Source organism: Wolffia australiana, chromosome 7 (assembly GCF_029677425.1).
Source record: "Wolffia australiana isolate 7733 chromosome 7, ASM2967742v1".
Taxonomy (NCBI): Eukaryota; Viridiplantae; Streptophyta; class Magnoliopsida; order Alismatales; family Araceae; genus Wolffia; species Wolffia australiana.
Genome location: NC_135841.1, coordinates 10,115,016 through 10,187,104, shown reverse-complemented (window position 1 = coordinate 10,187,104; position 72,089 = coordinate 10,115,016). Strand labels below are relative to the sequence as shown.

The following is a 72,089-nucleotide window of genomic DNA, read 5'->3' as shown; positions in this document are numbered from 1 at the left end:
GATTCAAATAGGCGTTCTCCACGGGCCGCCCCAAAATCGAGATCTGACGGTGCAAACCAGCCCTCGGCTCCAGGATTTGACCCACGCCGGCGGATTGGCAGATCCAATTAGCGCAGCGGACGGCAGGAAGAAGGCGGGAGGACCCACTTTGCGAGGAGACAACGGGGAAGAAATTGGATCAAAACCCACCACCAAGAACGCGGAAGATTCAGCGAGGAAGGTCGGGAGAGGAATTGGGAAGCGACATGGAAGGGGTGGGGGGAGGATTCGCGTGTTGAACTGGCGCAGAGAGAAGCGCGTTTTATAGGAGGAAGCGGTCACGCTCGCGCCGACGGGGGAATCTACAGACTAGAAGAGCATCTCGCGCGCTGATGTGCTTCTCTCCTCCAGTACTTCAACAAAAACAAGGTAAAACGCGCGTCTTTGACCCTGTGCGCAGCTTGAGAAAGAAAGAGAGAGAGAGAGAAAGGAAGAAAAAGAATAAATAGAAATAAATAGAGAGAGAGAGAGGGGTGGGAGGAAGCAAAGAGAGAGAGAAATAGAGAGAGAGAGAGAGAGGGAGAAAGACAGAGATAGAAGGGGGGAGGGAGCAAGAGAGAGAGTGGGAGAAAGACAGAGAGAGAGGGGGGGAGGGAGAGAGAGAAACACAGAGAGAGAGAGGGGGAGAGAGAAAGAGAGAGTGGGAGAAAGACAGAGATAGAAGGGGGAGGGAGCAAGAGAGAGAGTGGGAGAAAGACAGAGAGGGGGAGGGAGAAAGAGATGGAGGAAGGGAGAAAGAGAGAGAGAGAGGGAGGGAGGGAGCAAGAGAGAGAGTGGGAGAAAGACAGAGAGAGAAGGGGAGGGAGCAAGAGAGAGAGGGAGGGAGGGAGCAAGAGAGAGAATGGGAGAAAGACAGAGAGAGAGAGAAAGGAAGGGAGAAAGAGGAGATGGAGGGAGTAAGAGACAGAGGGAGAAACAGAGAGAGAAAGAGAGAACAAAAGAGAGAGAGAGAGGATGGAAGAGAGAGTGGGAAGAAGAGAGTGGGAAAGAGAAAGAAAGAGTGGGAGCAAGAGAGAGAGGAGGAAGAAAGAGTGGGAGCAAGTGGAGAGAGGGTGACAGAAAGAGAGGGAGCAAGAGTGGGAACCAGATAGAGAGAAAGAGAAAGAAAGAGTGGGATCAAAAGAGAGAGGAAGAAAGAGTGGGAACTAGAGAGAGAGAGAGAGAGAGAGAAAGAGAGAGGAAGAAAGAGTGGGAATCAGAGAAAGAGAGAGAGAGAGAAAGAGTGGGAACCAGAGAAAGAGAAAGAAAGAAAGAATAGGAACAAGAGAGAGAGAAGGAGAAAGAAAGAGTGGGAACGAGAGAGAGGGAGAGAGATAGAAGAAGAAAGAAAGAGTGGGATCAAGAGAGAGGGAGAGAGAAGGAGAAAGAAAGAATGGGAACAAGAGAGAGGGAGAGAGAGAAGGAGAAAAAAAGAGTGGGAACAAGAGAGAGAGGGAGAAAAAAAGAGTGGGAACAAGAGAGAGAGGGAGAGAGAAGGAGAAAGAAAGAGTGGGAACAAGAGAGAGGGAGAGAGAGAAGGAGAAAGAAAGAGTGGGAGCAAGTGAGAGAGAGAAAGAGAGGGGGAGAAAGAAAGAGTGGGACCAAGTGAGAGAGAGAAAGAAAGAGGGAGAAAGAGAGAGAGTGAAAGAGAGAAAGAGAGAGTGAAAAAGACAGACAGAGAAGGAGAGAGAGAGAGATAGAGAGAGATAGAGACAGATTCAGAGAAATCACAGTAGATACAGATATACATCCGGGACGCGGACGAAACGAAGACTTCGTCCTGGGACGAAGATTTCGATTCGTCCAGCGTCCCTGGACGAATCCCGGACGAAGTTTCGTCCGGATAACCCCAGACGAGACGAAATTTCGTCCTATTGGACGAGAATTTCGTCCGTCCGGGATGTCCGGACGGTGGACGGTCGAAATGGACGAAATTTTTTCTGCTTTTTTTCACTACGAAAAATAGTATTACTTTTTTTTTCTCGAGTAGATAGTATGATTATTAATAAATTGTGTTCATTATTAATTTATGATAATAATAAACTTTTACCTCCTGGGAGAATATCATTGAGATTAAACAGGAATATAGGTTGATTATCAACAAATTGTGCTCATCAGCCCATTTTTAGTATTAATTTATTATGTTAATAGTAATTTACGTTCTTCTATTTACTATTTCATTTACCTAAAGCTGGCATTGAACTTCAACTCCAAGAAAAGATTTAGATAAATAAGAAATCAAAACTCACGTCAATTTAATATACCTAAATCTGATAATTATAATTCTCTTACCTGTCATAAGTAGTGTAATATTGATATTTATTTACGGTATTACAATCTTACTCAAGGTTTTCTGTGACTTATCATTTTTCTGCGTTTCGCAGTGGAGAACAAACATAAGGAATTTTTGTAATGACTTTAACATTCAAAATAATTGCCCAACTTACAAAGTGTTCCCCACATAAAAAAAAATTAAATGTTGGAACAACAAGGTCCAGAAACAGTGTTAGTGAAAGAGAAAATGAAATCGTTGTTGAGGAACTGGGATGAAGGTTGAGGCGGACGTCGTGCCCCCATCCATCACCCTTGCGCAAAAGCAGTCACCGTTGAGTTGAAAACCCTGCAGGTAATACAAGTAAGGGAGACGAAGAAGAAGAAATCAGAGATTCAAGAATTAGTAGAAGAAATCAGACATTGAATAATTAAGTACTATAAAATACCAGAAAAGAAGAAGAAGAATAAGGAGAGTGAAGCAGCAGTGATAGTAGTAGTCGTAGAAGAACAAATCAGGTGTTGGAGAAGCTATGTATAAAATCGGAGATTGAAAAAGTTTAAGAGAAAAATCAGGAGAAAAAAGGAGAAGAAGAGGAAATCAGAGATTGAACGACTGTAAGAGGGAAATTAGAAGAAAAAGAAGAGGAATAAGAAGTGGAAAATTAGAAGAAGAAGAAACTACCGAAGAGGAAAATACCAGAAAATTAGGAGAGGAAACTAGAAGAAGAGGAAAATTAGGAGGAAACTAGAAGAAAGAGGAGAAGAAGAAAATACCAGAAAAGAAGAAAAAGAATAAGGAGAGTGAAGCAGCAGTGATAGTAGTAGTCGTAGAAGAACAAATCAGGTGTTGGAGAAGCTATGTATAAAATCGTAGATTCAAAAAGTTTAAGAGAAAAACCAGGAAAAAAAAGGAGAAGAAGAGGAAATCAGAGATTGAACGACTGTAAGAGGGAAATTAGAAGAAAAAGAAGAGGAATAAGAAGTGGAAAATTAGAAGAAGAAGAAACTACCGAAGTGGAAAATACCAGAAAATTAGGAGAGGAAACTAGAAGAAGAGGAAAATTAGGAGGAAACTAGAAGAAAAAGGAGAAGAAGAAAATACCAGAAAAGAAGAAAAAGAATAAGGAGAGTGAAGCAGCAGTGATAGTAGTAGTCGTAGAAGAACAAATCAGGTGTTGGAGAAGCTATGTATAAAATCGTAGATTGAAAAAGTTTAAGAGAAAAATCAGGAGAAAAAAGGAGAAGAAGAGGAAATCAGAGATTGAACGACTGTGAGAGGGAAATTAGAAGAAAAAGAAGAGGAATAAGAAGTGGAAAATTAGAAGAATAAGAAACTACCGAAGAGGAAAATACCAGAAAATTAGGAGAGGAAACTAGAAGAAGAGGAAAATTAGGAGGGAACTAGAAGAAAGAGGAGAAGAAGAAAATACCAGAAAAGAAGAAGAAGAATGTGGAGAATATGAAAATGAGAAGAAGAAAGAGGACAATAAGAAAATAACAAAAAATAAGAAGAATAAGGAGACGAAGAAAATTAGACAAAAAGGAGGTCAGTAGAGATATGAATGGATAGCAAGAGATGAAGAAAGTAAGAAATGAGGCCTAGACGAAGACGAAGAAGAAGAAAGCCGGTTTAGAAGACTGACTTATTGTAAATGGAGAGGGACGTAAATCGGTGGGGCCCCTTCCTCTTTTACCGTTGTTACGCTGTCAGCCAGTCAAATTGCAAGGGGCAAGTTAGGTAAAAAAAATGGTAGAACAAAAAAAAATTGCAAGGAGCAAGGGTCATGTAACTCACCGTCCGAAGAGCTGTCGTAATCGTCAAAGTCGTCCTTTGAGTCAGTCAAGCGCTGCTCTGCGCGGCGGAACCATGCACGGAGCATCATCAACATCTCTATGTTGTCTGCATCTAGGCGACCTCTGCGGTACGTGGTGATGCCTCGACCAATGGAAAATAGCCGCTCTACTGGTGCACTTGTTGGGCTTACGGCCAGAAATTGGGATGCAATTTTTGTCAAATTCGGGAAGTACCGAGTTCCAACGTCCTTCCACCAACACAGTGGACTGTCTTCCTCTTCACTACACGGGATATTTAGGTACTTCTCCATCTCCTGCCGAGGTGTTGCACGTGGGCGTCGAGACTTGCCCGGACGCATATAGTGTCGCTTGGTGGACGCAAACTGACCCGAACGGTGTCTTCCAGCTCCCTCATCCTGCTCTGAATCACACCCAGTTGTGCTCGTGGTACCCGCACTGTCGAGAAGACCGCCGATGTATGAAAGCACGTCTTCACGAAACGACGGATGCACGACCTCTATCTTGGAGAATGGGTCCAGGGTTCCCGCTGTCGCCACTGTCTTGTTGGCCCAAATGACATCTGCATATTGCATCAACTTATTGTACATTGCAGAGCAGGCGGAGCGCAACGCTTGCCTCCGCTCGTCGTCCAAGGTAGACCCGGCATAAGCCATAGCATGTTCTAGTTGGGCCCTGAGGTCTGAGATCAACGACATCACGTCGGTGATTGGCAAAGAGATTATATTCCTCTATTAAATCCCAGTCCTCTTGAAATAGTGCGTAGTCCTTAGATGGTGTGGCAAGGAACCTCACTGCCATATGGTCTAGCACTTCCTTCTTTGCAAGAGCATGCTCTAACATCTTGAATGTGGAGTTCCAGCGTGTTGGGCAGTCCACCTTTATCTTGTTCGCGTCAGGAAGTTCAAACATCTTGCACATATCTTCATATTTCTCCATCCTCTGAGTGGACCCCTGAATGGCATTGACGATGGCTCTGACGTGTGAGACGCCTACTCCCAAGGGTGCATAAGACGGTGAACTGAAGTCGTCACCTTGCGAGTCGATGAGTTCATTCGTCCGCAACGCAGCATATGGCCGAAGATCTCGAACCCGTATTGTGCCAACATCTGGTGCTTCAGGGTTACGTATAATCTTTAGTCCGGCTTGGACTACAAGGTTCAGAACATGTGCTACGCACGGTACATGCCTATCCATAGTGAAATCTGGATTTACGGAATGCAGCTGAGCTACAATCGACGCCATCATAGTTCTGTTGTTATACGTGTTGTCCGTCGTAATGGCACAGAGCTTCGACTCTATCCCATACTGATATGCAACCTCCACAACGAGATTCGCCAGGTTTGTGCCGCAATGAGACCCCCTGATCCGCCGGATTGCAAGTAGTAGATCGCACAGCTTCCAATCGCCGTCGATCTAGTGGGCGGTTACCCCTAGAAGGGAGAGGTTGTTTCCTGACGTCCACGCATCCACTGTTAGTGAGACGCTATGAATTCCAGCAAACATCTCTACAAGCTTCAGTCGGACTTCTGTATACATGGCAGCCGTTGTTGCTTTCACCGCATCAGGGCCAGGGACATCGCCAACGGACTGTGTCCCGTAGTACCATAATCTTTTGAATGACTTCTTCTTCACGAGTTGCCATGGAAGATCGTTGTCGCATATGAATCGGACAAACTCTTCCTTCGTGTGCTCCGTGGAGATGCCACATAAGTAAAGTTTCGCTGACAAGAAGTCATACTCGAACAGCGTCTTCTGATTCTTGGGGACGCCCTTCATTTGATCGTGAATTTTGCGATGCGCCTTCTCTACATTCTCCAGACACGTTCGTGCTCTTATCCTTATTCCTTCTGATAATGACCTTATGATCGGGGTTTTGTGCTAGACACAACGTACACTGATACTCGTCTGGGCCGAGTTCTATAAATCGGTCTAAAACTTTAGACCGCTTGCGCCTGCCACTTCGAGATGACACATCGTCATCGATCTCTACCACGTCGCACTCCTCCGACTCAGACACCGTGGCTCTAGCTGTTGACTTCGGAGTGGTAACAGATGTGGATTCCATATCTACAAATGACTCTATAAATAATAATGTTTTTTTAACCACACTAATGAACATAATGACCTTTGAAAATTTTAACAGTAGGACAAAATCCTAGAAAATGCTTTGAAAAACAACTTAATTCCCCAACAGACTTATTTAAAATTGTGATTTTTTGTTTTAGAAAAACCAATACACATAGCAAACTCCGCTTAAATTAAACATCATGCAGAACCCCTAAAAAGTATTTCAAATACTACTTGTTGTTTTAAAATAGTAATTGTTTTGTATTACAGAAATCCGTACATAGAGAGAGTGTGTGCTAATTAGAGCTAAGGAATTAGAGAGGGAAATCAAGATAGAACACAAAACCAGAGTTAATTAAACAGCCACTGAGATATTGAAAAAAAAGATGGAGAATAAGGAATGCCTACAGATCGTTGAAAGGGTACAGAGCGAGAAAGAGAGAGCTGCAAAGAACACAAAAGCAGGGTCAAAGAAGTCTCCGTGGACAGTGAGGGATGGAAAGAAGGAATGCCTAGAATCGTTGATAAGGTAGAGAGTGCTAGAAAGAACACAAAAGCAAAGTCAGTAGAAGTCAAAAAGGGATAGAGAAAAAGAAAGATGGAGAAATTTAAATTTGGGAGATAGAAACATAGGAATTGAGATAGGGAGAAAGAGAAATAGGGAGATAAGCGATGGATGGTGAAATAGAAAGATGGAGAATTGGAGATAGGGGGATAGATAAGTAGGGAGATAAGAGATGGATGGTGAAATAGAAAGATGGAGAATTGGAGATATGGGGAACTGGGGTAGAGAAATAGGGGGATCAAAAAGGATCAAGAAATAGGGAAAATGAGAATTTGAAATAGGGAGAAAGATAAGTTGGGAGGTCAGAGAGGGATTGACAAATAGGGAGAATGAGAATTTGAGAAAGGGAGAAAAAGAAATAGGGATATCAGAGAGGAAGATCAGAGAGCAATGATTGTTCCTTTAGTGAAGTCTGAAGCGTATGATCAGATATGGTATGGAAGAAGATCAACATGAAGGAAGAATATCAGATATAGCATGGAAATTTTTTTTGCAAAACTCACCAGGAGAGAACGACTAAGAAAATCAGTGTGAACGGGAAATTTCCACACTTCACCTTCACGAATTGCCATAGAAGAGAATTGGAGATATGGGGAACTAGGGGTAGAGAAATAGGGAAAATGAGAATTTGAAATAGGGAGAAAGAGAAGTTGGGAGGTCAGATAGGGATTGACAAATAGAACCAGAGTTTGAGAGATATCGTGAGAGAAAATGAAAAAATTAAAACCACAGATCGAGAAAAAAAATTAACAAATTAAAAGCAGAGTTTGAGAGAGATTGAGAGAGAAGATTTACAAATTAAAACGAGAGATAGATACGTACCTTGCGAAAATCTCACTCCACTCGCCGATTCGTGCTCCAGCAGGTTGGTTCCACCTCTCCAAGCCAAGATAGTCAGGACACCTCTCCAAGCCAAGCCAGGACACCTCTTGTCCTCTCCTCACCAGACAGCAGGCCAGCAACTCACGCAGACACGCAGTCGGTAGTCGGCACTCGGCAGTTGGCACTCGGCAGTCCTGCCGATTTGATTTCAAAAGGCTAGGGCAGCTGGGCAGGGGCGGCTGAAATTTCGTTTATTTTCGTCCCATGGGACAAAATTTCGTCCCATGGACTTGGGACGGATCGAAACATCATCCCAGCGTATGCAGGATGAGACGATCCGGACGACCTATCGTCCCGTCCATCGTCCCGGGTCACTCACCGGATGGTCAGGTGGACGAGGCTTGTCCCGTCCTCGTCCACCGTCCTCGTCCGGGACGATCCGGATGTATAGATACAGAGAAAAAAGAAAACGATAAAGAGAGAAGTAGCGAGAGAGAAATAAAGACAGAAAAAGATGGAGAAAGATAGAGTGTGATCTGAAAGGTGGGACACATTCTCACAGAACTAGGCTTTTCAAGACTATCATTGTGACTAGATTTTGATGTGGATCCTAAGAGATTAATTTGGTGATAGTAGAATTATATTATGTGGTATAAGGCATGTCATTCATCCATAGTATATCATGTTTGACATGAATGTGGGATGTTATCTAGTGTTAGATGTAGTGAATTTGGGGTCAACAAATTGCTTTTGATGTGTTAACCATGTTAAGGTCTAATAAAAGTTTATTGAACAAATAAAAACTATTGCTTGTGTTTGATGAAACTATAAAGTTTCTCATGAGCTGCAAATTATAGCCGGATATAATAATTGAAGTTCAAATGTCCAACATATTGTGTTGATCCTTCTTTGGTTTATTAATTCTCTTTCACTTGTTATTGGCATGATTAGCAGAATTTGAAGTTAATGTGGGATGTTATCTAATGTTAGTTTCAGTAATGGTCTCATAAAAGTTCACTTCTTCAGATTAATGCACCTAAGCCCTATTGTAAGGCCCTAAAGTAGGTAGCATTCCTACGTAGAGGTCTGATATGCCCGCATACTTGGACTCGGGATTGGAAGCCGAGTTCGTAGCATGAAAATCACACGAATCGCAGGTGGTGACGCATGTCCCTCATCGTTGAAGCCAAGGCCCACATGGTGCTTGTACGGATCAGGGCATGCTGCCACTACCCAATGGCCTCAAAGCGTAGGAGCGCCAATACCAAATGGCCTGAGCTGTGCCTTGTCTCGTTACTTTTGTATTGGCCTTGTGCCTCCCTTTTGTATTGGCTACGTCCTTGATGTAATTTTGCTCATGATAATGCACTGTCCTGATTTTATGCTATGGGCCTAGTGATGGAAATATATGTGGCCGGCAAGCCAATCACACATTCCACATCTCGTTCCACATTCATTATAGTGCACGTGTGATGCGTATAATGAAGTCCATGAATACATGATCGGACTTAGTGAATTATGATGAGATCGTAATGTGGAGATCACTCGTCTTTAAGCATGTGTTCTAAACATTCCTATTCAAAGGATACACGAGAAGGACATTAAAGTATCCGGATAGAATAGCACTATCTAGCCTCACTCATATGATGAGTATGGCCGGTCCCGTAACCATCAGTGTGCCGACACTAAGGATAGATAGTGGATGCTCTTTAGTGGAAAGAGTTCACTGAATTGATCCGTACGAATCCCTGAATGGTATTATACCGAACTGTCAATCAGGTTGATTCACATCACGGTTGTGTAAGTGGTCCTTAGACCTGAGACACCAAAGACGTCTTGTGGACAGACGGTTGTACTTTGGCTCTGGCAAACGAGTCTCTAATCATGGGATTCTAAACGGTCTTAGTTCGGGTGCATCAAGAAGTACACGAAGGCGATTGAGTGCTCAAGATGGGATTGTCCACCCTCGGTATAAGAGGTGACAGCTCAAGGAAGATGATGCGATGAAGTCCTTGGCCAAGGCAGTGAAATATCGGAGAAGAGTTCTCCGATGATTTCCGAATGCATCAGTACTAACTCGGATGATTGATTAGGGTTTGACAGTTGACCATACCCTAAGTCGTCCAAGGAGCGTCAAGTGGATGAAGGATTATACATACACGGTAATCGATGACGAACAGGTTCCATGAGTGAGTCGATACACACTCCTTTGTATCTTCTAGGACACGAGGTGTAGCTTGGCACCCCACGTGTCAGAGTCTCGACCTATCTTGGGTTAAATCAATCTGACATTAATTAATCTATATGATGATAACGTTAATTAATTTGGAAGGCCAATAAAGGTTATTGGGCCGCTGGAGTCGTTAACTAGACTGATACATGGGCCTAGAGGGTCGCACGCAAATGATCTTTTGGACATTGGAAGATATACTTAAGTTTTGGGGGTTTTTATGAAAAATACCCACTTAGTATAAATAGGGGAAGGCCATGAATGAAATTCACCCAGGCCAGAATTTTTTAGGGGTCTTCCCCTTCTTCTCCACTCTCCCCACAGCCCCTCTCCAGCCCTGATGTGATCGGGACGACGTAACGACGCCGACCGAGATCGAACGGGGCTCGTCTACGAGAAGGAGGAGATCCGACATGCCGAGGATCGCGTGGATACGTCTAGAGGCTGCACACTTGAGCAGCTTGACTCGTCTCGCTCCGGGATCGAAGAAATCACGAATCAGATTCGTGCAAAGGTAACTCGTTTCAATGTTTGGGTTGATGCCGTTTGATTCGCAAAAGACTTCCGCTGCGCATCGTTTTAGATTTATTCATCCAAGTCAAGGCCCCTTGAACCCAACACCTAGCCCTACCCTCTATGTGCAACCTCAAAGCAATCTTAAGCTGTCCAAAGATACTTCCAATGCACAAGAAAATGTTGCTCAATGTTCCTGTCCAAGCATACAAGCCAGCACATGTTTGATCCACACATTATTCTTAGCTTCAGACTTGACCGCGTGACACCTGTGCATTCTAGAAACTCCAAAGATCATCAGAAATAAATTAGTTGAGATGCAGGATGAGTAGATGTGACAGAGCTAGGTGATGACGGAACTGGATACTAGACAACTAGGGGCGACGGGATAAAACAGACCACAAATCACACGATCAAGTTTGAAAACTAAATCTGGTGAAAATACTGATGGTGCAGCCCCTCTCCTCGTCGAGGCCGGGAGTATTGTCTTACAACCACCGTAGTGATGCAAAGCACCAAAATCAATAACTTCGAACGGGCGATCGATAGAAGATTGAAAGCCCTATTCAATCTGTTCGCTTGAGGATTCAAAATCCAAATATAATCCGAAGGCGGTGGATGAACACTCGTACAATATTGGACGAAGAACACGGCACCAAAGAAGTACCTCGGCACTCAATAGTGCGTGGAGAGGCTACGGGGAATTCTCGACGCATCGTTGGCGGGACGATTGACCTGCGCTTCGATAGGGTGTTGCAGCGCCCCGACACCTAAACGATATGCGTGGTGACCAGTGGCTGTGAGGGCGTCCAAGGGCATGACGGGTGCGTTTTGGTGGCCAAGGACTCTACGGGCACAGGCAGAGGGGCTGCGATAGGCGCCTGCGTGGAGCGGACGTCTGTGTGGCGGGCACCTGCGAGGGGCGGACTCCTGTGCAGGCGGGCGGCCCGTGTGAGCGAGCACTTGTGTAGGTGGGCGCCTGTGAGGGGCGGATGCTTTTGCCGGCGGGCGGCCTGTGCGGGCGGCCTGGTGGGCGGGCGCCTGCGCAGGGAGGACCCTTGTGCAGGCGGCCTGGCACGGGTAGCGGCCTAGGGCACGGGGCAGCCTGGGCGGGGGGCAGCGGCCAAGGACGCAGGCGGCCAAGGAACAGGGGCGCGGAGGCTGGAGCGATGGGCGTAGGCGGCGGGGGCGCAAGGCGGTGGCCAAGGGCGCAGTGCGGGGCGACGATCAGCGGCGGCGGCAACCAGAATGGGACGGGAAGGATGGGGTGAGTCTTCCAAGAAGAAAAACTTCAATTTTTGAAATAAACTCACTAACTGTTCTTTTGCAACATTGGCCTACATATAGGCCTAGGAGGAAAGAGAAAATAACAAATAAAAGAACCGTCAAGGATGAGGCGACGTGTCGACTCATCATGTCACGAGTGGTTCTACAATTATCATTGGCGACGTGTCGTGACGCGGGATATGTCATGCGTAAGTGGAGGCGCGTCCATTGTTGGTGTGCTGATGTGGTCGTCATCATTGTGATTCTTCAGTTGACATTGATGACGAGTTAGGATGTGAGGTGTCTCGGATGACTGTGGTGGCGCGTCCGAAGATGGTGAGTTGAAGTCGTCGCCACCAAGTTGTCTCCTAAGAGACTAAGTGATGTTAGTGAAAATAATCAACATGATATTAATAATGCATAAAATTTAAGACTTTGGTTCAAACTGTGATGATGTCAAATAATTGATAACACTATGATAAAATGTTCACTTGGATATTTAGTTCATGGAAAATAATATATATATATATGGAAAATAATATAGATTTATCATCCATACAACATTATTAATGCATATTATTAGAGATAGAGTTTCAAACATATAGCATGAATTGCCTAAGAATGTTCCTTTTAGACGGATAAATTTCTATGGGACAAGGAGGTTCAAGATGGTCCTTTTTGGAGTCTATGCCCCAAAAAAGTAGGGTGCTAAACGATGAATAGGTCTTTAGATTTAGAGGTCCTTGTGACCTAGAGGGGCACTCCTGATATGGAGTTGGACACAGGCCAGGCACACCACCCATTAGGAGTGGGTCTATCTTTTTTGTTGGCTAGGATTTAAGCTAGCAGCCTTAATATTTTATAGGATACTGGTTGGAATTCTAGTGAATCTACCTTAACTTATTGTAACAAGGAACAAAATCCAAGATTAAGGACAATTCAAGAGTCCGGAGAGACACTAATAAGAGTGCCATTTGGGGTGTGACTAATGATATCCGTGTGCATTATCCGTAATCAGATAATATGTTATCTGTATGAAGAAAAATGTTGGATGCGGACGACATCGGTATCGGATATCGATGACGAATATCGTTATCAATTACTGGACGGATAACGGTTCCAGGCATTGTTTGTTTGATAATGATATCTGATGTTGATATCGTTAAGAGGTTAACGATAATGATAACAATATCGAATTAGATGTTGGAACAGATAACCCATGATATGTATGAAATAGTACTTGTAATGGATAACGAAATACAGAATGGATAACGACCAACGCACAATATGAACATTGATGGACAGTGTATGTACATTGATGGACAGTGTATGTACATTGATGAAACATTATTATAAAATTAATGGTAAATTAATGTTCCACATTGATGTCAAGTTGTTGGAACTTGGCAAAATATACACTATAAAGCACGCCTGATGGTACATAAATATAACAAACATCATAGGCTTTCATCTCACAAGCCATCCATTTCCCCCGCCGACACCTTTGGGTGATAGATTTTCCCATTTATAGAGGTTGTGGGGAACCTGAAACTCGACAAGGTTAATCATTACTAGGATGAAGTTGTAGCGGGTCAAGTAAGTGCGGTTAGCCCATGGCTTAGGAAATGGATGATGACTCACTAGGATGTGTGGCTTTGGTATGGCTCAATTTATGACAGGCTTGCAAGGACTCGTATCTAACTGGCATTGATCAATTCAATTTGCTCTAGTGAGAATTGAGGGGCATTGATATTGTTGTCTCTATAATTTATGACAGGCCTGCCATTATTGTCGTTGTCATCTTCAGAATCAGAGTTGATGACGTGCACAGTTAAGTCTTGTGGTTTATTCACCAGCCATTGAAGGAGTAGTCACATACTCAGACGTGGTATGCGTTGATGTTGTGTTGTTGGTTCATCAACTGACATCATGGCACTTGTAATGGTATTTATGGCTTAGGTAATATTGGGTGTAATACTCAGATATAAAGTAAAAAGTATCACATGTCCAACCAGCTTCAAACAATGTACTTTTATTAACAAAAAAGTAATGAAAGAAAATGCTTCTCCTTTTTCGGAAAAAAGTTAGATTCAGCATCACAATGCTGCACGGACTTCATCATAAACCCCATGCAGTTTGGCATCACAAATGTCCTACCGCTAGATGACAAATGAGAATCATACTTGATAGATCTGGGTCAACATCAATATCACCTTCAAGATAAATGTTGTACCATTTAGTTTTTTCTCCTCGACACCAACACTTTACACAGACAAGTGCCTCAATTCTCATTCTGATGGAGCACATCATCTTGCCCCGTCAATGGCGTCAGCCAAGCCGCCACCATCGTCGTTGACAGCCCGCCGGTTCGCATCCCATCCGACAGCCACGCAAGGGCGTCAGAGAAGACATCCGGTTTTAACACCTTGGGTGAAAAAAGCACGACCGCCATCACACATCCTGAATTTCTCGTCGACTCGTGCTCATCCTATTTGCTGTTTTATCATGCTCGTGTTTTCGTTTACATCGAGTCTATGTCTTTGTGTCATGTTGTGTTCGTCATGCGCCATGTGGCCTTGTCTTTATATCTTTTAGTTTCTTTGTTTTGTTGTAAAAGGGGACCTCATGTATAAGGGCCCCTTAATGAACCCCATATTGGACCTACCTAAGGGAGCCATCTTGACCCCCACATAAGGGAGAGATGGGTCCCTTAGGACAGCATATATGGAATTTCTTGTGGCAGTTATCATTCAACATCCAGGTCTCACCGTGAGAGAAAGAAGAGGAGAACGGAGAGGGAGAGGGAAGAGGATTGAGGGCAAGGTGAAGGAGTTGGGAGGAAGAACAAGGGGATACCGTCTTCTCGCTCCCCTTCGGCTGTTCCTCCCAAGCATGTCGCTACCTCTGCGGACGTATCGGCCACCTGTAACTCACTGCTCCTCCGCAGATCGTTGGCCCACGATTGTGCAACGAGCCTGAGTGGCTCTGTCCTACGACAGACGATGACGGCTGCTCTCCCACCCGGCTCCGAGTTGACCACGAATAGTGCCCCGCCCAATCCGCCGTCCATCGCATAAGTAACAATCGATAACGGCATGCGATGGGAGGACTTTGGCCCACGTACACCATGCTGTGAACTGCATCGGTGACACATTAGGACCACCCGCACCATTCCTGCGATCGTCCGTTGAGCAACCAACCGCCGAACCGTCTCTGCACGGAGATCCACCAAGGTGGTATGCTGCCGGATGGTTACCACACCATGTAGCTATCCTCCATCAGTGCACGCAGGTTGCTTGCCGGAGTGCTGGGAAAACAATGTCGCAGGCCATCTCATAGTCAACGTGCTTCCCCCCTTAACATCGTTGGCTTGAGCGTGGGACCCTTGTGCCCTGGTTAGCCGACAACGCTCGATGCCCGCTGATCATTGAGTCGGGCCCTCCACCGATGTGATGTCTCTAGCCGCTAGCATCCGCTGTTCGACTCCGCCAGCACTGATCTACCCAAGGTCATGCCCGCCGATCTTGGCTGACTGCTTGGGTTGTGTTGACACCAATTGCCCCTTGCCTCTCCTCTCCTCTGATCTCTGACCTACCGCTCCGACGCTGTTACACCAGTCAAACCTCGTCGACGCCTCTTCGGCTTCCCTCCACCGCCACCTTCACCGGCTGCCGCAATTGACGATAAATCTCCATAACAAGACGTGCTAAAGAGGTACGCTGTCCTCCTACTCGCTCGTTATATCATCATTTGTCATATACTGTCGAGAGTCTCTACCGCGCTCGGGCTAGATAGGTGAGAGACGAAAATTGAGAGATAATTATGATCTTTGAGCGTCTTTACCAGTACAGACGAGCCCATATGTTACGTGTGGGCCCCTATGGATTAACTCCATTAGCTGTCGTAGATGCCTTTGTCCCCTTCGACGAGGCTCGAGAGGCCACCGTCTTCGTCGCACGGCAACCCCTTTCGAGCTAGGAGTTCGTCATCTCCATCGAGTCGTCGCACGACACGTAGGACACATTCATTGCATCATAGTTACATATATCCATTTAGGGTTTATCTGTCCATCGGACGATGACACCGTCGACGTCCGACATCACTATCTCGGTACCGAACCATCGCTCTCCATACTGATCGGACGACGTCATTGACATCCGGCATCACATTCCCTCCAAACGCTCTCTCTCGTAAGTGACAACTGCTCTACCAACGGAGTACAACCATTCTAATGAGTACAACGTAGCACACATTATAGAAAGTCATGTGCAATTTTTGATAATACTGGATAGACAAGAGCACCTTAAGAACCCCACCATGCACGTGCAGACTCTCCCCCTCCTTGGTGTGTTGTACGTAGGGATGTCTCTAATTCCTCCAAAAGGGGAAGCTGGTGAGGTTGTCCTTGTAGGCAGTTTGCTGCTAAGGGCCTGATTGATCCAAGCCTTTGATACTTGTTGTTGTCGAGGCATTGTTGTATCACATCGGTCATGGGAAGAGGACGGTGTAGTAGGGAGAATTCCTCAAAAAAAGGATACAGCCTTCAAATAGGATGCCTAGTCAAACATTGACCCCTTGCGAAGTGGGTCAAGCAATGCAACAGCGAGGATGACATCATTGTTCCACAACAACTTCTCAGAATCGGCTAGTTTTTTCTACATGGAGACAACTGTATGTTGCAATGATGCTCGTTGATCTTAAGGCAGTCTCTTGCTGGTGAACAACGTGGACTCAATAGTCCGCTTCATGACATCCTCCATGTGTCATGTTAACACCCGCACAAGGAGGAGGACATCCCCAAAAACAGACTCCTCTGATCCCCTAACATGATCTATTGTGTACGCAAAAGGTACCAGTAAGAAGGCAAACTCCTTAAGAAACTCCCATTCTTCATGCGAGATCTTCTATGTAGCTTTAGGAGTTTTCCCTTCTTACTGGTACCTTTTGCGTACACAATAGATCATGTTTTAGCATCTCGTGAAGAATGCAGCCCCTGCATCAATCACATCTGTCTTGGCAATAGCTTCTTTTAGCATCTTGTGCATGCTACTCCATCATGTTGGGCAGTCAAGTGAGGGCAATCTTGGTTTTAATTTATGCGTCCTACATAGGTTAGCATAATACATCCATCGCTTTGTTGTTCGACGAATAACTCAATTTATTGTTCTCACTTTAATCTCTATGTCACCGAGCGAACCAATGTGACAGTGTAATGAGCTGTCCTCTTGGTCCTCCTCCACATCTGATTCACTGTCATACATGTCGGCTGTCATGCTGATATCACTCTCCGCCTTGACTATGGGTGATCTAGTGGGTATAGAAAAGCTCTTGAATGCAGCTTGAACGATGATGTTCACTATGTGTGTGCGCATGGAACATATCGCCCGGCACTAAACCCTATGCTTCGGCCGCATAATCTTCTTCCTAATATGGCCATCATTTTTTTGTTGCTTGATGCGTTATCAGTGGTAGATGCAGATAACTGCAATGGAAAGCACATTAAACATTATAACTTACATTCAATAGTATTAACTAAATTAGTCTTAACATTACTCTACTTTGAGTTGATTCCAAATTCTTCAAGCACCTCGGCAAGAATTTCTGCCATAAACTCCCCGTCGTGGTTTCATAGAGCTCACGAACGACGTGGACAAGTTCACGATACATCTAATGAGCGTCAATCCAATGAACAGTTATGCCCAGAAGTCCAAAACCATTTTCTGTAGTCTAACTATCGACTGTCATCGCCACACGATCGACATCTGATAATGTGCACATGATCTCCACATTCATCCTCTCATACAACTCATAGTTCATGCCTTGATGACTCGTGCAATAGGCGAGGGTACCTCACTTTGTGTCGCAAAATGCCATGTCTCCTTCCAAGCATCCCTATCAACCCAACTCCATGGCAAGTATGTGTGACAAACTAGCCGACTAATGACGTCCTTGGCATCCTCTGGTGTTCCACCCCTCAATGGTCACCTTCCGCCGAAGAGACCCAATGTCGTGTCATCTGCTAAGTCATCTATACATCGTTGCGTACTAGTGCTGCCCTTCATCTCATCATGCTCTTTTGGAGGAACAAATTTGAAATGACACCAAAAGATGCTTGTACTACCGTCTATTGGGCGCTTGAGATGGATCACCTTTGTCGAATTCTTCTAATGGATATTATGTGGATGTCAAGCCAATCACACTACCATGTTTATTTAAGTTCATTGAATCAAATATTTATGTTCATTATTATTCCATGTGATGTTTATAATGAAGTCCATGAATACGTGCAATGACTTAATGGATTATGATAATATCATAAAATAGTGATCGCTAGTTTTTAAACAAGTATTATAAATATTCCTATTCAATGGATAGTCAAGACAGACATCGAGTTATTTTTATAGAATAGCACTAGCTGAGCCTACTTATACAATCAGTATAGCTGATCATGTGGCTATTAGTGTGGTGACACTACGGACATAGTGGGTGCTCTTTGGAGAAAGAGTTCACTGACTTGATCCGTACGAATCCCTGAGTGGTATTACACCTAAACGTCAATCGGTTGTATAAGTGATCCACTGACCTGTGACACCAAGGACATCTTGTGAGTGGACAAATACGTTTTGACTATGACTTATGAGTCTCTAATCATGGGATTCAAATAATTTATAGATTGAATGTAGTAAGAAGCTTATGGAGATGATTGAGTGGTCAATACGGGATCTTCTAGAGCACAAGGTGTAGCTTGGCACCCCACGGGTAGGGAACTTAACCTATCAATTGGGTTAATTGATCCTTATTTAATCAATCTATATGTTGTTATATTTAATTAATAAGGTTGGCCAATAAATGTTATTGGGCCACTAAAGTTATTAACTAAGATGATACATGGGCTTAGATTGCCACACGCACAAGGTCATAAGGGCATTGGTGGATATATTTTACTTTGTAGGGTTTTTGAAAAAAACCTTTAGTGAAATATAAAGAGGGAAAGGGGTCTCATTTTAAGCACCCATGCAAGCCTGATTTGAGAGCCCCTCCCTTTCTTCATTTTCTACATCACTACTCAACCAAGGAAGAGTGTCTTCATGGTGAGGAGATCTTCTAGATTTTCAAGAAGAGTTAAAGAAGAAGACGTGAAGATCCAAGCGCCGAGTGATAGCGTGGATACTTCTAGAGGTTGGACGCGTGAACGGCTTCAGAACGATGTCGGAGCGGCAAAGTCAAGGGTGGAATGAATGTATGACTTTAAAGATCGATTGTGAATCGATCGACACACGTCTGCATCCATGGAAACGTGTTTTCCGTGGACGAACCAAGGCACCAAACCCAACATCTTCGTGCAAAAAATTTCACACTCATATATTGAGTCCCCAACAAGTGTAAAGTACTTAGTATGGGAGACCCAATGTCTTGTCATCTGCTAAGTTATCTATACATTGTTGCGTACTAGTGCTGCCCTTGAGCCCATCATGTTTGTTCGGATGAACGAATTTGAAATGGCACCAAAAGACACCTGTACTACTGTCTACTAGGCACTTCACATGGGTCACCTTTGTCGCATTCTTTGTACAACAAATTTCACACTCATACGTTGAATCCCCAACAAGTGTAAAGTGCTTTAGTATGAGCTCTGACGCATCAGCATTATGCTTTATTGGTAATTCCTCAAACGCCAACTCCTCATCTATTTGGGGTAAAGCACTCTCCCCCATTGACATGGCAGCTGCCCAAGTGAAGTGTAAGGTGTATATGTAATGTAATGATGTTAAAAAAAGGGATTCTAAATAATATTCAAAAAATAAAATATCACCATAAATAATATTGAAAAAATAAAATAGATAGTCTAGTAATTCCAATGATAACTTATTTATCGAAACACTCTTTGATGGTTAATTTTAATATGACTTGGAATTTGGAATTCGGTGACACAACAATTGCAATAAAAAATAGATGATGCATCAATTGTACATAAACATATATGGACTTTATAGAAACCTGCATCCAATTGATGGAAAAATAAAGGATACAATATATAGGTACGTAGGTAAGAGGCGGAGTGTGTGAATGAATGAAATGGAAAGAATGAGAAAGTGCAAGATGAATATAGGATAGAGTGAGAAGCAATGAGAGAGGGAAAAATTGAGAATGAATGAGAGAATGAAATATAGAGAGGGAAAGAGTGAGAAGGAAAGAGAGAGAGGTTAAGTGAGAGATTGAGAGAGTGAGAAGGAGAGAGTGGGAGAGTGAGAGAGTTAGAAAAAGAGTGCGATATAAAGACTGTGAGTCAGAGATGGAGAGGTAATTAGAAATAAGAGAGTCAAAGATTGGAAAAGATAGGAAGTGAGTCTGTGAGAGAGATAGAGAGGGAGAGATCGAGAAATATAGAAACTAAGGTAGTGAAAGAGATAGAGAAGGAGAGATTGAAAAGGATAGGAAGTAAGAGAGTGACAGATATAGAGTGAGCTAATGAGATATTGAGAGTGTGAGAGATAACAACAAAATAAATTGATTGTCCACCACAATCATCTAATAACTTTATAGACAACAGAATTGTATACAATAATGACGAGATAACTTCAACATAATTGTATTCCCTAGTGATGTCTAATTGATGTGGTACCTTTAATAGAGCATGCCAGTAAAAAAATCATGAAAATATCAAGCTCTGAATTGAATGAGTATAAATTGATCATGATCGTGCAATACAATGGGTTAAGATCATAGATATGAATGTTTCAGCTAATTAGTAAAAATTACGGTCAAAGGACCTTGTTATGATGAGTCAGTGTTAAAAGTGTTTGCTAAACCAGATTGTTCAATAGATACAGTGTGCGTGATGAATATAACTTTTTGACAATAAACTAGTTAAATAACGGTTGTGTGATATAAAAGTTCATTAAATAAACTAGTTAAACAACTTTTGACAATGCACCATAAATCACATGCTCGGCATATAAATCACGCCAAGAGTGTGAGAGTTCAAGATCAAGAGATCGTGAGAGTCTTTACCAGCTCATGGGGAAATGGTGACGTGGCTGACGAGTATTGGTGACTGATGGTGATACAGATCAATGCATGACGATAACATATGTATTAAATGTGTGCGGCAACATGCAATGCAACACTAGGAATAATGAAAAAGATATATACATAAATACATATCGATGCATGATGAACCCTTGTCGAGTGGAGAACATACCTGAAGCAAAGGAGAACCCTTGTCGTGGTATGCGTTTGGACCCGACGTCTTCAACAGCTCCAACATTTGTCTTCAACAAGAGATCTTCAGCAGCAACTCTTTGCCAGCAACTCTTCACATTCAGCAGCTCTTCCAGCAGCAACTCTTTGCCATCACGTGTGGATCCATCGCCAGCAGCTCCTCCACCAGCACCAACTCCACCAGCAGCAGCTCATCCAGCCAAATTGCAGCCCTAATTTGGACTTTGGAGAACAAATTGGCTCCTCCACCTTAGACACACGTATTGGGCCAACAAAACAAAAAACAATATTGTTGTTGTTGTTCCCGTTATCTGATATCCGTACATGATATCGGCTAACGAAACATTGACAACTATTAATTCGCTGAACGGAGACGGATAACAGACCCCTAATGAATAACGTCCAGAATTTTTCTGTAATCCGACATCGATAACCGATAACGGATATCAGATATCGATTATGATCATGCGGATCACGAACAAATGTCGAACGAAATGCTTTGTGTATTCAGTTACCAGCGTCCAGTTTTGTATCCGTTATCTGAATGGTCGCATAGACATGGTCCAAACTGCGCAAGCAAATCCCGCTCGTGCGGTTGGGCGCATGTGCAGTGCGATTGTGCGGTCAATTGCACAGGATTATTGCACGCCGCACTGCACATCGCACAGGGGTCGGTGTGGTGTGAAAATTCGCGGTTGTGCGAATTTTCAGTGTGACTGCCTCCTCCTTCCCCCCCCCCCAGCCCGCGCCGCGCCGCCGGCTTCCCCCTCTAGCCCGCGCCCCCTCAGGCCTCCCCCTCCGGCTTCCCCCTCTAGCCCGCTCCGGCCGTCCCCGCCATCGTCCCTTCCCCTGCCCTGCCGCCCCCCCCCCCCAGCCCCCCGGTCGCGCCTGGGGCGCGGGCCCACACATCTGGCCCTTCCCTCCCGCCCCCTCCAGGTCGCCACCCCCTCCGGCCCTTCCCTCCGCCCGCCCCCTCTCTAGCCCGCACATCTGCCCCCCCTCTAGCCCGCGCCCCCTCCGGGCTAGAGGGGGGGCGAATTAAATATACTTATTTTATTTTCCAAATCGCATTAAATTTTTTTAAAAAAAATCCTTCTAAATGTGCGAATTTAGTGCGCCGTGCGGTGTACTTTTCCGCACAAAAGCGCACCGCACACTGCGCAGGACATTTAGTGGGTGCAAAATTTGCACACTCAGTGCGAATTTTCGCACCGCAATGCACGGCCATCTCTATGGTCGCACCCTAGTGCCATTAGTAAGAGGACTGGTGGAATAGGCTCTATATAAAGAGGGATGGTGGGATTGAGAGATGGACTTTGTCAAGAGGGAGGTAGGGTAATGAGAGGAAGACTTAAATATTTCTTATTGTATGCCTCAGGGGAGGGCTACCTCTTTAATGTGAACATTAAATATGCAACATACCCCTATGAATAGGTTTGGATCATATAAATTTCACTCCAAAGCTTAGAAATTCTTGGGCCCCTAATTTTGCCATCGTTTTTTAATATCAAACGACAGCTCCTTCCCCAGAGCAAACTTAAGCTTTAATACTCTTATTTTGGGTATCTTAGTACATTCCCCTCCTGTGGTCCCATACCGCTGAATGAAAAATTGTGTGGCATTACTTCCCTCTACAATAGCATCCAAAAGTGTTCCTCATGCACTAAGCTTGCACTCAGAGACGACTTCCTGATAGGCCACCCATCTTAAAATTGTGTTCAACAAAGCTAGCTTAACTGCATAATCCTCGGGCTGGGCAACCACCTGGACAGACCTTGGTTCTTAGACCAGGGTATCTGATCCAGTGAGAGGACAATTCAGATTCCCCTAGGAATACCATCTCTCTTGCACACATAGTGGCAATGAATTTGTAAGAGCTTGTGTTTGATTGAGTTCTTGCCATCAAAAACTGTGAATAAGTGGTGGTGATGGCACCATATATCCTTCTGATTTTCTTCATTTATGATGCACCTATGTCATAAAATATGTGTTTCCCATTGACTATCGATACTTGAGTTTGAATTCATATGATTTCACCTGTTTCTTATGTCCTATTTTTATAAATAAGAAGTTTGAGTACATACAAAATCTAATTTAAATATTAAAGATTCCCCATGGATTGTATTAAATTTTCTATGTTTATATATTTCTGAGCTACAATGATACTACCTTAAAGTCATTAATTTTATCTTTGTTATTTTATTCTGCAGGTGAATATTTGTGGTTTTGAATAAGACACAAATACAGTACTAAATTTTCATATTAACTCTAAAAAAGGGTATTATAAACTATAAAAATACACATTTGAGGTGTTCAACCACCCCTTGAGCTCAGCTATTTTTAAAAAACTATTATATGTTAATACTTGAACAATGTTATATACTGTATTTGATATTCTTGCAAATTCTCAAACTCGATTAAAATTTGGGGAATGTACCATAATTGAATAAATTTTAGGGGATATAAAAAATCCCCACAACCAGTACAATTCCACCGCTCCTCCGCAAGTTGTGGATGCCTGCCAGCACTGCATCTGTGCTGAATGTCCACATTGCATTCCTCCATTTAGTGGACTTCTACTTCCTCTAATATCCCTCCATTTAGTTGATTGACTGTAGATAGTGGACAGATATTTACACAATGGATAGGTCTTTCGTTGGCAACCATTTAAGGATTTTGATTCCTTGGTTTTATTTGCCACAGTGCTGTTAGAAAATACTCACACTTCTCAAAAGAGAACAGGGTTGCCCTCATATCACTTAACGTTTGGATTTTATCCCTGCCAGCTTATATTAGTTACTTTTTCTAGGGTCATTTTGAACCATTTTGCCGTTTTGTATTGCATTACTTTCATTGATAATTTTTTGCTTTAAGTATCATAATTTTTTTACAAAATAATGAATAGTCTCTCTTAATTAGCTGCGAATGAATTTTCATATTCATGATGCAGTTCGTAGACTAGACTTTACGGATAACTTGAGATGTAAGTATTGATATTACTGAGCTATATATCTTCAAGGAATCCTGCAAATATTTTATAGTTGCAGAAAAAAGTTATGAAAATTGACCATAACAGGAGAAAAAAACATCCACCACAGAAATTCTGGATAACACAGCAACATGCACAATTTTTTCAAGCTTTGACAATATTGACAATGGGATACATGCAATGGTGGGTTTATCTCATTTGTCGTGTCATTTAATGTAGGAATATCATACTGAAGTAAGGTCTTACAATTGTTATCATCCTATCAAAACAAATTAAGTAAAGATGTCTCCGCCGAGGAAACTTTCTATGAAGAGTAATCCTTTCTTCTTGGGAAGCTTTTTAAGAGAACCTACTTTCCTAGAGAATACTAATTAATTTACTTGAAATCAAGGATATTTTTAACTAAGTATTTTGACAATTAGGTCATGTGCCCCATAAGATTCATAATATCAAATTATATTACTTTAAAAGATTATAACCAAAACCCAACAATGAATGCGCATTTCTTGCATAAATTCGAGAAAATTCTTCATGATATTAAGAGTACCGGTTTCTCTGAGTAAGTGACATCTTTCTCTCTCTAACTTGCTGTATCATTCCTTGTATTCTCTCAGGGGGGATGAAAAAAATGTAAAAGGATTAAGGTGGAAGGCTTTAATCTGTCCGAGTTGCTCCTAATGCAAAACGTACTTATCCTAATGTGAACTACACGAGTTACACAGCTCAAGAAAATTCATTGGATTACCTCGAAAAAATGCAGTTATTTCATCAAAATTATTGCCGGTGACTAAATTAATCAGACGTCAATTATAACTTAAATAACAAATAATTCGAATTTATCGTCTCAGAAAGCTGACCCGGTGGGAGTTCTAGCAGCGGCTGATGAACGAATCCCCGGCGGTGAGGAATAGATGCTCGCCGAGGGTCAAGTCAATGGCAGGTTGACCCTCGATGCAGCTTACGTGGATCTGTGCAAGTCAACAAAAAGAAGATTAAAACTCCAAAATTATGCGTTGACCAACCAAAGAGTCAAACCCATTGACCTTTCCCTTCCCCACGAGAAACTCAGACTTGAGGCTGGAATAATCTCTTGACCACAAATACGTCTGAAGATTTTCAGCGAATATTTTATTTCCTGTATTCGGAAAATATAATATATAATATTATAGAAAGTATTTTTTAAAAAATGTAATTAAGCAGGAGAGGGGAGAGTTGACCAGAGAAAGAAGTCAACACGGCATCGGAATTGAACACCAGGCTGGGCCTCGTTAGAATGATAGAAAACGATGAGCCCAGCACGCCGTAGAATTTCTCCTCAAAAAGAATGACCTGTGAAGAGAAAGATCAGTCGGGAGATAAATAAAAAAATTATAAATAAAGAAATAAATAAAGTAAAAACTTACGGCGTTAGTAGGGAGAAGAGAGAAAGGGAGGAGCGGAGAACCTAGAGCTTCTCGCACGTATTGTTCCTGGACGTACGGAAAAATTAAATTAAATAAAAGAGAAAGCTCCTATACTATGGAAATAAAGAGATAAATGGAAACTTTTGGGAAAATAGAGGGAAAGGAGTAGTTAATTGCTCACATGAGTATTTAATATGCGTTCTAAGACGTGCTTGTCTTCATCCAACGATTGGAAGAAAACTTCCACCACATCCGTCGGTTCTAAACCAGCCTTCTTGCGAGATTTCTGGATTCTGTTTACCACCTTTAAAGAAAAAGGGATCCCTTGAATTGGACAAGAAGTGATGCATAAAATTTATTAGCTAGCTGAATGAAAGTCTACCTCACGGGCCATTCCCAATTCAAAGAGAGAATCATCCGGACGAAGATCCAAGACCACTAACACATCCCCTACACACGCAAACTTAAACCTTAAAATAATTTTAAAAGAGTTTTCCTTTAATTTCATCAAAAAAAGACAGGAGTCAATACCATCGCCAGCAGCGTCTATTTCGTTCTCCTTCACATCGACGGGACGCTTGAATTCTCGCAAAACCTTAAGCAAGAGCAATAAAGAATGTTTCAAAGAGAAGAAGCTGCAAATAATTAGCAGTTTGAATAGAGTTCTAGCGTGCTTATTTGAGAAGAAAAATTGTTATCTTCTTTATCTATTTCGTTCTCCTTCACATCGACGGGACGCTTGAATTCTCGCAAAACCTTAGGCAAGAGCAATAAAGAATGTTTCAAAGAGAACAAGAGAAAGAGAGCACACCTTAATGTCGCCAAGCTTTAGAGTGTGCCCACAAAAGATGCTCTCTCCTGAACCTTCGAAGGCAAGAATGTCGGCCTGCGACATTGATTTCACCTCCTTGGCAACAGCGCCCATAGATTTTCCTAATCGTTTACCCAATGCACTATCCAAGGACAAAAAGAGAAAATTAAGAAAAACGAGAATTAGAGAATCAAATAAAGACAACGCGATGTACTCACTTAAAGTTTGGTTCAGCACGTAGACCAGCATATTTCAGGGGATCATTGCAGGGAACCACTGATCTAATGTTGAGCTCTTCTACAACATACTGCATTGATTACAAGGTTTATTAGCTAAATAGATTTGGGTTTATAATAATATACCTTCTCAGGTAAATTTAAGAGTTTACGACGGTTTTTTTTACAAAATTCAAAGGCAGACCTCTTTTAGCTTGCCGGTAATATCTTCAAGAAAATCTGTGCTAGGATGCACAACGATCATCTCTCTGGAGGAACATTACGAATCTGGATTCAGAAAGTAATTATTAAACCAATTTAAATAATAAGAATGGATACCGTAGTGGTGTTTTGATTGGCTTGTTGTGACGCTCCCGGATATTGCGGCCAAGATCGATGATGGTCATCATCCTTGAGACGCTTTGCTCAATGCGCTCCTCTCTCTGATTGAGATACAGAAGATTCATCACGGACATAGACAAAAATAAAAATACTAGAGTTAAAGTGCAAGGTTAAAAATGTCATTCACTACTCTATTACAGAGTTTTACCAAATATTGTAATAGTCCATCTGCCTGTTCAAGGCAGACGGAACGTGAAAGAAAATGAGTGATTCTACTGATTTTATAGGGTTTATTTCCTTGCCCCCCGGACAGCGGGCTCCTCCCATCACCCTGCCTCCTCTCCCTCCGATCGTCCAAAGTTTGACAACTAGTGTTTAAAAAATGTGTGCTATGGTTTTCAGGAGATCCATCATATCCTGAACGATTTGTGTTTCAAACAATCTAAATAAATACGTGGTAAGGGAAGGTTTAGTTAGACAATTACCACTTGACTAAAGGCAAAAATAAGAAGTGAACCCTGTAAACTAGAAAAGTGGTACCTTTCCTAATGCAGTAGGATAACTGCAATAGTGAATACTTTCTTCAGACCCGTTCACAACCTTCCGCAGGTTTTGAAAGAGAACCTCAGTGAAGAAAGGTGTGAAAGGCGCCATCACCTTGCAAGTATTCAAGAGAACCTAGAAAAGGAACACACGTTGAGGAAATTAGGACAAATATCTCCGCAAGTATCTCGGAAAAAGAATATCAGCAAGTCTAAACTTGCTTACATGATAGAGGGTGGAGAGAGAGACACGGCAATCTTCCTCTCCAGTTCGACCTTTAAGCCTCTTGCGGTTAAAACGCACATATATATTCGTAAGGTTGTTGATAAACTTCAAAAGGTATGGAACAACCTACAAAAACATAAAATGTTAGAGAAAAGGGGAGAATTTACAGACTCTTAGAATAGAAAGGGGTACAACCGTATACAGGCGGTATGCATCCATCTCGCGGCGAACGAACTGTACAAGGCTTTCGGTCGCAGAGTTTATCCATTGATCGAGCACATTGGTAGATAATTGGAGTTTTGAGATGTCAACCGGCACAAAGGGAGCCAAACCCTCAATTTCAAGCCGCTTAGCATTCTGAACGAGGAATCTGTAGGCATTGTACCAAGGAAGGAAGACATCTTTCACCTGCAAAATCGAGCAGTATTCAGATAAGAATTCTGATAGAGACCTTGGGTAGTTTCTCCCCCGGGAATAGTTCATCATCTAAGGAGAAAGCCTTCATCGTCTTCCAGAAATCATCACAAGCTTGTGAGACTTCATCAATGACGATTTTGAAGTGAATTCTGGTCTGCCCTCCTCAGGTATCAAAATTAGAAATATAAAATAAAATGCAAGAAATTACCCTTGCCTGGATCGGGGATCATAAAAAATTAGTGCAAAATTACCAAGAACGGTAATGAGAGGATATTCTCCGGCAGCCATCAACCCTTAAGGGCGAATTAGGGTTTCAACCTCTTGATTACTGAGTAAAGGTTTCCCAGTTTAGGTAATGGGTCTGTTACGTTGGTGGGCCAATTACCAATCACTGGTGAATCACTTATTCTCCTCGTGAGAGAATAAGTGACCATTCTCGTGAGTCTCTTACGCCATTTATTCTCACGTGTAAGAGTAAACAGGATGGGGTTCTTCCTAAACGGAATGGAGAGGTGAGCCACTTAAAAAACATGGCTCATTTACAACTAACAGTAGTAATATAAATTAAAGGTAAAAGGGGCAATCCAACAATTAGTGAAGTATTTTAAATCCTAAAACTTTCCAAAAACGAAAAAAGATAAGATGGGAACAGCTAGTTCAACTCACAACGCCGAAGGTGCCCTCTTTTTTGAACCTCATTGGTTCTCCATGGACAACAGGTGAGTTCACTATGTACAACCGCAAAGCATCCTGATACACAAAAAGGTACACTAAATTCAAGCAAGAAATCGTTGAGGGAAAATGGTTTTAAAGACCTGTCAAAATAAAATTAATATACAGACAACAATAAAAAGAACTCACAGCTCCATATTCATCAATGACTTCCATTGGTGGCGGAAAATTCCGAAGGCTCTTGCTCATCTTCTTCCCATCCTCTGCAAGCACAAGCCCGTTGCAGATGAGATTTTGAAATGCCGGTTTGCCAAAGAGAGCAGTAGATAAAACCATGAGCGTGTAAAACCTGCAACATGCAACCAGAGCGAGATGGTAAATCAAATATTAATCCAAGATATGAAGAAAATCAAACAAAAGATAAGTGGGAATTGAACCAGCCGCGCGTTTGATCAAGGCCTTCAGCAACAAAGTGCCCCGGGAAGTTATTCTCAAAGAGTGCCACATTTTCAAACGGATAGTGGATATATGCGTAAGGCATAGACCCACTTTCAAACCAACAGTCAAACACCTGTATGCAAACTTTTTATGTTAATAAAATATTGTGTCAACAAGATGAAAACTAACAACGCAAAAAATGAATTATGCAATTGGACTCGGCTTGCACACGATGAGCATATCTCTAAGCTTTTGCCCCGATTTTCAGGCCTAAATCATGAATATTTGTTCATCGTAGTTAGTGGGGAATACTAGCATTCCCTTCAAGAAAGATCTAAGAAATATTAATCTAAACAATAGCTCTTTATCCTCTCAAGAGCAGTCTTCTCAAGAAAATATAGCCCGCGTGTAATCATTTATATTCTGTGCTAGGATTCTGAAACATATAAAACGTGATTTAGTTTGACAAACTCACATCCTCCACGCGTCGGAGAGTACCATAAGAAGGACCACGACTCGAGGGAATAGTTATGTGATCAATCTTGTGACGATGTAGATCAGTAACCTAGAGAAGAAGAAAAAAATGAAGTTAGCAAATGTATAATTTCCGACAAAATCCATAAACATAAGGCAAAGTACAAAAAAAGATATCAAAAGATGGATATTCAAAAAGCCAGATAATACGCATCCAAATAAGAAAAGAATTACTGAATCTAGATAACAGATAGAGCATCATTACTCAAAGCAGACCTTCACGCCAGAAAGCTTTTCAAGCTTGGAGATAGAGTCAATAATAACGATTTCCTGGCCATCTTCGCTAATCCATATAGGGAGTGGAGTGCCCCAAAATCTACTCCGACTGACGGCCCAGTCTCTAGCATTTTCAAGCCAATTGTGAAAGCGTTTTTCCTGAAATTATGGCACTTTGAACTTCTGGAACGTAAAAGGAATTAAAAGTAACAACAATAGAGACTGATGGTCCAAATCCTGAACTTCAAGCGAAGCTACCTTACCTTGACGTAATCAGGGACCCAATATGTCTGTTTGTTGCATTCAATAAGTTTCTCCTTAATGTTCTCAACAGCAATAAACCTAAAAGGTTGTAAAGTCAGAGGGCCATCAGTAAGTGATCCATCTCTACTGAATCAGTCCCCAGTCAACAGAATAAGCGGTAGTAAGCAGAGAAAAAACTCCACCATTTCTTTTAAACAGTATCACGTGCCTTAAACATAGGTGCATATCTTTTATACATGAATTCTTGAAAAAAAATCGTTTTAACATGAACGCATGACAATGCAGCTTTTCATCGTAAGACAAGTCCATCATTACATAAATTAATATACTATTTAGATCATAAAACATCGCAAACCCCCTTACCAGCTAGGAACGGCCCTGTAGAGAAGAGGAGTGCCAGATCTCCAGCAGAACGGGTAAGAATGAACCATGCTGCCAGAGCTGACAAGCCTTCCTTTTGCCTGAAAAATCCGTTCATGGTTAGTATGCAAAACAACTGACATGCACCCAAAAAGTATAATACATTATTTTTGAAAAGATGGGAATGTGAATATCAAGTGAGTATTTCCCTTGAAGTCATTCAAAAAGACTATCATGGTATTTTTCTTTACTTCAGTATAAAAAACCGGTTTCAAACCCAGACTTCTCATTTCATTAGTGAAACCTCCAGACGAGATAAAGAATGGGAAAAAAAAGCTCAGCGCTTACCTTGACTGCAGTTATAATGTCCTTATCTGCATCCTTCACATACCTGCCCTTAAAGTCAACAATCCTTTCAGTGAAGCAACCATCAGAGTCTACAGCAACAACAAGGTTCACATCCTTCAAAGGAGAAAAGGTGAAAGAAAATAAGCGGAAGCACATACTGATAGGACAATGACAAGAAAGTATATTTCCTGACATACGGTTTAGAAAAGGACAAAAAAATGACAACCTCCAAACTAGAAATCCGTTCCGGTTTATTTTTAAATGTTAATTGACTAAATTTACACAAATGCAACCCTATGAAACGGTCTCCGAACATGAATAATTCTGTTTCATCAGATAAATCACAAGTATGAAGGAAAACATCTTTAGATCTGCACAAGACTGATAAAATGCTGCTAAGGACTTATCACAGAAAGCCCAAACAGGGCTCATAAGTGCCCATTTAACATTCAGGCAGGAAACTGTTCTCAAGGTTCTTAAATTCATAGCGCTATGAATACCCAGAGTATGAAAGAATCTCAGGAAATGATCACTTGGTCTTTCTTGGAATCTAGAAGCCATATCTCGCTTGACAGGAGGATAAAGATTGCTGCATACAGAAAGTTCTTGATCGTCTTTGTATCTCTCTTCTTCCGTCATTTCTTCTCTCAATTCCCCACCTTTCCCTACACAATCCACAGTCTTGATAGACATCCTTCAGACGTCTATCAGAATATTAACTGCCGTGTTGAATATCAAAGATCAATGATGAGATACAGATTAGAGAGTTTTTGTTTTGTTGAAGAAAATGCAGGTTAGAGAGTATATGCTACTTGTCTGTTGAAATTATAATAAGACATCATAGACAGGCTAATAAAATCCAGTCAACTAGTTCACCGTATTTTTTCTTCTGTGTGAGATAAATGTAAGAGATACTCAGCCGTGATATGGTTGAGTCAATATAGGACCTTACCTTCTGGATGATATTTGACGCAATGCACACACGGTAATCATCTTCACCAAAGGCTGGAGCACAGTGCACTACCCCAGTTCCACTATCGTCCGTAACATAACTATCTCCAACCACCTTAAACGCAACGTCTGAGTAGTCTGAGAAATAGTCAAAGAGAGGCACATACCTGTACACACCAAATTATGGTTGAGACTTTATAACAGACACAAACAACATAACTATGAAAAAAAGGCTCAGAATGTCCTAACGGCATTGATGAAAGGCTGACAGTTTGTAAATGATGGGATCAACATCAACGACAACCAATCTCACCATCTACGTTAACTGTCAATGAGTTCAGACAACGTCAACCAGGGTGTTTGACATTAACGTTGACGGAGTTGACGATTTTTAACTAAGCTGACAGCTGATGTTGACAGACGGCATCACCTGTCCATCATATCTCATCCTCATCAACCACCCTAAAATTCTTCAACATCAATGTCAACCCGGGTCATTGATATTAACAAGAGCCAACCCTAGGAGTCTAAGATATGAGTTGGAAAGAAGGCCGGTGCTCACTTTAAGCCAAGAAGGGAAGTGCCTTGAATTTTCTCTAACACTTCATACTGTCCCGCATCTGCTCCCTTCCTAGGCTTTTCATTAGCCGCCTCCTTTGACTTGGATGTTGAAATCTTTGAACTTTCGACACCATCAGCAGCCCCACCTTTTGGTTTCTTACTGGGTAGCTGAGACAGGCGAGATTCTGCAACAATGTATACGGACCCCGATGTCTTGTCCCTAGCCTGTTATTCGCATTAGAAAATGTTAGAATAAACAGCTTTTTTGACGGGTAGTTTTCATAACTCTTTGAATAACGGAAAATTTGTATTTCCAAGAACTTGAAAGAGCTATTAAAGCTTCACACATACTTAACAGGGACGATGAAAAGAAAAAAAATTCTACAACATATGAGATCAGTTTTCTTAAATATAAAATGAGAAGAGTTATTTGTAAAAAAATGACGCGTAACTAGGACAAAGCAGAATATCTGAATTGAACGAGGAAAACAGAAGTTTTAATCATAGGCTGGATAGTGAGAACACACCGTTGCATTTTTGTGGGTAAGCCTGTTGATTGGAGACATTACTGATTTAATAAACATCTTCTGAGGACATATAATTCAAAAAGAAGGAGAGCCGACAGCTCCACATGTGCGGACTGACCCACACGTGCGGGTCTTTGAATAATTGGTGGGAAAAGATGGCTTGAAGCTGGCAAGAGGAAGCTATAAATAAAGGACAAGCCTTGGAGAAGGGGTTACGAAGCTATTCTTCAAGAAGTCATCCAGAGGTCCTCCGCCGCTGCTGCTGATCCGGCTGCCCTCTTCAGATGCCAGATCTGATTATCGCAGATGCGATAATTCCATTATCCTTCTTCGATCTTATCAATACCTCTGCATTGTCGTTCTTGTGACATTTCCGTCCACCGCAATTTTATTGTCGGAAGTGTATTCACATTGTGAACTTCATCTGTGAAATACACTCTCTGTTTGTTAGATCTGCCAGAACTCTAACATGATTGCACTTTGTTAAATGCTATTTCTTGTCTTTATTCTTGTGAATATGCCACATGTTACAAGTAGCCCGGAAAGTTCGTTTTTCTCTTTAAATCTTTGTGTGTGGGCCACAAACATAAGTGGCCCACGTGACTGTGTACCACGTGACTAATTCTAGGAATAAGTTGTTAGTTGGGCGTGTTTTTTATTTCCTTTTCTTTGTTCTTCCTTATTTGCCCTTCTTAACTCGTTTTATATCAATAGGCCCAATAATATGGGCCCACTTGTAATCCCATAAGTATGGGAAGACCTAAGACAGAGTAACGAGGTTGTTTTCTCTATTCTATTTTTCTCTCCACCGTAACCCTAGAATCTGAGCTCGCCCCAGTGTGTAGCAAGGGAGATCAACGATCAACATAAGTCATGTTAATGAGCCAGGTTCACACCCTCTGTTTATCGGCTGGTACTTAAGACAACGTGGAGGAATAAAAGACAAATTTTTGGCTTATTCAAACCCTAACCTTCAGTGTCTTTGTCTGCTAACACCAGAGAGAGGAGCATCAAAGAGCGAGGATCAAGACATTGAGCTGAGTTTGACAAGGTCCATTATACTTCCCATACAAAAGCAGAGTAAAAACATCTTTACATAATTGTTTTCTTTGATTTGAGTTTCAAACTTTACCAGGCTTGCATGGTTAGACAATGTCATTGTACTGGTCCATACAAGCCTTCTATTTTTCCTTGTATCTTTCAATTACATATTTTTTAAACCCTCATCCTTCCATATTTGAAAATTTACCCTTGTCATGGGCCCGTACATATTAGGACACTTTACGGGAGATACAGGACCTGATCACTCTAGTTGTACCTAGTAATTATACGAGAGTCATTTTTCTTTCTTCGAGGTGAAGATAGCATAGTATCAGGGCGTTGATGGAGATCCTGCTACATACACTGGAGAGACAGAAGCATTGAAAACCCCTCTGCTTGGGGCCAGAAGCCTGTCAATCTCACTGCAAGAGAGAAGAGAGAACCGCTTGTGTACCCATTGATCCAGTACGTGGACTCCTCAACCTTGTGCAGATAATGGTTGAATAGGAAGCAATAAGAGCTCTGGGACTAGCCGTGCTTCCCTCAGAAGGACAGAATCTCTCCTGGCGCATGAGCGCCCTCCAGATTGTTTTCCCAAGCGTTCTTGATCACTTGAAGTACAACGGCTTGACTCTCAAGCATTGGAATCAGTATGTTTTCTTTTTAAAAAAAAGAGGGAAGATCACCCGTAATTGGTGATCAACCCAATTGGAGCCAGTATGTTGAGCTGATCCTCAATGGGAGAGGATTACCATATCATCTTAAACAGGTTGCCGGTCTTGATGACCAAGACTCGCCCCCTTGTCCAGGAAGACTTCCGTATCCATGCCTGGCTCCTTGGGAGTATGGCAGGTGAGAGGGTCAAGAAATTTAAGCTCCTAAAGACTGCGAGGGAATCTGAAATCAAGCTTTTTGTTGGAAAAACCTGAAACCATGTTCACAAAAGCAGCTCAACCAGAGGTATCAATCGGCGCATCTATTGTTTGATTACTCTGTGCTCCTTATTTGGTAATGTGTGATAAACCTGTGGAGTATTCTACCAATTTAACAGGCCGATTAAGAACCCTGATTCCCAAGAATGGCAGTTATTAAATGCGAGGCCTTAAGGAACCAGATTCTGAACAGAGACAGTTCCCAACCTTACAACTGGCCAATTGTATAATCGACAAAAAGGAGATGTGATTGAAGAAGCTCGCTGAGCCAGGCAAATGAGAATCGACCACAATTACAATCAAGCAGGATATGAAGCAGACAATGATGTAGCCCAGAAGCCCATTTTCCGAGGCCCATTGGCAACTTGTGGCCCAAGAAGGAGATTCTTCTGTAACTGACAGGATCTGCAGAAATATATCTAGAGCCCCTAAAAATCCTCTGACAGGATTTTCTCTGACAAGATCTTCTGACTGAATCTTCTGCCAGATTCTTCTTCTACCAGGATCTCTGCCCTAACTTGTCAGAGCTGCATATCTTCTGTTTTGTCCCATCAGAATCTTCTTGAGCCACACAAATATCTCGTGACAGCTTCTACAGGCCCCGGAATCTGCAGGATATCTCTGCTCAGGCCTGTCAGGCTGCTTATCCTCTGTTTTAGCTTGTCAGAATTGTTTTTCTCAATGTTTTGACTTGTCTTGTCATGGGTACAGTCACTATGGACGACCCTGCACTTGTTGTGGCCTATATAAGGCCCCCATGTACCCCTGAATGAGTATTATTGAAATCTATTGTCTTGTTGAAACTGTTGTTTCTCCCCTCTGAGTGTTCTCTTTGTTAGAGAGTGCTTCTGTGCTTGTGGATTCAAGTACAACCCCGTGTGGATTTAGGGTTGGAGAGGCTAGCTCTGTGGATTCAGGACTTAGCTCCTTCAAGTAGAGCAAGGCTTGTGATTTCAAGTCCTGTTCCAACGCCATTCGTGTACTAAGGCTGCGTCAGACAAGGTCTGCCCCACCTGACTTAAAGCAAGGATCCCATTCAATCTGGCAATCAACAGGTTTGGATAAGGTGGGGAGAGGATAAAAATAACCTAAATTGAACTTTTTTGCAAGCATTAGAGACACGCTAAGGAAAGCTATACGAGAGCGACCACCTGCCCAAGCTACTGAAGCACCCAACATGTTCCTCAAGGTCAGATAGGCGAGCTGGACGAGATGAGAGAAGTACTTGAGCAACTGAAGAACATGATGAGCTCTCCCCACTCATGCGAGATCGACCACATGCCCAAGCTACTGAGGCACCCAAAACTGATCTCAACGTCTGATAGGCAAGCTGGAGAAGATACGGAAAGAACTGGAACAACTGAAGAGCATGTTGAGCTCTACCTCCTGGCCCAATCAGGTGTTTGTTGAGTACTCTGCCAGTTTCTTATTCAAGAAATTTTTTATCCAAGAAAGGTATTTTTTCATTATAGAAAAAGGATAACAATCTATCTCCTGACATTTCTCAATTTTGTTCCTATCGGCCCTGTGATGACCAGAAAAAAGATCTTAATTGCAAGAGGTGAGACTCTACCTGTCGCAGGATTGGTGACTTAGAGGCTAACTATCCGGTTGGACTAAGGAATGTTTTGCATATTCCTAAACTAAACACATTTAACATCTCTGTCAAGCTCTAACCCTAATCCGGATTTAGGGTAGAGAATGGAAGAACAAGGAGGAGAAACTCACATTAAGAAAAGAGTAATAGAACCCCATACATTAGACGGCGCCCTAGGGTTTCTTTATAAGTAACCTGGGCGTTTCAGACATCCAAGCTATCGTGGACCCGATAGCCTGGATCCGCTTCACTTATATCCGATAAGGACATAAGTATACAGGAAATATAAACAAGTACAAATACAGATACATGATAAAATCATAGGCAGCTGACACCCCCCCTTAAGCGGGTAAGTAGATGCTCCACATCCCCAGCTTGGAGAATAGCCGCTGAAAAATCTTTCCAGATAGTCCTTTTGTAAGAATATCCGCTACTTGATCTGCCGATGGAACATGCTTGATCTGCACAACCTTGTCATCGATTTTCTGTCAAACAAAATGTCTTCGAATATGCATGTGCTTTGTCCGATCTGGTACTACAGGATTATGAGCCATGTCGATTGCTCATTTGCTGTCACACCAGATTGTGGTAGCTGCCTTTTGTGGAATATGAAGATCTTCCAATATGCCTTGAATCCAGATAACTTCACAAATCCCCTTAAGTAGGGCTCGAAACTCTGATTCAGCACTTGAAAGACATACCTCCCTCTGTTTCTTGCTTCTCCATGTAATAAGATTTCCACCGAAATACGTACAATATCCACCAGTACATCGACTGTCTACCACTGAACCACCATAATCTGAATCAGTATAGGCTTCTAAGATTGGTTGCCCTCCACGGCGAAATAATAAGCCATGTCCAGCTGTCCCCTTCAAGTATGCCAACAGTTTATGAGCAGCTTTCAGATGAGGTTCTCGAGGACTTTGCATGAATTGGCTCAATAGATTAACAGTATGAGAGATATCTGGTCGAGTGTGATTCAGATAAATTAATTTCCCAATTAGTTTTCGATATCTCAGTGGATCAACCAGAGGTGAATCCTCACACAGTCCCAGCGCAACATTTTGATCAATAGGAATATTTGAAGGCTTGCAGTCTTCCATTCCATCCTCGCGTAAAATATCCAAAATATATTTGCCTTGCGAAAAAAAGATACCTTCAGGAGAATAAGCTACCTCAATACCCAGGAAATATCTGAGCAGTCCAAGAGATTTAATTTCAAAATGTTCACATAACCTCTGACTTAATCGTTGTATCTCAGCCTCGTCGTCTCCTGTGATAATAATATCATCAACATATACTAGAAGGGCAGCAAGTTTTCCGTTAGCATTAGCTTTAACAAAGAGTGTATGATCCCCGCTGCTTTGCTCATATCCCAGCTTCAACATAGTTTGGGAGAATTTCCTAAACCAAGCTCGTGGTGACTGTTTTAACCCATATAATGTCTTCTTGAGTTTACACTCCCACCCCTTTGGGGAATTAGAATAATATCCAAGAGGAATTTGAATATATATTTCCTCCTCTAGGTCTCCATGTAAGAAAACATTTTTAACATCATACTGATGTAACTTCCAATTGTAGGTAGCTGCAGCCCCCACAAGAATACGAACAGTACTCAACTTTGCAAGGGGCGCAAAGGTCTCCTCATAGTCAATCCCATATGTTTGGGTGTATCCCTTTGCCACCAAGCGAGCCTTATATCTCTCAACAGATCCATCAGCCCTGTGTTTAATGGTATATACCCATCTACATCCAACTGGTTCCTTTCCATCCGGCAGTTGCACCATCTCCCATGTCCGGTTTTTGGCCAACGCTTCCATCTCCAAATCCATGGCTTCTCGCCACTTTGGGTCACGTGAAGCTTCACTCCACGTCTCTGGAATGGTTTCACTATCAATTGCAGCTAAAAATGCTCGGTATTCAGGATGTATCCTTTCATAGGTGACGAGGTTAGAGAATATATACCGAGAATTCTGAGTACATGCTCGCCGTCCATTCCGGAGAGCTATAGGCCACCCCAAATCTGATTCTAGATCTTCGCCAGAGACGAAAGGAGTTGTTTCCGTCGTTTCATCAGGAGTACTCGATTCCCCCTCAGGAGGATCTCCCATCCGGTCACCTACTTCCGGTAGTGCCTGAATAGATGAGACTTCAGCTTCTGCACGAGATTGAATAGTAGAGGATGGAATTGAATAGTTCATATTTATAGCTTGACAGTCTTTATTCACTGGCTGGTCTGTACTTTCTGTATCTACTAACCACTCATCTAATAGAGGAGAATCACCAAAATAGCTCTCTTGTTCTTGGAAAGTAACATCAAGAGATACATACAACCGTTTTGTTGGAGGATGATAGCATCGATATCCCTTCTATGTAGAGGAATAGCCCACAAAAGCACACTTCAAAGCTCTTGGACTTAATTTATCTACCGGATCATGAACATGGACAAATACAACACACCCAAAGACCCTTGGCTTGAGTCCAGTACGAAACGTCACATTAGGAAATGCTTGGGACATCAGATCAATTGGGCTTTTGAATTCCAGCACCTTGGATGGGAGACGATTAATAAGATGAATTGAAGTTGATAAGGCCTCACCCCAAAGATATTTGGGCACCGATTGATGAAATAGAAGAGCACGAGTTGTAGCAACAATATGACCAATCTTGCGTTCTGCAACACCATTTTGTTGAGGTGTTTTCACGCACGATGATTCATGAATTATACCACGTTCCCTGAAGAATTTTGAGAGGCTATTGTTGAAGTAGTCTTTGGCATTATCGGATCAGAATATCTTAACCTGTGTTTGATATTGAATTGAGTTTGCACTAAGATGCAGAAACTTTTGACTATTTCAGTTACTTCTGATTTGTGCTTCAACAGGTATGCCCACGTGTAACGAGTACAATCATCCACAAATACAATAAAACACCGAGCACCTTTTGGAGAGGTCGTAGGACTTGGCCCCCAAACATCACTATGGATTAATCCAAAGGGTACATTTTGATGCTTACTGTGGCGATTAAAAGTTGCTCGGCGATGTTTTACATATTGACAAGCATCACAGACTATTTTAGAATGGTCACACTTCTTCGCAAAACACGGAAAAATCTTTCCCAAAAGGTCAAAAGATGGATGTCCCAAACGAGAATGAAATAATTTAACTTGTTCCCACACTGGCAGCTCAGTGTCGTTCAACGGATGCGATTCCCGGACAGCCAATCCAGTAGGCGAGTAATCTGCCACGTGAAGCGGCCATCTCGCTCCTCAATTGAGCCAATCCTTCAGTTCAACTTCTTGTCCCATACAAAACAACCATCAGAACTCAGAGTTAGTATAGTTGATGTATCTTTCACATAGCGTTGAGGAGAAAAAAGTTGAGCTTGAATTTGTGGAACATGAAGAACATTATGTATCTTTCCCAACCCATGAATAGAAACAGTGCCTATCCTGTTACTGGTAATCTGTCACCACTTGCTGTAAACACTTTAGGTAGGTTACTTCTAGGAAAATATGTCGAAAAATTAGAACGATGAGGAGTCATATGGCTGGATGCTCCAGAATCTAAAAGCCAACTCGATTTGGAGAAATAGAGGTAGATCCGGGGAGTGCCAAGCTCTTACCAGAGCATGCCATGGATGAGCTCGGTGCATTAGAGTTCATGTTCTTCAACTTCTCGAGTTCTTCTTTGAGTTGAAGAAATTCAGACATTGATACTTCGGAGGCGCTGACAGCTTCTAAACCTTTTTCAGCCTTTACATCCTTGGCGACATGGGCTTGCATGTAGTTCATTGGTTTCCCATGGAGATCCCAGCAAGTCTCCTTTTTGTGGCCCTTCTTGTTACAATGCGAACTGATCCAAACCTCTTGTGGTCTCCCATGAAGATCCCAGCAAGTTTCTTTCTTGTGGCCCCTTTTCTTGCAATGTGAACATACAACTGTCTCCCGGGGCCGATCACCCGAAGACGGAAGTGCAGACTTCCGAGGTTTGAATTTTGCTGCCATGGCAGTGCCAAGATCCTCCGACGATTCATTGGAGTGTAGTCTACATTCCTCTTCAAGTATTTATTGAATAGCTTGCTTCAAGGTTGGGACATGCTCACGATTCAATATTTGACTTTTGAGAAGTCGTAATCACTTTTCAGACCATCAAGGAAATGATAAAGTCGATCCTTCTGCATATACTGTTGACAAGCACAGCTTTCCAAGGTTCCACTTCTAAAATGATCAAGTTCTTGCCACAAACCTTCAAGTTCAGATACATATTGTTGGACTGTTCGATCTCCTTGTTTGACCATAGCAATTTTGATTGTTAAATCGTAAATACGACAGACATTGCTTTGCTGCAGACAACTCTTATGGACTGTGTCCCATATTTTTTTTGAAGAACCCAGAAGTAGATACTTGTTGAAAACCTCGGGCTTCAAGCTACTAAGGAGCCACGCATGAATAGTAGTGTCATTGGCTTTCCATTGTAAGAAATTCGCATCTGAAGAGCTAACTTCCTTGGTCAAATAATGACTCAGACCTTTTCCTTCCAATATCATCTCTACATACTTGCTCCAATGAAGTAAATTGAGGCCAGTATACTTCACTGCTTCCAGAACTGATTGTATCACCAACTGATGAGGAGATGTCTCCGAGATTTGCAAGCTCTTATCTGGAACAGATGTTGTAGCCGCCATCTGAAATACAACCCTTCTGTAGACTGTGGAACTCCCAAGCCTTCACCAGAAGATTAACCCACGAGCTTCAATGTTGAGAAGCTCCCAAAGCAGAAAGAAAAATGCCAGCTAGAAACCGACGGAGAGCAAGGTCTCCAGTGATCTCTACATTTAACATCTCTGTCAAGCTCTAACCCTAATCCGGATTTAGGGTAGAGAATGGAAGAACGAGGAGGAGAAACTCACATTAAGAAAAGAGTAATAGAACCCCATACATTAGACGGCGCCCTAGGGTTTCTTTATAAGGAACCTGGGCGTTTCAGGCATCCAGGCTATCGTGGACCCGATAGCCTGGATCCGCTTCACTTATATCAGATAAGGGCATAAGTATACAGGAAATATAAACAAGTACAAATACAGATACATGATAAAATCATAGGCGGCTGACAATCTCCACAGAGATTAGCTAAAGATCTTCCTTAAAATTTTTTGCTGGAAAACGACGGGTATTATTTTTATGATAAGGCAGTGGACCCGAGGATTGGACGTACAAAAGCTGAAGGTGGATCTACCTTAATCACACTGTTGTTTGTCTTTATGTTGACCAAAGGGTTATCCTTTGATGCAGAAGTTGGGACGAGGGAAAGAACGTCCACCAGTTAACGGGGAAGTCATAGCAGAGGCTTATCAGGAGAATGATCTACCTTAAACACACTCATTCTGATATCACCTTTGCTATGGAGGTATTGTTCCAACACATGCATGACCCAAAAGAGATTCATCAGCAAGCCACTCATAGGCTGCTGTCATACTTGAAGAGTACAGCTGCACAAGGAGTTTTATTCTGAAGGACTGGTGACATATTCGTGAATATCCACTGACTCAGAGATTGCTGCATCTATTCTTGACTGAAGATCCACTTTTGGATATTGTTCATTCATTAAAGGTAGTCTGATAACTGGGGGCAATAAGAAGCAGCACGTTGTGACCAGATCAAGTCCATAATCTGAGCTCAGGGCCCTTGCTCAGGGTGTGTGTGAAGGACTATGAATCAGAAGCATTATGGCAGAACTGGGGGTTAGCAAATTAGATCCTATCAGATTATTCTGTGCTAACAAGTTTGCCATATCTACTGTCAACAGCCCGATTCAACATGAGAGAACAGTAAAAGTTAAAAATCAGCATAAACTCTATAAACGAGAAAGAGGAAGCCGATGTCTTCATTAAGGGCTTGCCGAGTCCAGCCCTTCAGAGACTTCAATTAAGCTGGGCGTGTCCAACATTCATACCCAACTTGAGGGTTAAACAATGCATTTGTATTAGTCCATATAAGCCCCTGTATCTTAACATTGTACCTCTTTATACCTTCATCCTTCCATATTTGCAAATCTACCCTTAAAGTGGGGGCATACAGATGCAGAAGCTTTAGGGCAGATGTTGGGCTCTGCCCAGTTCAGTTGTACCCTGTACGTATACAGGCCTCATCTAACGAATGAATGACAGTCGCTTTTCCTTCTCTTGCAATTCTCATTCATCGTATAAGAGACAGGATTCGAATTATTCATCTGATAAGAGACAGATTTTAATTAACCATCTGATAAGAGACAGCGAAATTTTTGCTAAATTATGAAACATATGATCTCTAAAGGGATTAGTTTCTCATATTTCATAATTTTGTTCGTATACTCTCCCCAGTTATCCCTTGAACGAATTGACGCTTAAACTTGCACCTTCGGAAGATAAATTTTCAAAAAAAGAGAAAAATTCTCAACACGATAGATCAGAAGACAAACCGAGCAAATAAAACCAAAGTCGACTAACCTTCACGTAGGTTAAGTTGGCATTGATGCAAAGAGCAAGGTTACTCGGAAGTGTCCACGGTGTCGTTGTCCAAGCCACTAAAGCTCCACCGTGGGGATCACCAATTAAAGGAAACGATACCATAATTGCAGGGTCCGAAACATCCTAGTTGACACCCAGCGATAAAAAAGATAACATTTTTGAGCAAATTGGATGAGAAAAGTCAGATTAAGACTACAAAATGAGAATCCCCTCACCCTATAATCCAACCCAGCTTCGAAGTTCGACAAGGCCGTCTTCAAACCAGAGCTATAAGGCGTAACCTACAAAAAACCCAGCAGCAAAGCTAATTATTCACAGATCCGAGCACGATAACAAAGAACAGATGTTTACCTTGAATCCCCGGTAAACTAATCCTTTCTCCCACAGCTGCGAAAAAACCCACCACAAACTCTCCATGTAATTCGGATCCATGGTCTTATAATCGTTCCTGAAATCAATCCAACGCCCAACCCTAGTCACCACCTTCTCCCACTCAGCCACGTACATGGTCACAATGCTGCGGCACTCCTCGTTGTACCGATCGATTCCCATTTGAAGCACCTGATCCCGGGTCGTGATGCCGAGCTTCTTATCGATCTCGTGCTCAACCGGAACGCCATGGCAGTCCCAGCCGAACCTCCGGGTGACGTGACGGCCGTTCATGGACTGGTAACGGGTGACTATGTCCTTGATTGTGCCGGCAAGGATGTGGCCGTAGTGAGGCAGGCCAGTGGCGAAGGGGGGGCCGTCGTAGAAAACGTACTCGGGCTTGTTCTCTGTGAGATGAAGCTGGGTCTTGAAGGCATCGATTCTCTCCCATAGCTTCAGAATCTCCTCTTCCTGGCGGGGGAAGGAGAAATCCTTGCCATCGCAGACCTCTTCCATGGCGGATCGCCCCCTCCGCGGCCGCTCGAGCTAGGGTTTTGCGAAGAGAGCTCGAGCTTCTCGGACAAGTTCCTCTGTCTTGTCACTGGAGATTTGACGAGTAGTAAGGGACGCGGACGGGACTGTTATTTCGTCCCCGGACAGAGAGTCGTCCCGTCTGCGAGGTTGAACGAAATCATGACGGTAATTCGCCCCGAGACGAACGGACGGGACGGTTTTCGTCCACTTTGACGAAAAAAACGTCCCATGTCTGGGACGGAAAACCGTCCCGCCCGCGTCCCTGCACTGATTCCGGACGGCGGACGGGACAAACACGTCCACGTTCCGGACGATCTGGAACGCGGACTGGCGCGAGGTTGGATGAAAACCAGGCCGGAAATACGTTCCGAAATGCACGGACGGGATGGGTTTCTCTCGCTTGGACAAAAAATTCATCCCGTCCGGAGGTCTTGGACAAAAAGACCGTCTCGTCCGTATTCCTGCACTGATTCCGCACGTCAGATGGGACGATCTCGTCCCGTCCATCGTCCATTCCTTTGACAATCCGAAAAAATAGATTCCCCCTCTTTGTCTTTCTGATGACGACGACATCAACGCATCGACACCGAACGCGTCACCACCGTCATCTGAAGTCAACGCGACCGCTGAAGACATGACGCCATCGTCATTGGATCAAGTCAACACACCATCATCAGACACGTCTCCACCCACTCACGCCCCTTCACGCATCCTGACACGTCGCCAAAGGCAGATCTAGAACTGCCCCCTGACGTGACGCGAAACCACGTCGTTCGTCATGTCGCTTGTCTTTATTTTATTTCTTTTAATTGTATTTTTCTCTTTCCTCCGAGGCCTATATATATAGGCCAAAGTTTCAAGAAACAGTTCGGCAGTCATTATTCAAGAATTGAGTTTGTTTTAACTCTTCTTGGAGGACTGCCCAGCCTCCCCTATCCCATCTCCACCCCAACCGCCGTTGCCGCCGCCACAGTCGTCGTCGGCCTCCCTCCCGCTCTTCTTTCTTCTTCCTTCGTCATCTCTCTCTCTCTCTCTCTCTCTCTCTCTCTCTCTCTCTCTCCTTCTCTCTCCCTCCCTCTCTCTCTCCCCCTCTCCCTCTCTCTCTCCCTCTCTCTCTCTCTCTCTCTCTCTCTCTCTCTCTCTCTCTCTCTCTCTCTCTCTCTCTCTCTCTCTCTCGTCTTCCCTCTCGTCTTCCCTCTCGTCTTCCCTCTCTCTCTCTCTCTCTCTCTCTCTCTCTCTCTCTCTCTCTCTCTCTCTCTCTCTCTCTCTCTCTCTCTCTCTCTCTCTCTCGTCTTCCCTCTCGTCTTCCCTCTCGTCTTCCCTCTCTTCTTCCTGGTCCGTATGTCCTAGGGTTCGGCCACGTGGCATCAGCCGGCCCCCCAAAAGCGCCCCGGTTCCGCCGACTGCCCAAAACAGCCACGTCGCACAGGCAGCCACCAGCCGCCCACCCGTCACGCCCACGGACAACCGCGGCCACCCACGGCAGGCACGCCCGCGAGGACAGCCGCGGCCGTCCACGGCAGGCACGCCCACACACATGCACGCCCTTCACAAATATCCTACATTAAATATTCATAGACCAGTAATCACTGAAAGCATGTGATGTATATTATGTGGATTGTAAGCCAATCACACCTCCATGTCACATATCTGTCAATTGAAATAAATAAGTATCGAGTTATGTCTATATGAAAGTCCTCAAATACATAAAATCACTCAATGAATTTTCTGTAATATCATAATTCATTTAGTAATTGATGACAAGTGTTTAAACAAATGTTTAAATTAATCTTATTATAAGGATACTCAAGATGGAATAACATTAGCAAAATCCTATTCATATGCTGGCTTTGGATAATCATATAGCCATTTGTGTGTATACGTCGAGGATAGATAGTGGGCACTATTTGGGGAAATAATTCACTAGATTGATCATTGATTTGTTAAATGATATTATACCTACAAATCAATTAGATTGATTCATATCCCATGTGCATGAGTGGTCCTTAGAATTGGGATAACAAGGACAATTTTTAGATGGAAAATTGTGCTTGACAATGACTTACAAGTCTCTAACCACAAGATTCAGATCCGTATTTGTTTGGATGTAGCAAGAAATCCACAAATGCGATTATTGGGTAAGATAATGATTATTCCCCCTTTAAATAAGATCATATTTTATCAAGGAAAAAGACTAAGTAAAATCTATGGTCAGATAGTGGTGTGGGGTTATGCAGCCATGATTGACATGATCCTTGAAGGATTCCCACGAGGGAAGAATGGAGCATAATAAAAAAGAAATAAAAAAATTGATGATTGAATTAAATTGGAACATATTATATCTGAGAATTCTTAGTCCTCAAGAGCGAGATGTGTTAAGTTATTAAAGTGTCTAGCCTCTACGTGTATGCATGTATTGACTTACCAAACTCCTCCATCTCTCTATGCCTCATTATTGATTCATCATCATCTTTTGGCTACTCTAATCAAGGCAGATGGGTGCCCAATGAGCGAATAGAGAAGAATGACTGAAAATTGAAGAATTTTTGCCTAGATAATATTTATTCAGAGTTTTCTCTGCTTTATGCTAAATATAATTTTTCCATAAACCCTTAATTTAAAGTATATCTTCTAAACTCCAAAAGACCATTTGCATATGACTATCTAGGCCTCTATATCAGTTTACTTAATGATAGAATTGGGAAAGAAATGTTTTGTTCATTCGCGAACATGCTAATGAACAAACACGGACATGAACATGAATGCTCCACATCGGACATGAAAATGTGAACCGTCTCTCTCCCTTCTCCCTTTATTCCTCTTCTATGAGTCCCCCACCTGCCCTTCTCCCCTTATCTCTTTCCTGTCAGCTGCCTTCTCTGATGTAGAATGACTAGGACTGACGTGAGTAGGATAGGCTAACTCAGCTAATGATGGATAAAACAAAAGGCAAATCAACACGATTGACTTTGAACATTTCAATCGGAGAAAATGTTGATAGTGCAGCCCATTTCCTTGGTCGAGGGGGGAGGACTATCTTACAACAACCGCGGTGAAAACAAAGCTCAAAGTTCAATACTCTGAACGATTGATTATTAAAAAGACACACACACCTATTCTACTAGGTCTGACGCTAGTGGGAAACACATGAGAAAAACTGGAGGAAGAAATACCAACACCAAAGAGGGAAGAATGAACCTTTAGCACATGCATAGTGCAAAGAGGCGATGTAGCAAATTGTCGACACATCGTTGGCAAGAGCGAGTAACGTGCACTTCGATAGGGTGGAAGAGGATCCGACTACGTGGTTAGTTGGCGGGGGGTCAAGGGGGGAGTCGCCCTTGCGGGGTTCGGGGCAGCACCTTGGAACCTAAACAATAGGGGCGACGAGTGGTGGCTGGGTAGGCGATCGTAGGGCTGGGCAACTACATGCGGCATGCGTGTGGGCCGACAGATGCGCACGGCTCCCTCTTGGGCAGGCGGCTCTGGGCGACTATCACTTGGGTTTATATGCGCAGGCGTCCAAGCGCCAAAGCACCTGTGCGCCTGAGCACCCGAGCGCCGCTAGTCCTGCATGCCCACGCGACCAGCGCCCGCACGCCCGCACACCCGCACACCTAGTGCCTCCACACCCCACGTACAGTGCCACCACCGCCCTCCGTCCACCGTGACCGTCGCCGTCCAGGCGTCAATCCATGCGCGCGTTGCTTGCTTCGGGCGTGCTTCATGGCCTCCACAAACTCCGCGCGTGCTTGGGCGCTTCGCACGCTCCGCGCGCTCAATGCCCCTGCGTGCTGCTCCGTGCGCTCTATGCGCTCCATGCATGCGCTCCACGCACCCTCCACGCTCTCCGCGTGTGCAGGACCACGCCCTTCGCAAACGACGTTTGATATCACTTGTGAGATGACTCCTTGCAATGGACTTCCGAGTCTTGACCCATCGGGTACCGTCGTTCCCTTCATTCACATTCAAATTACTTCTTACAGTGCCATTGATTTTGTGTTCCCTCGCCCTCAAATTTTCTGCACTGTGATAGGATTAGCCACCCAAAATATTAATAGTTAGACTATTTCCTTGTGAAACAGCTAGACCTTAGCGATTGAGGCTTGGACGCCATGGGGTATTAACAATACCTTTCATTACTTAATCGTCTAGTTGGCCAAAGGGACATTGAGGAGTCTGATTCTGACTAGTCAAACTCCGGAACTTTAATTGCACGTCCGAATCAGTCAGTGCTGTCGAATATTAATTCATTGATTTTTTTACTTGTTCATTTAATCATCATTCTTGCATCATTGACCATTTCTCGTGTTCCGTGGGTTGTAATACATGTCAAATTTATCTTGTCCGCATTGAGTTACATCATATTGGTATTAGAGCTTGTCATGTTACTTTGTTTAACATGATCGATGGAATATCATTCTTAAAAATTGTTCTTTCATAAATCACATCATATATTTTGAAATTCATCCATTCTTGCATATTATGTCATTAAATTTCATATAGAATCTGTATAGCTCAAACGAGATAGTTGACCGTAAAATGGTGCAAACACGTGCTCAACTACGATCAACCGTAGAAAACGATTATGTCGAAGAGGATCCCGTATTTGATCCCAACGTTGTGAATATTCTACCCAAAGATCTGAAAGTCGATCACTTTCAGGACAAACGACCTGATGAGGTCGAGGTTGAATGGTCTCCTAAAACTTTAGGGACTATATACCTTGGGTCCTTGCTCTAACTAGTGGGTCTTCTAGGCCCCTCCCACCTACTCGATTCGAGGATCATATCTCTTCCGTCTCGGTGCCTATACCAAGGCTGTTGTCAAACAGTCAGCTTGTAGCACCGTCGGTGGTTGAAGCCCCCCAACGACCGGGTAAGGCTTCGATGAGGAGTTGCCCCATTCCTCCACCAGCTCGCGAAGCTGCACCTCCACCAACTGAATGACCAAACGAACAACCGGCACACCAACAGCGATACCAACATCATTAACAGTGGGAGAATCAACGGCGCAGTTCACCACCTCCAAAGCGGTATCGCCCCTCGTAATACCAAGAGGAATGCCCCTATCCGCTGGATAGGAACTTCTGTTAACTGGATGCCCGATATTCTCCACAAGGGAATGGTCCCATTTCGGCGGGGTATCACGTGACAGATCCTCAGTATGATACCCAAGGATATATGAACGAAGTAGCCCCCGCAACGTATGTTGTACCATTCCCACAAACTGTGCCCTATGTGCAAGGTTGCCCGACGGGTCCGGGCGGGTAATCGTATGCCACCAGACCTATCACCACACCCAGACCATATGGTCTGGCTACTAGCCAAGCCCCTAACCAAGGGCCATATGTTACCACCGTGCCTCATCCATATGTATTCCATCGGTAACCTTGACAACTCTAATATTGTACGCACCAACATCGACGCATGCACCACGATAGCATTACTATACTCCAGACCCTCCTCTCGTAACGCCCACGGCGTACCATTTAAAACCCACTACACGACCTGCACATCAGCACACTTATGTGCCGCCACCGACTTTTTGGCCAACCGTTCCCACAACGACCCAAGTAGCTCCTCCCCCATACATGCACCAAGCACATCAAGGATATGGAGATTACACTCAACAATTGGCTCAACCCGTTTCTCTGGCTCCCGAAGAAAGGGATTACTATGAGGCACAAGATGTCCGGTGACAAATGCTAGGATGTCATCACTATGAAGACGACAAAAGAGATAGCCAAATAGAGGCCCATCGAGCAATGATACAAAAGAGCGTGCGAATGGAAGTTCCTATATACGAAGGTTCACAAAACCCTAAGGATTATACAGATTGGGAATCCCACTTGGAAAGCTATTTCCAATGGTATGACATGGATGATGATCTCTGTGTGTCATACGTTGAAGCTCGGCTTGGAGGACAAGTCAAAATATTTTGGGAAAATGAAAAGGAAGTGGCCCGACATCGTGGAGAACCTCCTCCTTCTTGGGATGAAATGTCATGAAAACTTAAGGACAAGTATGTTCTGAAGCTTTATATGACCAGAATTCTGCTTAAATGAATGAACCTTAAGCAGGGAAAACAAAAACTTAAGGATTATATAGAGGAGTTCGAGGAATTCAGAATGTGGTGTAAATTTGTGGAAAGTCCACAAGTTCAAATTTCATTCTTTATTCATGGTTTACGGAATGACCTAGGGGCTAGAGTTTTGGAACAAAATCCTGCAACGATGGACCAAGCCTTTAGCTTGGTCGAGAGTAATGAGTACACCATTGACGAAGTTACTCTGCACCCCTCCGTTGCACCACAGATTACAGCCTCCTCTACTTCCGCTACAACAATTGCTAGAACCTCGACTAGCTTTGGATGGTCCAGAGGAACCACCACCACAGTTAGGACCACTCCCCCACCAGCCATAACCATGACCTCAGCGCAACTCACTTCATCAGTTTTGTCTACTGCACATGCACCCAACACCGGGTGTGAGCCCATGCAGTGTTTTAAATGCAAGGAGTTCAAACACTGACGTACTGATTGTCTGTCACTCTTGCATATGGGTATTAATGGAAATCTATTAGAATCACCACTAGAAGAAGACTTAGAAGTTGATGAGTGTCCAAGTGAACTCCCGAGGGCAAAGAATATGAGGAACCCCTTGGGTACATACAGATGACCCCTGCCCAACCTTCTCTGGAGTAACAAATAATTGAATTACGGATTCAACAAATCGTCTTAGAATTGGGAAGCTCTAGTACTACCCGACAGCCTCTTACTAGGACCAAAACTCCAAACCCCCACAGTCGCTTACACCACACCACAAAAGGGATTGACGTCAATATCACAACCCCGTTCGATGTTTGTAGAAAACAAAGGATAGCCTGTCCCTACGCCAACAGTCATCTTACCTCCACCGTCGACATCCACGACACCCATGACCACTGACTTATCTTAGTGCACATCTATCTTTTATTTGTAAGTCAAAATTGGATGACGTACTTATAAACTGATAGTAGATAGTGGGAGCTGCATTAATGTAGTATCCGAAGATACGATGACCAAATTAGGTGTTACCCCTCATACCGCACCTATGCTGTATAACATTTCATGGATTGACGCTTCTACCTTACCAGTAAAGTCTCAATGTCATGTTCCTTTAAAAATGAGCACCTCTGATGAGAAGGTGCTATGTGATGTTCTACCAATGAAAATTGGTAGCATTATCTTAGGACGACCATGAATATTTGACCATGATGTATAGTTATCAGAACAAGCCAACACTTGCTCGTTCATTTACGGTGGCCGACGACTAATATGGTATCCTTTGGCATGGCAAGTGATTCCACCCACATTGCCGTCTCCAACTCATACACGACCACCATGGAATCCTATAGTGACTAACGGCTGTATTTTCATATGAGAATTAGAGCAAAACCAGGAATCTTCACCCATATGTTTTGTGCTTACATTGGCCATACCGACGAAAGAACCAGAACAAAATTCTGAGGCACCCGAAGTAATTCAGCTTATGAGTGAATTTGCTGAAGTTTTTTCAGCGAAGCTGCCCAACGAGCTCCCACCAATGCGTGATTCAACATGCTATCGAATTAGTACTGGGAGCATCCCTCGTGAATCTACCACATTACCAGATGGATCCCATCAAGTCTGAAGAGTTACACTGGCAGGTTAAGGAAATCCTATCCAAGGGACTAATCTGAGAAAGTCTCAGTCCTTGCGCAGTATCCAAGGGAAAACGGTATTTAACCGTAATTTTGTTGATGGTCCTGGAGTCGCAACACATGCGCCCAAGAAAGATGGAACTTGGTGCATGTGTTGCGACTCCAGGGCCATCAACAAAATTACGGTTTTAACCGTTTTCCAATTCCTTGAGTACAAGATTTATTCGACGAGATGGCTGGAGCTACTATTTTCTCCAAGATTAATTAAAGAAGTGGTTACCATCAAGTCCTAATTCGACCGCGAGACGATTGGAAAATGACATTCAAAATTAAACATGGTCTATTTGAATGAAATTGTCATGCCTTTTGGGCTATGTAATGCCCCTAGCACTTTTTAAAGGTTAATGAACAAAATGCTTTGCCCTTTCATTGGGAAATTTGTAGTCATTTATTTTGACAATATTTTGAGTTATAGTCAGGACTGACATGGACATCTCCAACATTTAGAGGATGTATGTACAGCAATAGGACGGGGAAATCTTTACCCATTTCTTCACCGTAGAGGTTTCATTCCTATGTTTTATCCTATCAGCCCGAGGAGTAGCTGACGACCCAACTAAATTTGATGTCATTACGTCATGGCCAAAGCTAAAAGACATCCATGGCGTTGGAAGCTTTATGGGCTTAGCAACCTTCTATCGAAGGTTTGTCCTTGGCTTTAGTGGCATCACTAGGCCCACTACAGATCTCATCGAAAAAGAAAAGTTCGGATGGATCCCATGGCCAATATGGCCTTTGAACTCATTAAAAGGATCATGACCGAGGCCCACGTACTTCGACTACCATATTTTTCTTATGTTTTTAAAGTATCCTGTGACACATCCGACATTGGCATTGGAGGAGTCCTTACTCAAGAAGGGCAACCAATTGAATACTTTAGTGAGAAACTAAATGAAACTCAAAAAATATATGATAACTGTGACAGAGAATTCTACACATTAGTGTAATCATTGCGCCATTGCGACACTATTTGTTACCCAAAAAATTAATTTTATATTCAGATCACAGTGCCCTTAGGCATTTACACAATCAAAAGAAGGTCAGCAATTGTCATGCTAGATGGATCACATATCAACAATATTACACATTCGTTATCCAACAAAAAAAGGGACAGATAATGATGTGGCCAATGCCCTAAGTAGACAACCTTTGGTCCTTAACATGATGTGGACCCAAATTCTAGGTTTTGAACAAGTAAAGAATGATTATCAAGAACGTCCTGATTTCGAACTGATATTCCAAGCCCTAAAAGATCGAATGAGTTCTGAATTACAGAACTATTATATTTTGGACGGATGCCTCTTCTATGGAAAGAGGATGTGCATCCCACGAACATCACTATGCAACTTCTTAATCTGGGAGACTCATGCTGGAGGACTTTGGAGTTAACAAGACGATCCAAGCCGTTGGATACCAATTTTACTGGCCTTCACTAAAAAGAGATGTTAGCAAAATCGTCTCACGATGCCTAAAAATCTCCCACATTAATTGACAAATCAAAACTCCGATTTTTACGCACCACTTCCGGTACCCAACGGGCCATGGGATGATGTTAGCATAGATTTCGTCTTAGGACTTCCCAAGAATTTACGCCGGCATGACTCAATCATGGTCGTTGTTGATAGATTTTCTAAGATGGCACATTTCGTGCCATGCTCTAAAATCGCTAACGTTTTGCGCGTCGCACGATTATTCTTTGACAACATTTTCAAATTACATGGAGTACCAAAATCTCATGTCTCGGATCGCGACGTACGATTTATGAATTATTTTTGGAAAACATGTTGGGTTCTTATGGGAACCCAATTAAAGTTTTCTAGTGTCTATCATCCTCAAACGGATGGACAAACCAAAGTTGTCAACCATAGTCTTGGCAACTTATTAAGGTCCATCGTGGGAGAAGACATCACTTCATGGGATCTAGTGTTATCTCGCGCGGAATTTGCTTATAATTCTTTGGTCAACCATACTACTGGTAAGCCACCATTTGACCATACTACTGTATGGTCAATTACCACATAAACACTTACATCTCATGCCATTAGACCCACATACCAGAACTTCCGACGAAGGTTTTGAATTTTCTGAGCATATAAGAAACATGCATCATAGCATTCACTTACGTAGTGCATCTCAAAATGAAAAGTATAAGGCAGTTGCTGACGTAGGATGATGGTTAGTTAAATGTGCGGTGGGAGATTTAGTCATATGATCAGATTACGGCTTGAGAGGAATTCTCCAGGGGTCGTTGCAAAATTATACCCTCGTAGCGCTGAGCCTTTCGCAATTGCCTAGGTGATCAACGACAACACTTACATAGTGAGTATTCCTCCTGAGTGGGGGATCTGTCCTACCTTTAATGTAAGCACTCTAGTACATTATCAACCTATGCACCAATTCATGAGCCGCACACCCCTTCGATCCTGACTAGTATTATGAGTGAGAGCCACTTGACACCCATTACTATTACAAAACCTATGAGGCACGAACACATTGATACGCTAATGCAAAAAGTAAGTCACAATGTAGGGGGACGGTAAAACTGCAAATTTTGAGTCTGTTGGCAGGGCAGGCCTTCATTTGAAGATGCATGGATCATGGAAGGGGAACTACTACAACTTCAACCAGATCTAGTGCAACCTTTGGGGGAGGTCATTGACATCAACTCGTAGGAGTCGAGTTCCTCCCAACCGGGGAGGATGATGGGGGACCATCTCACCATTGACACCAAAGGACACCATCAGCCACTTCGAGCCGCTAGTGTTGATGTCTGCGACCCAACTTTCAAGTACACGACCTAACGATGGGTCGTGATCATTTTATTTCATTGTATTTTCATGTCTTTTATTTTCATTTTGAATTATGGATGGGCCTTCGAGTTTGGGCCTCATCCATTATTTGTTGTTTTCCTTAACATTTGTTAAGGGAAGATCTCTCATCATGAGACATTTTCTCCCAATTCGGCCCGATTGGGCATAACCCCTATACTATGTAAAGGGAGGCATGCCCAAGGAAGGCCTTTGGAGTTGATTTGGATGTTGAGTTTCTTCAATTGGCTCCCGCCCTCCTCTTGGAGTTTTATCATTTCTTAGTTTAGCATAGATCGTGGGAATTGCCCGCCACAACGTCCGTCCAACGTTGAGATTCCCCGTGGAGGAACCATCATCGCCACACCCCTTTAGCTGTTTCTTGGAACTTGCATCAAGAATGTGAGTTTGTGATTTGCTATTGTGCAAGAAGTACCAAGAACTGTTTTATAGGACTTTTCTTGAAGCTGCCACTGCCGCCACCATCGTAGCCAGCGTCGCCACTACCGCTGATGGCGCTATTGCCGCTACTGCTCACGTTAATGCCATTGTCACCACTACAGCTGCTGCTGCCACCATCACCATCGCCGTCGTCATCACCGTTGCTGCCCGCGCACATGCGTCATTTGCCACACGCCCATCACCCTCATGCTCAGTGCCCACGCGCTTGCATGCCCACCCGCACCCCCCCGCTCTCGCACGCTCAATGCCCACACTCACACATGTCCAATGCTCGCGCGCCCAAGCGCTCGCACACCAGCGTCCGTGCGCCTAAGCACCTATGTGCCCCGGCACCCACGTGCCTGTGTGCCCGAGTGCCCCAACTCCAACGTGCACATGTGAATAGCGCCCACGCAATGCGACCAGCTTCTGCGTGCTGCCATGCCTAATAAGCCCAAAAAGTGATGTGTAAATACATTGTTGATTGAGCTTTTAGACTAATGCAAGAAAATTTATAAATACCCATAATCACTAAATGCTGTGTATAGAGCAAGCAATGGGTCAAACCACAGGGAGGCAACAAGCAAGAATTTTATTCAATTCTAAATAAATTAATTCAAGAATGAATTAGTTTTGCAATTTATATGCTGTAATTATATTTAATTATATTTTTAATTAATCAAAATTAAGTAAAAAATTAATTTAGATTTTAAATATTTTCGTTCAAAACATTCAAGATAGGATGATCACAAACTCCTGGTTGATACACTAGGACGTTCGTAGGTCAGCAACAACTGGCTTCTCGCGATGCGACGGGCACATGTTAGATCCGTAGGAGGCTTGCGTTGATTCTTAAGGATGATGAAGATCGTACATAAATGTATATCAATGTAAAACATACTTTGATCCATCGCGTCTTCTCTTAGTCAAATCGAACAAGCTTGAGGGGAGGCCTTTTGGACTCAATACCGGATGACTTTCTGAAGTCTCTGAGTAATGGGATGCTCGAGAGCAAAGTCAATTACCCTATAACCCATGGACCTGGCCTCTATTTATAGGAAGAGGAGATACTAAAGCCTCTTTATCCTATCTTTATTAACCCCATTATGATAATTAAGACAGGCTTAGCCTCTACACAATTAATTACCATACTTAATGTTATAAATGTCTTAATCCCATCATCGAGTGAATCATATATAAATTGGAATGTATAATTGATAGCTTAACAATATGCAATTACACATTTATAATTGTCAATAGATTAATATATTAATCTGATAGCTCAGAGTCACTGGAGTTGATTCGAGCCAGTGTCTGTGAGAGGCAGACAGGTCGGATGCTCTAACGCTGCGAATGACGACCTTCCGATCTCCCTTCTTCACCTTCCTTCTTCCTTAACCTCTTCTCCCTCCTTTTCTCGTTGATGGCGCACACCGGCAAAGTTCATCGACGACATCGTCTGCGTCGCCTGCCCTTGATGTCAGAGACCGGGTGAAAGAAGCTTGATTATAGCTTTCGTTCTCAGCGCTCTTTTTGCATGTTTTGTCTTTTCCCATTCTCATCGTTTTGTTTTTATCACGTGCATGACTTGTCCCCACGCCCGTCGTCGTCATCACGGGAGTAACCCCTTTGCCTCCCTTGTTTTCTTTTTATATTTTTAGTTTCCCCTTTTGTCTTGTAATGGGGGCCAAATTATAAGGTCCCCCTTAATAGACCTCATCTCCCCTTTTGCTGACACATTTAGGGGGCCCAGACCTCTCCCCTATATAAAGGAAGAGGGGGGCGCCCTAAAATAGTCAAACGAGGAAGAAGAATATCGTAAGTCTTGTTTTCTCATGGTCTCACCATTTAGGAAAAAAAAAAGGGAAAAAGGAAGAAAAAAAGGAGGAAGAATATCGCAAGCAGCATGCGACGCCTCTAGCCGCAAGCGCCTTCGCGATCAATGGGCGCCACCGCCAACAACGGGCACTATCGCCAACCGTGGGGGCCATCGCCAGCCGTGGGGGCCATCGCGACCAGCAAGTGCCGCCGTGACTAGCGTGTGCTGTCGCGACCAGCAGGCACTGCCCCCCGACAGTGCGCATAGCCGCCAGCAGTGGGCACCACCACCAGCCGTGGGGGCCATCGCGACCAGCAGGTGCTGCCGTGACCAACGGGCACCGCCCACCAGCGGCGGGAGTCCCCGCAAGCAACAGGCGCCGCCGCCAGCTGGTGCTAGTGGCGGGCGTCGCCGTGATCACTGGCACCGTCGCTAGTCGCGGGCGCCACCGCCAGCAGCGGGCGTCGCCGTGATCAACGGGCGCCGTCGCCAGCAGTCGGCGTTGCCACGACCAGCGGTCGTCGCCGCAACCAGCGGGCGCTACCGTGACCAACTGGCGGCGCTACGACCAGCAGCCGCAGCTGTACTAGCTGACCACAGGTGCTGGGCGCCACTAAAGCCACCGGAGGAGCCGCAAGTTAGGGCGGCTACAACTGTCGATGCCGGACGCCGCCATCGGGTATCACCGTCGCCCCCCTATGCCGCCATCTCTGGGAGCTGCAGACATCTTCACCGCGCCCTGCACCCCTTTCCATCGTCTCTGACCCGCGATGCCTTGACTGATGACACCCGGGGGCACCAGTCCTTGCCGCCCCAAAGGGGTCATCGCCCCGAGCGCAGGACGTCCTCAATGAATCTTCAACCGACCTTAACGAATAGCTCCAGTGCTACCTGGCCTGTGGAGCCGCCGTAATCTCTCCGGCGACTCTTTGCCCCACCCACTCCGAATCGCCGCTGACTATCGACGACACTACACTACGAGCAACCACCGACGAGGTATGCCATCCTCTCCCATTGCTCATTTATTTACCTCTTGTAGTATATCCTCGTCTTGACTCCACCGCGCTCGAGCTAGGTAGGTGAGAGAGGACGAATTGAGAGAACCGTGATCAACTGCGTGTCTTATTGGTAAAAACAAGTACATTGGTTACGTGTGAACTCTAAGGATAGATTCTGTTCGGCCGTAGATGCCTTCGTCGCTCCAACGAGGTTCGAGAGGCCACCGTCACACCACCCGGCGACCCGTCCAATCTTGGAGCCTGGCGCCTCCCTCGAGTCAGAGCCTGAACATACGACATGTAGGGTAGTCAACGCATCGTAGTTACATCAAATTGTTAGGGGTTTGAACTGTCAGATGAAGACACTACCGTTGTCCGATACCATCATCCCTTATCGGCAGTGAGCCATCATAATCGGTGTCGACCGGAGGTCATCCTGAGATGACATCCGACATCACTTGTGAGACCAAGAAATCGATAAAAAATATTTCAAATGATAATTCTAGGTCTAAAATTTCTGGGGCACCAACCCTTCCCTTAAATGAGGAAGTCAAAATGGACCCTAGGGAGGTCCACAATGGCTGGGGGGGTGGAAGAAAATGTCCATTAAGGGGCCTTATATAATGGACCCCTATTACAGTTAAACAAAACAAAAATAAAAACATAAAAGGATGGTTACGAAAGCACGACGGACACATCACGACACAATGAAGATGACTGGACGAGGCCAAAAACATAAATGTGACTAAATGAAGAGGGGGGGAAAAGAAACCAAAATTTGATAAAGATACGAGTGTAATTTTACCCGGGATATTCGAATCCGGGTGTATTCATTGACGCCTTGGCGTGTCGATCAGGCGGAACGCTAATCGGGGGTCCGTCGATGACGAGAATGACAATGCTAAAGACATCTCCGAGGGAGCGAGCTGGCGCGCTCCATCATTTTTCAATGAACACTGATTGGGCTCCTTAGGTATGACAATAAGCGCTGGTTGTAGCCTGGCTTGAGCACCCTACGCTCACCTGCTTGTGGCTAGCTTGAGCACTACTACAGCCTCACTAATGTGCTAGATGTTGGCCTCTTTAAAACTTTATTTTACTTTATTTTTTTATTATGATTTTTTGGATTTATGCCCTCCAATATGTATAATACCCACTTGTGTGAGAATTAATTATTATAATTAATTCTCACACATAAATGTCTAAATGGGGATAAATGGCTTTTAACAATTAGCTAGAAATTTCATTAAAACGGTCAATTTTAAGCTTACTCCAAAATAAATGTCTGAAATAGGAATCCATAACAAAATATAGATAAGATAAATAAAATGATTCATGAATAACTATAAATTAGTGCATTTACATGACTCAATATCATTTTGTAAAATTAATTAAGGGATTATAAAATGTAAATGTTTTATCGAATTGAATAATTACTTATGATATTTTTAATCCTAACTAAATAAAAAATAATATGAATAATTATGAATTTTTGATTAAGGGATGTTGTTTGATGGAAGGCCACAATGAGGTCATGCAACGAATTTTGATTTTGATGCAACCTTACTCAATGTAATTCAAAGTTTTTTCTAACTAAAATTGAAAATAGTGATTATCCAAAGTAAAATACAGTTTATCGATTGTGCAATCCAAAGTAAAAGACATACCATGATTTGTAGAGAAAGGGGCGCTAACCAACCCCCTCCCATTGTCCATGTGCCTGTATGATATGTGCCCTCTGTGCTTATGCATATTTTCATCTCTGCAGAGCTCCTGTAGTGCCTTCTCAAGCTTGCCTAACCACCATAGAGCTATAAACTCTTCAAAACACCTCCCTCCACCTCATAAAGGGTCCTTCTATGTATATATTTTCTGAAAAAAAGATTATCCAATAATTTGAAAATAACTTTGTCAAGGGTTCAAGAAGAACTTTTGTATCATTTGATGGCATGGTACATCCCCAAATGCCCGCCATATAGTCACAACATTAGATCTGCATGTTCACTTTGGTTGTTTGAGCATTGGTGCTTGTTTGAGGACATCTGCTTATTCATCTTGGTTGTGGAAGTGTGCTGCCATGCATGCTTAAGCACTGGTGCTCATATGCTGAACTAGTGCTTGACTGCAGTAGCTGATCTACATCTTCTTTTTACCCCTTCATTTTACTTCTTAACAATATTTTCTTATCTTCAACACCTGAAACGTGATCAATTTTAAAGGCTGATAAGGCTCAAAATTTAATCCATTTTTTAAAGTCCTATTGTCAAAATACAAATGAAATTATCTTTATCATTATTTTTTAAATCAAGTATTTCATACTGGAAATATTAAACTAATACAATGAGACAGTTTTTAAATCAAATGTAATTTGCACTGAAATGAACATAACATGTAGCATAATTATCACCAGTGATATATATTAATTAATGATTTATTTAACCTAATCATATTTTGAATTTCCAATCCATGAGGTGCCAAGTCATGCTACATGCTTAAGAAAATACAAAGGATTATTTCAACTCTCACACAAAATTCTACTATTATCAGTTACTGAAAACACATAATCCTTAATTAAGGGATAACTTAGGATATGGTCAACAACCAAACCCTAATTGGTTATTCTAGTTAGTATTTGACTAGTTAGAAAAGTATTTGAAACCCGTTTGTGATATTCCACTACCTTGGCCAAGGAATTTGTCGCACCATATTCCTTGAGCAACATCCTCTTATACCATGGGCAAAAGATTATGTATTGACTAATAGATCACCTTTTTGAATTTACTTATACATCCTTACGAAGACATCTTGAGGTTCCACGAATAAAAACTAGCAGATCATAGTGAAAACAAACAATCCATCCACATGATTTCTTTAGTGTCCTAAGTATAAAGGTCACTTACACGATTGTGATGTGATTCAGCTTGATTAAAAGTTTGGTGTAGTATCATTCAGAGATTCATACATTTCAATTTACTGAACTCTTCCCATTAATGAATACCCATTATCCACCATTAATTCCTCCACGATAATGGACACTAATCATTCATTCTCACCACATGAGTGGAATGAGAGAATATGATTTTATCCATGTATTTTTGTCTTTCTAAAGTATTCATTCAATAATAATAATAATATATACAAAAAGTATTCATATATTGGTGATCTTCATGTTATGATCTCATCATAGTTCAGCTAGTGGGATCATGTATACGTGGACTTCATTTTGACCATCACATGTATACTACAATAATACATTTCATCAATAACCATTGACAAGACATGGAATGTGCAATTGAATTAATCTTCTAGACAATAGTTTATATAGGATCCAATTCAATCATAAAAGGGCATTCATGATCAGATGAGTAACATTTATTGATCAAACAATATTAGCAGCTAGTTTGCTCGTTCGAAAGAAATAATGATTTTGCAAAGCTTCCAAGCTCAATATAAGATCATTCAATGAGAAATTTTGAAAATTTCCATCTAGGCCATTTACAAGTTCGAAACTCAATAACATCAAAATAATTGAACATCCCCATAAGTTTTGCCTTATTTTGGGCATGGAAGAGTGAATGGCTATGGAATGATGAATGGGAACAATTGAAACACAAGAAGATGAAACATTGGCAAAGTATATTGGGTTTAATTTATGGATGCAAAGTTCATTTGGCACAGTGAATGAATGACTCGACATTATGGAGATTCAATACAGTTTGCACTTGAGAAAATCAAATGCACGCTAAAAGTGAGTGATTTTCAGTTAAACCGCTAGAGACATTTGAATTATATTTTACGAAGTGAAAATACATTTTCATCGTCTACGAAACAATACTAGCGAACTTTAATATAACAGGACGTAACGCATGTTTTTCTGCTCAATTGGATTTCCGCATTCATTATAGTACTGTAAATGAATTAATTTGATCTTAAAAGCTTCTTTTGATGCACATAGCTATTTACCACGCACACAAATACTAGTTCCTTTTTGAAGTCCTGAGAAACCCAAGATGCCCCCGACAAACTATAAAAAAGTTTGACAGCTATGTAAAGGGATGAAAGAACAATTAACACCGTAATGAATGTGGCCAGTGAAGCACACGACGGTTAATTAACAACTTAGTTGTAAGAGAATGTCATCGTGGTTAAAAACAGAGTGAAAAATATATACGAGAATGTTAGCAGAATCTTATTCATAAGAACAGAACCTTATATGGGAAACAGTGGTTCTATCAGGTAATCTGACGGCAATAGTTTAATGGCCTTTGTACTTAAAGTAGACAATGTAAAACTCGGCCCTTGGCACATTATCACGTACAAGGATCTCGTACTTCTTAGAGTCCTCGACCTCAACGGTGAGCCGGTAGTAGTCGCCGTTCACGTAGCCCCTGATCAACCTGACGAACTCCAACTCTTCATCATTCAGCAAGTTATTCCGCCTGATGGCCCTTTGTGCAAGGCTCACAGCTTTCTGATATACGTCCGGTTTCTTTATTCTAATCCAGCCCGGCGGTGTTGGGTCCTCTAATTTGGCATAAGTCTGGATGACGACTGCCAAAAGGATGGTGACGAGCAGAAGGGTGGACGGACGCGGCGACTTCATTCAGCTGTTGTTGCTCGTTGTCTTTAGTTTGATCTGATGTGTTGTTCTGGATGAGTAGAACTCGATCGGGGCCGTGCTATTTATGGGAAAATAAAGGGTTCAAAAGAAAGCCACACAGCACAGCATGGGTTCTGCGTGCGGCTGAAAACTAAGGATGGCAAGGTCAAATGTCGTGGGCCAGACTATTGAAAGCCCTTTACTCCGCGGGCGGCTTAATCTCTTATTTTGCAATTTGCCCGAATAGTACGTGCATGAATATGTTGTCAAGGTCATGGTATTTGACTTATCCTTAGCGTCTACAGAAGCACAATGTTCAAATGGAAAAAGAAGTCAGGTTTTTAATTGGATGTGGTTTGATGGATAATGATACAGTCAGCAACCACAGCCTCAGTTTTTTCTATGTAAGAAGAAACTGGCGCTTAGTCAAATGCTGTGGATCTGAATAATGATGCCGACGATAGCCCCGTTGAACATTTCCACAGCATTTGACTATTTTCGATGGATAATGTTAAAACCACAGCTGCAGTTTATTCAATGTAAGAAAAACGGGCATTCAGTCAAATGCTGTGGATCTGAAGAATGATGCCGACGATAGCCCCGTTGAACTTTCCGTTTTTCGACGATTGCCATGAATTTTATTTTCGATGGATAATGTTACAACCACAGCTTCAGTATTTTCAATGTAAGAAAAACTGGCATTTAGTCAAATGCCGTGGGTCTGATAGTTGTGATGCCGAAGATAGCCCGTTAAACTTTTCCTTGTTTTCGACGATTGCATGAATTGTATTGAGATATGAATTACGTTCCATTCGTCTTTATCTGGTATCGCGATAATCCTAACTTATTGTATTTGCCTTGTTCATGTCAGACCTTGATGAAGGGGGTGACCCTCACCGTTGGATCAAAATCTAACGGGTTTTATGTTTTAAGTGCCGAGGTATGATCATAGCCGTCAGTGCGGAGGAGTTATAACGGCTGAGATGAAGACACGAGGGAAGAGTGGAGCCCGCGACGGTTATAACTTCCTTTGCAGCTATGTGTTTGTATAAATGCCTTGTATGAGGGCGGTGCGTGTGTGTGTAAACTTGTGAGTGTGATTTCTTGCGTTCTTGATTCATTTTCCAGTTTTAGTGAGTTCTTGAGCTTCTTGCGACGCCTCAGATCGTTCCTTGGGAGCATCTTGTGCTTACAAGTGGTATCAGAGCCATCTGATTCCAGGGATCTGCCGCGATGCCGAAGCGAGGTGAATCATCGACGCAAGCAGGGAAATCCATGGCCGAAGACTCAGTGCGGAAGCTTGAGGTCGTGGTGCCGACGCCGCTGACGCAGCTATCAGCGACGAACTACCGGCATTGGGCGATGCGGATGGAGGTGCATCTCGACGCCCAAAATTTGTGGGATGTGGTGGCTGGAACAGAGACAAATCAGCAGAAGGACAGGTTAGCCCTCTCTGCCATGCTAGCTGCGATTCCGGAGACTTCTGGCATCCAATTGGACATCAAGAAGTCAGCGAAGGAGAATTGGGAGATCATCCGATCATTTCACATGGGGATAGATCGTCTCGCCCAATCCAGAGCTCAGGGTTTGCGACGAGAGTTCAAGAATCTCACCATGAAGATGGAGGAAAAATTGAGTGAGTTTACTGATAAATTCACAAGAGTTGTCTTCGAATTACGACAATGTGGTGACATAATTGAAGACAAAGAAGCCGTCCGGAAACTACTTCGGTCAATGCCTCGGAGGTATGATTCCCTGATGCTCTCTCTTGAACAATTCGGTGATATGGAGACCATGTCTCTTGTGGAGGCCATTGGATCTTTAAGGATTCACGAAATGCGTCTTGCTGAGAGAGACGCCAGAGAAGAGGATCAAGCGTTATTGGCTCGAGCGTTGAGTCAATTTAAGAAGACGAAGCCAGAAGAAGGGAAGTCTTCACGTGGCAGAGGAAGAGGAAGAGGAAGAGGCCGAGGCAGAGGGATATCTCAGGCAAATGATGAACCAAAGCAAGAAGGGGAAAGAAAGCCGTTCGATAAATCGAAGGTGAGATGCTATAATTGTCAAGGTTTTGGGCATTTTGCAGATGAATGCACTAATGAGAGAAAGCCAAGGGCTCGAGATGAGGCTGCTAACGTGACTGTGGAAGAGTCAAAATTGTTCATGGCATTCACGGATGTCTTGCTGCAAGGAGCTCAAGAGTTAAATCTTGAAGATGGCGTGTGGTACCTTGACACCGGTGCTAGCTCTCATATGACCTATAAGAGATCCTATTTTCATTCTTTAGATGAAAATCAATGTGGAGTTGTCAAATTCGGCGATGGATCCTCGATCAAGTTTCAGGGAAAAGGATCTATCATAGTCAATTGTCCGGATGGTGATGAGTTGAAGCTTGAAGGGGTATTATATATACCTGATCTCAAGGCTAATATTTTAAGTCTTGGAAAATTGGATGATGCCGGCTTTGACTCTTCACTAAGTGGAGGTTTTCTGACTATAATTGACGATGTGGGCAGGGTGTTTGCCAAAGTGAAGAAAACCGGGGGAAGCATGTATCTTCTCCGATTAGGTGTGTCTGAATTTTGTCAACTCTGATGAAGAAGAGAGACCCGAAAAGCTGAGATCGATTCATTCGATCTATGAGGCAACACAAGAAGTGGGAGATGATGAAATCTGTTTCATCTCGAGTGAAGAGCCCTCGTCATATGCAGTAGCAGTCAAAGATGAAGTGTGGAGGCAAGCTATGAGTGAACAAATTGCAGCAATTAAGAAGAATTCCACGTGGGAATTAGTGAAGACGACTGAGAAGTGCAAGCCAATTGGTGTGAAGTGGGTGTACAGAGTCAAGAGAGACTCTATGGGTGAAGTGACAAGATTCAAGGCCCGACTAGTTGCAAAAGGCTACAGTCAAAGGAAAGGAGTTGACTTTGATGAAGTCTTCTCACCTGTGGCAAGAATGGAATCCATTCGAATCCTTATGGCATTAGCAGCTCAGTCAAAGTGGCGTCTACACCATTTAGATGTTAAACCGGCCTTCTTAAATGGTGAAATTAAGGAGGAGATCTATGTGGCTCAACCGGAAGGTTTTGTGAAGCAAGGCAAAGAGAACTATGCCCTAAAGCTGAAAAAGGCTCTGTATGGGCTTAGCAGGCACCGAGGGCATGGAATTTCAAATTGGATGAAGCATTGACTGAAATTGGGTTTAAAAGAAGTGCAAGTGATCAGGCCGTGTATATCTGAAGCATTAAAGAGCATAGGCTACTGGTGGGAGTGTATGTGGATGATTTAATCATCACGGGTTCAAGTGCTGAGGAAATAGAGAATTTCAAACTCTCTATGAAGACTCAATTCGATATGACTGATTTCGGCTTACTCAACTCATACTTGGGCATTGAAGTGATGCAGAAGAATTCCGAAGTCAGACTATCTCAAAGACTCTATGCCTTAAAAATTCTTGATGAATTCAACATGAGGGAATGCAACTCATCCAAGTCACCAATGGAGTGTCGGTTGAAGTTGAGCAGAGAAGGAGATGGAGCTGAAGTGGATCCTACTCAATTCAGAAAACTAATCGGGTGTCTGAGGTACTTGACATTAACCTGACCTGATCTAGTATTTTCTGTGAGTTATTTGAGCAGGTTTATGAGTAAACCAAGCTCGGATCACATGGCTGATGGAAAAAGGGTACTGAGGTATGTGAAGGGATCTATCAGACATGAGCTAGTGTATGGCCATGACAAGGAGTGCAATTTGCTTGGATTTTGTGATAGTGACTATGCAGGAGACATGGATGATCGCAAGAGCACCTCAAGGCTTATTTTCTTCTATGGATCTAAGCCAATTGCGTGGAATTGTTGCAAGCAAAAGGTGATAGCTCTTTCAGCCTGTGAGGCCGAGTATATAGCTGCCACTTCAGCAGCGTGTCAAGGCATATGGATCAGTCGTTTCATGCGTGAATTGCTTAGAGAAAGCCACCAGCAATTTGATCTCTGCATTGACAACAAGTCGGCAATTGAAATTAGCCAAAATCCAGTTCATCACGGGCAAACGAAGCACATTGACGTGCGCTACCATTTCATCCAAAATTGTGTGGAAGAGAAGAAGGTGGAGTTGAGATATGTGTGGACGAATGATCAGCTCGCTGATTTGTTCACTAAATCACTCGGTATTACAAGGTTCGTAGAGCTCTGCCGGAGGATTGGGCTTTCTCGGGTGAAACAGGACTTGGATCAAGGAGGAGATTGAAGGGGGTGATCCTCACCGTTGGATCAAAATCTAACAGGTTTTATGTTTTGAGTGCAGAGGTATGATCATAGCCGTCGGTGCGGAGGAGTTATAACGGCTGAGATGAAGACACGAGGGAAGAGTGGGGCCCGCCACGGTTATAACTTCCTTTGCAGCTATGTGTTTGTATAAATGCCTTGTATGAGGGCAGTGCGCATGTGTGTGAACTTGTGAGTGTGATTTCTTGCGTTCTTGATCCATTTTCCAGTTTTAGTGAGTTCTTGAGCTTCTTGTGACGCCTCAGATCGTTCCTTGGGAGCATCTTGTGCTTACACTTGAAACTTACGTTACGCTTCGGTCATACAGTAATGGAGAACTAGATATGCCGTGCGATTTTTCGGGTCCAATAAACATGTTCGGCGCACCGAAACGGTGTGTCGAGTTATTACAGAGGATCTAGCTTGGAACAATGCTTAACGAGACCTTGCGCTCTGTTTTTTACGTGAAAGAATAGCATCCATGAAACCAAGGCAAAATTATAAAATGTAGTTAAGCATAAAATGTCAAGAATCATGGTCTGACACAAGGACAACGTCGCCACAGCACAAGCTTCTATGATGATATGACATAGAAGCGTCTAGAGGAACGTATGGACGCCGCCTCAAGCATCAACTCAAGGGCATGTCAGACACCGACAATGCCATATCTTCCAGAAGATCGTACGGACGCCGCCTCAAGGAGTAACTCGAGGCAGCGTCAGAAGACGCCACGACGCTCTACTGCAGAATCCCAAGGCGACAGACGAGCGCCACGGTACCTTGACAAGACAACAAAACCCTGTCATCATTACCGACAGGATGGTAGCAGACGCCGTGGCTGACACCTGCATTTAATTCTCTTAATGCACCTCCTCCCTATAAATAGCTGGACATTTCGTCATTCGTGATCATGGGATTTTCTCCTAATATCCCAACTTCTTCTCTATCCGTTCTCTCTTCCGCTACTACTCCTCCTTCCTCTGATTCTTGTAACATAAAATAGTACGCTCGATTCAAAATTAGAACTATACCATCATCGAATCAACAGTCGCATTCAACTGAATAATTCATGAAGAATCGTCATTTTATTGTCATACCCTCCATGTTATAATCAGCGGTGATTGTTATTTTCTGCCTATAAGCCGCCGTACAATCACGTGCGAGAATGGCGGATCAACGCGCCTAGTGCGAGTCTTTCTTTTTTGGAGATTTTTTCATGACGAAGAACGTATAGAACTGATCTCAAATCCCTTAGTCTTGCTCTAGATAAATCCGGCATGCAAGTTTCTCAGGCCTCCTTATGCCTTGTTTATGCCGCTGTTTTATCTCGTGAAGGCAAGTTGTTTCATGCTGGTATCATTATCTGGATGTGTTCAAGGTTGGTTTTTTTATTATAGTTAAAATAGATTTGCCATAAGAAAACAAGAAAACAAACAAAATACTACTCAGGAGAAAAATTAAGGATGAGTTCTACTGTTTAGAATTAATTTCTGGAAATCTAGCTGCATTCATTGGAGAAAAAGCATCATCAGACGTCTGGCATTTCCGACTTGGGCATCCTCACCTTCGAGTTTTGAATTTTGTTGTAAAGAAATGTGGACTCCCATTTTCAGAATTTTCAAAACAATTTGTTTGTGATTCCTGAAGGATTCCAAAATCGCATAAACTTGCACTTTCTGAAACTCATCATAGATCTAATCAACCTCTTGAAATAGTACATTCAGACTTATGGGGTCCATCACCTCTCCTGTCTAATTTTTTTTCTTCTTATTACGTAATATTTGTCAACGATTTTAGTAAATATGCTTGGCTATATCTTTTAAAACGTCAAAATGAAATACAAGATAAATTCATTAAATTTCAAAGAAGGGTAGAAAATCAATTTTGTACCAAAATTAAGTATTTTCAGTCTGACTGGGAAGGAGAGTATCAGTCCCTCAACTCAATCTTAAAAACACAAGGCATTGTTCATCGGGTATCATGTCCTCATACCCCTGAACAAAATGGAACATCAGAAAGGAAGCATAGACATATAGTAGCTTTGTCTTTATTAAATCATGCATCTATGCCTAAAATGTCTTGGGATGAAGCAGTGTCAACAGCTACGTATCTTATAAATAGATTGCCTACTCCAGTTTTAGAAAACAGATCTCCTTTCGAAATTTTACATAAAAGTAAACCGGATTACTCCTTTTTGAGAACATTTGGATGTCTTTGTTACCCCTATTTGAGATCATATGCACAGCATAAACTGGATGCAAGATCAGAACGATGCGTCTTCATGGGGCACAACTCAATGCACATTGGGTACAGATGTCTCTCTCTACAATCAGGTAAAATATTTATTTCAAGGCATGTCATATTTGATGAACATATATTTCAATTTTCTATTATTTCAGATAGAAAAGAATCATGAATACTTGGATCTTACCCAAGTGAAGTATCCAGTATTCCAAACATTGATAGACCAAGTATGTTATTACCAACATCAGAAGAGATCATTGGTAATAATATATATAACACTTCAATATCTCAATCTACAATGGAAGATAATTCCGATGTTTTAAAGTCAAATAATACTGAAGAAAAATTTTCATCAAATACTGGTAATACGCCTGTTTTAGATGTTTCAAATACAAAAAATGAAACATCTAAATTTGATAAGTCGATTCTAGATATATCTTGTACATTTGATCGAACACCTGAACCAGGAATTCCAATCAAAATAAAAACACTTCAGGATGTTTATTCCAGAGATGATCACAAGAATACTCATCTATCCTTTTCCACTATTAAACATCCTATTCCACAATGTTTACTTGCAAGTGCTAGCAACATAGAACCAAATACTTATAATGATGCATCAAAGGATAATAATTGGATGTTAGCAATGAAAAATGAATATGATGCTCTTATACAAAACAAAACTTGGGTTCTAGTACCCAGGAATCAAAATTTTCATTTAATAGGATGTAAATGGGTATATAAACTAAAACATAAACCCGATGGTACAATTGATAGATACAAAGCGAGACTCTTAGCTAAAGTTTTTAAACAACAAGAACGATTTGATTTTAATGAAACTCTTAGTCCGGTAATTAAACACACTACAATTCGATTACTACTCTCTATCGCGATTAGTAAAGGATGGAAAATACATCAACTTGAGTGTATCAAACACATTTCTACATAGAGAGCTTGAAGAAACCGTTTATATGGAGCAACCACCAGGTTTCAAGGATATATCTCACCCCGATTCTATTTGCTTACTCAAAAAATCAATTTATGGTTTAAAACAGTCTCCTAGAGCATGGTTTCATAAATCGTCAACAGCATACAAACACTTGGTTTTGTTGGATCAAAAACTGATACCTCTTTATTTTTTCGTACTAAGAATGTTCCAATTTTTATTTTAATATATGTAGATGATATTCTTATAATTTCTCCAGAAGCCAAAGAAATTCAATATGTTCTCTCAAAATTACATGAAAATTTTGCTATTCATGATTTAGGACCTGCTAAACACTTTCTAGGGATTGAATTAGTACCTCATTGAGATGGTTTTCTATTAACCCAATCAAGATATCTTTTGTCAATCCTTAAAAGATCAGATATGGAACATTCCAAACCATTATTGACTCCCACTGCACTTTCTTCTTCTTTCACAATTAAAAATGAAAATATAGTTGATTCTTCTTTAGATACATTGTACAGACAAATAGTAGGCGCTCTTCAATATTTAAATCTAACTCGCCTTGATATAGCATTTGCAGTGAATAAGGCCTGCCATAAGATGCAGTCCCCAAACACAAAAGATTGGAATGCACTTAAACATTTACTTCGATATCTCAAAGGCAGCCTATTACATGGATTACTTTTTTATAGAAAATCCAATACTAACATTACTGCATCTAGTGACTCTGATCGGGCAAGAGATAAAGAAGACAGAAGATTGACTGGAGTATATTTGATTTTTATTGGTAAAAATTTGGTGTCTTGGAGCTCAAAGAAGCAGTCAACTGTAGCAAGATCAAATACAGAAGCTGAGTATACGGCTCTAGCAAACGCTGCAACAGAAATTATATGGATCAAGTCTTTGCTAAAAGAGTTAAAAATTTCAGATGAAAGCATTCCAACATTGTGGTGTGATAATCTGGGTGCAGCCTACCTTGCTGCAAAACCAATTTTTCATGCAAGGATGAAGCACATAGAGATTGACTACCACTTTGTCCGTGAACAAGTCGTAGCAGGAGCTCTCAAAATACAATTCATTAACACTGACAGTCAATTAGCTGATTGCTTAACTAAGTCTCTTCCAAATTCAAGGTTCTTTTTTCTCAGGGACAAGCTCAACGTCGCCTGCGCCGCCGATGATCTTGCGGGGGGGGGGAGTATTGAGGAGTTTTACTTGTCTCTGTCGAGCAAGAGCTGTGAAGTCAGCTCGTGAGGCTTCCCAAGCAGTTGACTCTTCAGTCAGCCTGGCCGGTATCTTAAGAAGACGACTCTTCAGTCAGCCCGGCAGGCGTCTCAAACAGAGGACTCTTCAATCAGCCCGTCGTTCTTCTGATAGGGACTTAAGAAGATTAGTTAGTAAAATTGATATATAATATATACTCGTTTGAGATTAGAGAATAGGATTCAATATAGGTTTAAACATATAATAGGATTCAATATAGTTAGGATAAAACAATAGATGGTCAGGATTAAACAATAAGGAGTTATAACAGTCATGATCAAATCTTGATATATCCGTTGTAACTGATGGGTCCATCGCACCGATCAACGACTGTGATCGGTGCACCCGACATGTTATGACGGTCAAGATTAGTTTGTTATAAAGACAGGTATAAGGCACCCATGAACAGCCGAGATCGGCGCCCCCGATCTGTTATAACGGACGAGATTAAAACAGCATTTTGAAATGATATATCCGTTGCAAACTGTTACAACAGTTATGTATATAATTAAGCATAAATATACAACCAATGTTGCAGGAAAACTTGTGGGTTAAATACAACGATCTTGATCTATTCATGTGTCTCTTCTTCCATATCTTTCTCTTCAATCTCTCCTCTCTTCTCAAGTTCTACATTCTTTCCCTTCGCTATTTATTGTGGTGATCCAAGAAGATCAAACACCCAGTTGACAGTAATCATTTTTGGTGACTCTAGGTGTCTTCATTTATTCATTGGCGAAGGCTCTCATATTAAATCTATACTCGAGCATGAAGAAATAGCATAGCAAAAGGCTGGCTGCTTCTTCACATTTTCTCTTATGTTATTCTTTGTAGTCTGAGTAATATTAGGCTTAATGAATCACAATTTTGTTGAACACTGGGAAACATGGCCGTCAGTCTTGTTTAATGAACCAGATTGATTGCTGAATGTCATATAGATCATAATTCATTTCGTTTCCCGAGTAGTTCAACGCACAATATTTCATCCAAACTTAGATCCGTGAATAGGCCATTCAAATTGCTCAAATTCGATCATGGTGTAATGATGTATTTTAAAACGTCGTATATTTTTTCTTGTCACACTTGTCAGTGTACTAAGTTTAATAAGACTGGGATACTTTTTTGCCCAATAAATGTAACATACTCATAGTCATAAAGATCACAAATCAGAGGTCGATCATACTCATAGTATCTGTGGCTACGAGTGAATTAAAGAACCATCCTTTCTTTCCTAAATTTTTCCCCCAAGTGAGTCCAGTACTATATTTACTAATGTCAAATATCCTTCTACTAATTTCATGATCAGAGGTGCAGCTAATCAGATGTGTAAATGAATTTAGCTGCGAATGTGTTGGTAAGTTTGAGCCTTCTAATGAGTA

General features: G+C 42.6%; 2 protein-coding genes across 3 annotated transcripts in view; both read right to left on the bottom strand.

Moving 5' to 3' along the window:
* Positions 1-420, bottom strand: part of LOC144705624 (CMP-sialic acid transporter 3-like) — a 5,253-nt gene extending 4,833 nt beyond the window's left edge. The window contains exon 1 of the mRNA XM_078578389.1: positions 1-420. This exon is cut by the window's left edge and continues 182 nt beyond it. The gene's annotated coding sequence lies outside the window, so the exon portion shown is untranslated.
* A 24,075-nt stretch (positions 421-24,495) lies between these two features.
* LOC144705202 (tRNA synthetase class I (I, L, M and V) family protein) lies at positions 24,496-43,649 on the bottom strand. 2 transcript variants are annotated; one of them, XM_078577777.1, is made up of 27 exons: positions 43,037-43,648; positions 42,901-42,966; positions 42,665-42,808; positions 32,083-32,306; positions 31,522-31,687; positions 30,570-30,683; positions 30,225-30,322; positions 29,861-29,939; positions 29,598-29,756; positions 29,323-29,412; positions 28,847-28,980; positions 28,599-28,758; positions 28,404-28,487; positions 27,516-27,728; positions 27,321-27,446; positions 27,093-27,230; positions 26,550-26,653; positions 26,416-26,479; positions 26,214-26,302; positions 25,996-26,137; positions 25,716-25,779; positions 25,567-25,634; positions 25,366-25,488; positions 25,185-25,250; positions 24,999-25,110; positions 24,825-24,916; positions 24,496-24,749 (listed from the first exon to the last, which is right to left on the bottom strand). In XM_078577777.1, exons 1-27 carry the CDS (start codon positions 43,568-43,570, stop codon positions 24,651-24,653), a joined length of 3,552 nt encoding a protein of 1,183 aa, XP_078433903.1. In that variant the 5' UTR covers positions 43,571-43,648; the 3' UTR covers positions 24,496-24,650. The 2 variants fall into 2 exon arrangements, with proteins under 2 accessions (XP_078433903.1, XP_078433905.1); XM_078577779.1 differs by lacking the exons at positions 24,496-24,749; positions 24,825-24,916; positions 24,999-25,110; ... (2 more) ...; positions 25,567-25,634; positions 25,716-25,779 and adding an exon at positions 25,799-25,940 and having other exon boundaries at positions 43,037-43,649.
* Between the last annotated feature and the right edge of the window lie 28,440 nt (positions 43,650-72,089).

What these genes read in the sequence shown, in the direction of transcription:
- LOC144705202 (XM_078577777.1), bottom strand. Translation starts at nt 43,570, where the DNA reads ATGGAAGAGGTCTGCGATGGCAAGGATTTCTCCTTCCCCCGCCAGGAA. An exon ending in CTTGATCAAACGCGCGGCTG is followed by an intron (nt 28,759 to 28,846) that starts GTTCAATTCCCA and finishes TGCATGTTGCAG; the next exon opens with GTTTTACACGCTCATGGTTT. An exon ending in TTACCGGCAAGCTAAAAGAG is followed by an intron (nt 26,303 to 26,415) that starts GTCTGCCTTTGA and finishes TAATCAATGCAG; the next exon opens with TATGTTGTAGAAGAGCTCAA.